At 43.0% G+C, this 71,752-nt stretch overlaps 3 protein-coding genes across 6 annotated transcripts; 1 reads left to right on the forward strand and 2 right to left on the reverse strand.

The window, feature by feature from the left end:
* The first annotated feature begins 1,245 nt into the window (after positions 1 to 1,245).
* LOC123997974 (NF-kappa-B inhibitor delta) lies at positions 1,246 to 9,254 on the forward strand. Of its 2 annotated transcripts, none has more exons than XM_046302735.1 (11): positions 1,246 to 1,381; positions 5,628 to 5,789; positions 5,919 to 6,160; positions 6,298 to 6,515; positions 6,690 to 6,795; positions 6,947 to 7,093; positions 7,206 to 7,257; positions 7,385 to 7,551; positions 7,847 to 7,963; positions 8,200 to 8,364; positions 8,450 to 9,254. In XM_046302735.1, the coding sequence occupies exons 1-11, from the start codon at positions 1,366 to 1,368 to the stop codon at positions 8,519 to 8,521; spliced, it is 1,464 nt and encodes a 487-aa protein (XP_046158691.1). In that variant the 5' UTR covers positions 1,246 to 1,365; the 3' UTR covers positions 8,522 to 9,254. The 2 variants fall into 2 exon arrangements, with proteins under 2 accessions (XP_046158691.1, XP_046158692.1); XM_046302736.1 differs by having other exon boundaries at positions 5,925 to 6,160.
* Positions 9,255 to 10,513: 1,259 nt separating this feature from the next.
* On the reverse strand, positions 10,514 to 14,683 carry LOC123996982 (phospholemman-like). Its single transcript, XM_046300889.1, has 5 exons — positions 14,357 to 14,683; positions 13,001 to 13,036; positions 12,806 to 12,880; positions 11,817 to 11,854; positions 10,514 to 11,701 (listed from the first exon to the last, which is right to left on the reverse strand). The coding sequence occupies exons 1-5, from the start codon at positions 14,370 to 14,372 to the stop codon at positions 11,597 to 11,599; spliced, it is 270 nt and encodes an 89-aa protein (XP_046156845.1). The 5' UTR covers positions 14,373 to 14,683; the 3' UTR covers positions 10,514 to 11,596.
* Positions 14,684 to 15,468: 785 nt separating this feature from the next.
* Positions 15,469 to 34,063, reverse strand: LOC123997994 (FXYD domain-containing ion transport regulator 6-like). Of its 3 annotated transcripts, XM_046302771.1 has the most exons (10): positions 33,716 to 34,016; positions 21,969 to 22,025; positions 21,772 to 21,798; positions 21,007 to 21,033; positions 19,285 to 19,305; positions 18,800 to 18,823; positions 18,114 to 18,188; positions 16,256 to 16,292; positions 15,944 to 15,984; positions 15,469 to 15,802 (listed from the first exon to the last, which is right to left on the reverse strand). In XM_046302771.1, exons 2-10 carry the CDS (start codon positions 22,018 to 22,020, stop codon positions 15,792 to 15,794), a joined length of 315 nt encoding a protein of 104 aa, XP_046158727.1. In that variant the 5' UTR covers positions 22,021 to 22,025; positions 33,716 to 34,016; the 3' UTR covers positions 15,469 to 15,791. The 3 variants fall into 3 exon arrangements, with proteins under 3 accessions (XP_046158727.1, XP_046158729.1, XP_046158730.1); XM_046302773.1 differs by lacking the exon at positions 21,007 to 21,033 and having other exon boundaries at positions 33,716 to 34,014; XM_046302774.1 differs by lacking the exons at positions 21,007 to 21,033; positions 21,772 to 21,798 and having other exon boundaries at positions 33,716 to 34,063.
* Between the last annotated feature and the right edge of the window lie 37,689 nt (positions 34,064 to 71,752).

Below are 71,752 nucleotides of genomic sequence, written 5' to 3' on the forward strand. Positions count from 1 at the left end.
ATTTCATCTTGTAGTCCGTGATTGACTGTAGACCCTGCCACATGCCTCTTGTGTCTGAGCCATTGAATTGAGATTCCACTTTGTCTCTGTACTGACGCTTAGCTTGTTTGATAGCCTTACGGAGGGAATAGCTGCACTGTTTGTATTCAGTCATGTTGCCAGACACCTTGCCCTGATTAAAAGCAGTGGTTCGCGCTTTCAGTTTCACGCGAATGCTGCCATCAATCCACGGTTTCTGGTTAGGGAATGTTTTTATCGTTGCTATGGGAACGACATATTCGACGCACGTTCTAATGAACTCGCACACCGAATCAGCGTATTCGTCAATATTCCCATCTGACGCAATACGAAACATGTCCCAGTCCACGTGATGGAAGCAGTCTTGGAGTGTAGAGTCAGCTTTCATTGAGGTGACATCATAAAGGTTTTCTGTGATTGTATTGACTAAGTCCTGAGTTCAGTAAGGGGAATTTCACATGCTGTAGGCTAAATTAAAAGAAGTCAATTTTATGATATTTTTTTATCTTTAGTGATATATATAGTCTTTTGACAAAAACAATTACAGTTAGTGCAGAATGGTGCCTTTTGGGGAGGGGGGGCATAATGGAAATGACTGGTTGGCTCTAATCCGCTCTTATTGTTTAAGCAAGTCAGCCATATCAGCTGTGTGTTTTTTAAAGGCAGTACAAGAGGCTGCCAAACAAGGCTCCACTGATAGCCAGGTGTAGCAGTGGTAAGATGTTGGGACTGCTGTTGGACAACTTTATGTAGTCCGTTTGTGATCACAGCTTGTCACCGTTATACTGCAATTAATGTATTGTTTAGTGTTGTGTAGTGTAGTGGCTTTGCTGGCATGCATCCCACTTTTTAGTGTGTGCCCCACCAAGATATAATTGGTGGGGCAAATGCTACAATTGCCACTGACACACACAAAACACATACAAACAAATTAGAATGTAACCTGGTCGCTAGAATCTTCTCCACTCTTTGAATCAGAACATGCATTGTTAATTCAGGAAATATTCAGGAAAGTTAGTTGTCTAACATAACAAATATTATCTTGTCTCCACCCTCCATCTCTGAGCAAGTGGAGCGTTGCGCTGCGCATTGATGTGGTGCTCTTGCGCCCCCAATTTTCACAGACTATAGTGGGCGTGGTGTTGGCAATGGGGATGGCGTCACCGGCAACGTGTTCTGTGTGTACATAGTAGCAAGACAACAACGAGCCTTTGACAGAAGAGACACACGAGTCACATCATACAAGTCTGACACTTAGAGAAAGGACCAGAAACCGCTGCGAATTCAAACCCTGAAGAAGAGACCAGAGGAGCTGACAAGGTGTTACAAAGAAAAAGGGATTCTGACATGCACTGGCAGAAATGTGAGTGTTTATTATGTTGATGGTGAATATGACATTGACTTGCAGGCTACTAATACGCCTAGATAGGAATATTGTGATCATATAGCGGATGGTGTGACATTGACAATCAAATGCTATTTTTTACATTCTCTTGCTGCTCAGTTTGAACATCCATTCCTAATGTCTAAGTTACATCATTGTTTTGATGAATAAGTGGCAAGTAGGCTTAGACAATAGCCTACAAGTCAGGACTAACATTCAAAATAAATGAGGGTTGTTATAAAGTGTGTAGGACTATATCATACCATACAATTGAGTGCATCAAACGAATGTGAGATTATTAAAACGTTAATACTAAGAAGTTAAGTCAACATTTACAGCCAATGATGAAAACAATAGCCTACTTTTGCGTGAAAACAGACAGTGGGGAAACTCTCTCAACCCTCGCCCATGTTCGCTACATCTCAGTCCCCCTTTTAATGCTGGGTGTAAAGGGGGAACCCGGATAGGCTATTTTACACACGCAATAATGAACGTGATTTGCCACTGCCGGCGACGGGCATAGTGTAGCAGTCAACTCTATGCAATATGTTAGTCTACACAGAGCCACAGTCATTGAGGAAGTTCACTTCGTTTTCTCTGCTCCGCACTGCAGCATATCGAGCCAGCAAATTGAAAGGTCGTCGGAATCCCCGCCGCCCACGCGCATGACTAAATGGCCAGGGGTTTCCGCGATTTAAATATTACCTTGCAACAGCGTTCAGACAGGGTATCCCAGCAGCCCTGTCTCCTTGTCATGAATCGTTTAACTAACGTCAAAACTTTGACAACTGTAAAAATGGACCTTTGAATACGTTTAGTGCAATAGGCTGATGTAAAGAACTTTATGCACTGATATAATTATTTGTCTGCCTAATGATTTACTGTAACTCTAGGTTCAAATGGACTTGTAGAGTACTACGTGAATTATTCTATACCCAAACTCAAGTAGCAATATGCTTTATAGAGCACTACATCACTGTGTAGGTAATATTACAGAATACAGCTGGGACCTTTATTACTTGCTTGGTGACAAAGAACAACTATTGAGGACGGTTCTCCCTCTCTGTGGGTGTTTTAAAATAAATACTGATTTTGGACATGGATAGTAGACTGCCTTTAAGGGTTAACACCCAACTGTAGCCTATCCTGTATATGTATGGGGGTTATTCTATCCCCCAACATGCACTACTAGTCAAATATTTGCATTATATTATTTTTGGGTAGGCACACCTGCTGTCTACAGTATGCACCAGTGGCCAGAGCTGCCCTTCCGTGTGTAGATCACCCTTTCTTTCTCACCCCTGTGAGGCATCCCCTCTATTAGTATTCATCCCTCCTACACTGTGGTGAAGGTTGAGAAATGACACCAGGGGGATTGACTTTACAGTATCTGATGATGTATTGTATGAAGATGAACTCATTAGATACATTGGAATAAAGTATTGATATGGTCACAACCGTTTTCAGTTTCATTTTACCAATACGTCATAGTTTGGCAAATGGATTCTTATTTGGCCTATAACAGTAGTAGCAATGGATTTTAAATAATAATATAATACAATAGGAGTCTCTTACAGTAATGTTTATAATCATTGTTGTAAGGTATGGGGCAGCAGCGTAGCCTAGTGGTTAGAATGTTGGACTAGTAACCGGAAGGTTGCAAGTTCAAACCCCCGAGCTGACAAGGTACAAATCTGTCGTTCTGCCCCTGAACAGGCAGTTAACCCACTGTTCCTAGGCCGTCATTGAAAATAAGAATTTGTTCTTAACTGACTTGCCTAGTTAAATAAAGGTAAAAATAAAGGTATGAAAATTGCACATGTAATTTTAGCTTAATTAAAAATTCTTGGCATCTCCTGTCTTATTTTTAGTATTACAAATGCCAGTAGTCTGTCTTTTATTCCTTACTCAGCAAGACAGGTAACTGAGGAAAGAGAAAATAAATTAGGGAAAAAATTGAGAGACATGTAAAACTCAGGCCCACGAGAAGAGAGAGACAAGTAAAACTCAGGCCCAAGAGAAGAGAGAGACAAGTAAAACTTAGGTCCAAGAGAAGGACAAGTAAAACTCAGGTCCAAGAGAAGGACAAGTAAAACTCAGGTCCAAGAGAAGAGAGGGACAAGTAAAACTCAGGTCCAAGAGAAGAGAGAGACATGTAAAACTCAGGCCCAAGAGAAGAGAGAGACATGTAAAACTCAGGTCCAAGAGAAGAGAGAGATATGTAAAACTCAGGTCCAAGAGAAGAGAGAGACATGTAAAACTCAGGGCCAAGAGAAGGGAGAGACAAGTAAAACTCAGGTACAAGAGAAGAGAGACAAGTAAAACTCAGGTCCAAGAGAAGAGAGGGACAAGTAAAACTCAGGTCCAAGAGAAGAGAGAGACATGTAAAGCTCAGGCCCAAGAGAAGAGAGAGACAAGTAAAACTCAGGCCCAAGAGAAGAGAGAGACATGTAAAACTCAGGCCCAAGAGAAGAGAGACAAGTAAAACTCAGGGCCAAGAGAAGAGAGAGACATGTAAAACTCAGGCCCAAGAGAAGAGAGAGACAAGTAAAACTCAGGGCCAAGAGAAGAGAGAGACATGTAAAACTCAGGCCCAAGAGAAGAGAGAGACAAGTAAAACTCCAGTTCAAGAGAAGAGAGAGACATGTAAAACTCAGGCCCAAGAGAAGAGAGAGACAAGTAAAACTCAGGGCCAAGAGAAGAGAGAGACATGTAAAACTCAGGTCCAAGAGAAGAGAGAGACATGTAAAACTCAGGCCCAAGAGAAGAGAGAGACAAGTAAAACTCAGGGCCAAGAGAAGAGAGAGACATGTAAAACTCAGGCCCAAGAGAAGAGAGAGACAAGTAAAACTCAGGTTCAAGAGAAGAGAGAAACAAGTAAAACTCAGGTCCAAGAGAAGAGAGAGACGAGTAAAACTCAGGCCCAAGAGAAGAGAGAGACATGTAAAACTCAGGCCCAAGAGAAGAGACAAGAGACAAGGAACAGAATGTTAATAACTTCTGGAGTTTCCACAATGGCAGAACAGAAAGGCAGTTCCTCCTTTGTATCCATTTGAGTGGCTTCAAGTGATACCAAACTTTGCTCGTTGTGAGAGGGATACTTAAAGTGAAAACGCAACACACCCCTCACCCAGGCATTCACTATACTCTCGCTCTCAAGTCAGAGATTTTGACGTTCCACTGAAACTGTGTTGATGGCACTACAAAAGTGTGTTTTTATCACTCCTTCCTATGTTCACCGAACCCCCTTGGGGAATAGATGAGACTCCTGTAGCATTCAAATATGTTATTGCAACTAGACCAAAGACTCAAGCTCACACCCCAAAAAGCCCCCTTTCTATGGCTTGATTGTCTTCTAAGGAAAGGACAGGTGATGTGAGATGTCTGTGAGAAACTATCTGCTCCATGGCCACATTTATGAATCATCATGCTAATAGTCAGACACTATGTTATGGCTGCCAGCCCAGTCACACAGCAGAGCAGACATGGCCCACGTTTATATGTTCACTCTTCACATCTGGCTGTGTAACGTGCTCTCGGCACACACAGCAGCGACAGGAAGGAACTGTGGTTTACCCCAGCCAGCGTAACGGAGCTAGACAGGAAAGAGTCACAGAAAATGTGCAGTGGCAAGCCTCCACAAGGTAGTGGTTCTATTGAATATATTTGTTAGTTCTGACCTCACAGCCTGTTTTCCTAATGGAATAGGTTTCTCAGAGCTCTCTCTCTCTACCTGTTTATGCTCCTCGGTGGAAATGTCGCTTTGTCTTTCACGTGCGGGGTGATGACTTCGAGGAAACACTACCCTGCTTTGCCGCACACAAGCAATATCAAGCTGGAAACCTCAGATACCTATATTTTTCACCACTATCTATCTTTCCTCTGGCTGCTGAATGGAACAGAAAGTGATGGGGGAAAGAGAGTAAACATGATATCATAGATGAATCATGGGAAATCACAGAGCTGGAGGAGAATGGCCTCTTTTTGCCAATCCTTTCAATCCAAAGACTAAAGAATGAAGCGTTATCCAAAATTACCACATTATTTCATATTATGTCATAACACTATACCAACAGCCTTAGCTGTGTCACTCTGTAGTAATACATGTCTGATAATAATAGTAGACCATTGTAGAAAAGCACCGCAATAGAGAACAAATGTCATGGTCGACTTCATGACTATCCACCAAAGATCATTCATTGCAACATCACCTCTGTCTCCACAGCACCGAAGGAGAAGCCGTGTTACACTCTTCCCACAGTGAAGAAACTCCTGGAGCAGAAGAGGAAGAGGGAGACCTCCTCGACGGCAACAACCAGTACCGGTGTCTCCACTGCCACTGTCCTCTCCCAACAGGTGTCAACACCAGAGAAGTCTACCTCAACAGGTGAGTACTGCTTGAAACACCCATGTAAGCCCTTTGCAACCTAACCAGACCTGGGTCAAATACATTGTCAAATCATTCAAATACTTTTCCATTGACATTGACAGATGGGTTAACTTGTGACCCTCCCAGGTGTAGCCAGCAGCTACTCAGACATGGCAGTGGGGTATGAGAGATGGGGTCCTATGGATGAGCACCAAGCCCTCTCGGCCATACATGAAGGTCCATTCTCCCCTATGGGGAACAATTACTTCTCCAGCCCATCCTCCTCAATGGACTACAGCCAAACTCCGGCCTACAGCACTCAGATGGCCTCCAGCTACAGAACACAGCAGATTCAGGACTACCCAGACACCAGGATGCCCCAGTGTTATGTAAGGAGGACTGGTTTCTCGAACAGAAGCAATTTGACATTACATCGTCCTTTTGACTACTTGTTGTTCACATGCTATTAAGTACATGAACAGTATGTGCTGTAGCATTTATGATGATACCAATTCTACCGTTACAGACGGAGTGTCCAGTGACCGAGGCTGTGTCTAGTTTGGTTCCTTCAGGGCCCCTGCAGTCTGCTGTCTTCTCCTGGTCATCGGGGGCCCTGGGCCCCACAGAGCTTGTCCAGCAGGTGTTTAGTGGCCAGATGGATGTCATTAAGCTGGAGGAAGCCAGGATGTTCCTTAGAGGGATGGACTACAGCAGAACCACCTGGCAGGATGACGACGGAGACACGTAAGTGTGTGTTTGTGACATCAGCTTGTGACCTGATGTTGAGAAAGTAGACCTGTCTAAGTTTAGGAAAATGTTAAGAGAAACTTGGCAAATGTCTTATGTTTCATGACTTTTTACATTTTCAACTGTAGGTGTCACCTGAAACCAATTTGTCACTTTGTATTGTCTTGTCAGGATTCTGCACATCTATACAGCCAAGGGCCTGAGGGAGTATGCATTTGCTGCAGCAGAGAGGCTTGCTGAGCTGGGCAGGCTAGACTCCAAGGAACACAAGGGGAAGGTATGCACCCAGAAGACACTTCTTCTTTAGAGAACACAGGATTGAGTTCAACCCAAATGAGATGCTTCCTCTAAAATAAATGTGTGGATGCCACACATACTGAGCCTTAGTTTAATAGCATTACCCCCCCCCCCCCTCTCCTGTATCCCAGACTGCTCTGCTGGTGGCGGTAACTGCTAACCATCCGGAAATCGTCCAGGATCTGTTGTCTTTAGGAGCGGATATAAATGCCTGTGATGTCAAAGGTCAAACAGCACTTCATCTTGCTGCCACCTATGGCTTCCCCAGGGTTATGCAGGTAAACCAGCAGCACTGCCTTCAACCAAAGTTACCATCTGTTAGGGCTCAATCTAGATAAATAACAGGATGATGTGAATAACCATTTTCAATCTTTGGATCTGTATTTGTAGGTTATTCTCTCCATTGGGCCTGGAGTGAACCTGGAGGCTCGCAATTTTGAAGGTAACATCCAGCTTATGTCAAATGAGAACAACACAACCATTACTCAAAAGACATGACAAACAATATAATAAGACAACAGAATAAGTAATAACAATAGAATAAACTATTTTCCCCACTCCTATCTCAGGTCTGACTCCTCTGCACTGTGCAGCCATCTCCCACAGTGACACCATGAAGACTCTCTCCTCCCTCTCCTCCACCGGGCTGGGTGATGCCAGCCTCCATGCCCTGGCAGAGGAGAAGCTCTCCTGGCTGCAGATGCTACTCAACACCGGAGCCTCCCTGACCAGCCAGGTACTGAATGCACTACTTAAATGTAACGTACCAGAGTTAGTATTTTAGAGCCAGTGTTCTACAAGTGGTGCCAGTACTCAATAAGTAGAAAACACCATCTATACCTCCGTCCTCCCGAGGGAATGGCATGGTTCGTTTTGGTAGAAAATAAATCAAATATGGAGCTATTAGTCAGCTTTTTGTCTACCCAACCTCACACCTGCAAAAATCTTGAATGGGTTTTGAATATTTTCCTCACTTCGGCGCGTTGCAGTTTCATTTGGAGGCTTCATACAGTGTTTTCCTTTGTTTCCAGGAAATCAAAAGTAACAAGACTGTTCTTCACCTGGCTGTGAAGGAGGGGAACATCCAGCTGGTTCGCCATCTGCTGAAGAACCCCCTAGACAACATGAGGGACTTTGTCAACATGAAGGTCAGTTCTGCTGTGAGATTGTCCGCTCTTCAAAGGTGTAGAGAAACGGACCTGTGTCCTGAGACTCCATGAAAAGAGAAAGGAGAGGTAGAACATCTTCAGCAGTGTGTGAAAAGGTGACAGGAAAAGAGTGAAAAGAAAGGGAGACTCGTCGACCGTGTGTGCATATCTAATTATTGCCTTAGTGTTGGTCAATACTCACAGCTTCATGATTCCCTTTACCTCCTCACCGGCAGGCCCACGGTCATACCGCACTGCACATGGCTGCTGGTCTCCATGGCAGCCCACACCAAGAGGAGATGCTGAGGCTGCTGCTGGGCCGTGGGGCCGACCCCAGCATCCGCAACCTGGAGAACGACCAGCCTGCACACCTGCTGCAGAGTGGACTCCACGGGGAACAGGTGAGCAGTCAGACAAACAGCAAATGGCCATTTTGTTTCATTCATATAATCTCAGCTCACCTATCCCTGTCCCATCTGTTTTCAGCTTAAGCTCATCCTGAAGAAGCGAAGTGCTTCCTCTCGTCGACGTGTAATGTCCTTACAGGACCAAGAGTGACCCGGACTACTTTTTATGTCCCTGTGTATCCCTCCACCTCTTTTCAGAGGAAGTACTGAAGGTCTGCACTGTAGGTTGAATCCAGACATCTGTACTTCCAAGAGGGAGGGATTCTAGCGTATCTTCATGTGAGGATTTTCAAACACGGCAAATCTCTAATATATACTAGGGCATTCACTTTGAAACTATATGTTTGATTGACATGATTTTGGTCACTATCTGACTTCAGTTCTGAATTTAATAATGGCTAGCTAGTAATGAGCAATGGTAACAGGTGGTATTCCAGTCCCCCCTGATATTACTGTCACTCAGTACAACCTTGATTTCTATGAAATCGTTGACATTATATTCAAAGCTGCACAGACTCATTGTGTGAGAACCCCCCCAGCCGGGAAGCCCTCTTTAGAGGTATATCTGAGGAGGGTTTCTGGGCTCCCACCCCCACTCATTCTCTTGTCAAAACTTCCCACCATGGTTAGAAATCATATTGGTTTGTTGAAAGGTGGTTGTTGTTTCACTAAGCATGTGACACAGTGTACCATTGTGCTCATGCTTTCAATGTCTTTTATAACTTAACTAGGTCTTTTCTTTTTATATTTAATATACTCACAGCGCTCATTGAATAGCTAATATATTGTCAGTGGTGGAAAAAGTACTCAAAAATCATACTTGAATAAAAGTAAAGATACCTTAATAGAAAATGACTCAAGTGAAAGTCACCCAGTAAAAACTACTTGAGTAAAAGTAAATATACTTCAGTATCAAAAGTCAATTGAATTTCTAACATTTTTATTTATTTATTTAAACAAATGTTTTTACGGATAGCCAGGGGCACACTACAGCACTCTGACAGTAATTTACAAACAAAGCATTTGTGTTTAGTGAGTCCGCCAGATCAGAGGCAGTAGGGATGACCAGGGATGTTCTCTTGATAAGTGCGTGAATTGGACCATTTCCCTGTCAAAATGTAACGAGTTTGTTTGGTTGTCAGAAAAAAAGAATGGAGTAAAAAGTACTTTTTTTTAGGAATATAGTGAAGTAGTCAAAAATATAAATAGTAAAGTACAGATACCCCCCAAAACGACTTAATCAGTACTTTAAAGTATTTTTACTTAATTACTTTACACCACTGTATATTGTCTCATTCATACTATGACTTATGGAAAGAACATTTTATATTTTAAGGGAATATGTTGATATTTGCAACACATGCTATATAAAATTAGATAACATATCAACAGTGTATACAATGTAGTACCAGTAGTGTGTATTTTTTTAAAAGGCATTATAGGAGGAGTATTTCAGTTATGACTCGTTTCACCTTCAACCAATTAGGTATTTTCAAACATGACTCATGGTTGAAAATACCACAACATGTTTTGTGGTGACAAGAAAACATCCATCACTTATTCCTTTTATGACTGTTTTTTCTTCTTTTTAATCTCCAATGAGGTAGCATGCATGTGCCCTTTGAAATATTGTTGTAGTGAATATACCACTTCATCACTGCCAGTGGCATAAAAAATGGAATAAAAAAAAACTTATAGAATAAATTATTTTCAAATGTGATTTCCCCTAGTTTTGGCACCTGGGCAGTCTTAGTCTAGGAACATACAGAGATGTTCTTTGTATGTTCCTAGGTCTAAATCATAGGTGAGTTAACATTAGTTATCCTCCCTCATGTTATCGTTTAAAAATACCACGAGAGAATCTGTTGATTTTGGCTGTTTGGTTCCATTTGGCTCAAAGTTTCTGGACTATATACTACTTAGACTGTTTGTAACAGTGTAATACTGCTGTTACTTTTCACTGAATGTATCCTTCTGATTTACTGAATTGCCTGATTTACTGAACTTAACGCTGGCATTAAATCTGTTCTTCAAATATCTCTATTTGTCATCTATTTTATACTCCATTTTACATCACATGTACGTATTGATAAAGGTTGAGATGAAAAGATATGGGAAATAACTGTAAACAATACATCAATAAGACCATTGTATACAGGGTGATTTTTATTGCAGCAGCTGTCTTATTGGTTAGCTCTGGTGAGAATCACTCATTTGCTTTTGGTTAACTGTTACGCCATTGGCTCAGTATCAGGCATTACTAGTGCTACATACCGGGAAATAAAAAGAGCTGAAGTTAACAGACATTGTACTTTCAGCAAGTTAGAAACAGCTCTAAATAATGATAACATAGAACGTTTATTTGCAGGTAGTTACTGTGCCTTCTTATCTTAATGTATTGATCTTTTCATTAAGCTTAAACTCACACACTTTTAAAATGCCCGTTCCTTCAACCCAAGGTAATACCTTTTTAGTGCTTTGAATGATTCTACTCGTGCAATGTAACTTAGAATGCATTAGGAGAAAGGAAAAGGCCATTGACATACAATACTATACTGGTGGCACCCTCTTACAGACCCCAGAGAATGACAGGAGACTTCATTCCTGCAAAATTAACATTAGACATGGGGTTGACATTCTTCTCATTGCTACCTAGAACACAACCACCCACGACAATCCACTTAATGCCATCAAAAATGACAGCAGATAGATCCTGAGCCAACCCTCAGTAAAACAGAGTGGGATAATGGGGTTGGGTTGATATCTTAATTCATGCTGGAGGTTATAAATACAGGTCCAATGTGAAATCCTAAACGTTAAAGACCTCTCACACAACTGGATAATAAAGTTGTAGATTTCTAAAGTGCATTGAGAGTACTATACAGTAAAATGAGACATGCGATCAACTGTCTTGGGTGTGCATGAAGTCAAAAGCAAGGAACAGAGAGAGCACAGCATTCAGTTCTGTTTCAACACTACCCACATCATGATATACATTTACAGCGCACCTGAAAGCTGATCTTGGGCCAGGTATGTTTTTTTTTTGCTGGGCAAGGTAGATTGATAGCACCTAATACACAAGTAACAAAGACGGTTAAGGGTCAAATCTTCATCTTGGCTTGATATACATTTAATTTAAATCAAGAATCACAATTCCGTCATTCTTCTGGTCAGCTTGGGCTGAGTGTGCACCATTACTTGATGTTCCAATGGGCGCTGGTGTGTGTCAGCCATAAACAAGTGAGTGTGTGTGTTGGCCTCTCAGCGGCACCTCCCATGATGACTCTCCCTCGCCCCCATGTACACTTCGCCTATACTGTTGGAGGTGGCACTGCAACACAAGATAGAGGACAGTGTTATATATTTTCTCTCTCTCTCTCTCTCTCTCTCTCTCTCTCTCTCTCTCTCTCTCTCTCTCTCTCTCTCTCTCTCTCTCTCTCTCTCACCATCTGTCTTTGGTATTTGGGTGCCTGCTGTATTAGAGCTGAAGACGAGAAAACAAGAGAACAGTTATTCACTCTGACACAAGGAGAGAAAGGGAATTAAAGGAAGCAATCCTGGATAGTTCCGACAGTTCAGTTCTCCTCAAAGCTTTGTGGAAACAACCACAATGTAACCAAGATCATGTGTGTTCTGACCAAAGAGAAGGTATTTTAGATGGATTAGGTCAACTGTATCCATGCACAGAAGGGGCTGGGGCCACAAAGCTTTAACAATCATAGGATTCAATTTGGGGCAAAATGCAGTGATCTGTCAGGATCTTCCCAATCAGTGTCCTCTCTCAAAGGGTAGGCGAGAGGGAGAGACTGGGTCGGCATGCCATTGGCTGTAAACATACACTCTTTGAGGCCATCCACCCACACTGCCAACCCATGCAACAACAGCCCCCATTCTCAACCAGGGGCCCCAAAAAGCCCTAATGCAGGACATGTCCTTAATATTGCTTGTTTGACAAGAACACTTGATTTTCAAAATGTCAAAGATGGCACAGAGTTAGACTACTAGACTATATTGAGATATTTGACAGTAATATGATGCTCTGTATAAGGGTGACTGCTTAATTAGTTGAATGGGTGGGCAGTATTATTGGATTTAGAGAGGGAGGGCGGGACTGTAATATCTTAACCAATAGGCAGCATTCAGACATGGGCTCCACTGTGGGAGGGGAGAGATGGGGAAAGGACAGACATGGTAACAGTAAAATAGTATTAGTAAAGCCATCCTGTATTTGGTGGGGACTCCTCTTCCAAAGTCTGATGCATTCCACATGCACAGGCGGAGCAACTGCCAAGCCATGTACAAACTCTTACTTGGAAGACGATTTTGAGCATGTGAGTTTTTTACCTGTTGAAGAGATCAAAAAGTTACAGTAACCTTCAGAGAGTTACAGGTGAGCATGTGACAGACTAGGCGGAGTGTGTGCAAGCATACTCACTAAGAGCTATTAGGATACCCGACACAAACAAGATCACCCCAATGATGACCCCTGTAGTTCGAAGTGTCTCATAATCTGAAACCAGAAAAAAAATCTATAATCATGACCGTTAGTAGTAGTCACATGGTACAACTCACATGCCATGTATGGTGTGACTCAAATAACAAATGAATCCATTCGGGTGAATTCACTCACCATATTCGAAGTCACTTTGATCATGTAAAATCGATTCTGTAAAGAAAACACAAATGATTTACCAGAACACACAACCATGTATCAACATTAGGCCTAATAACAAGGTTCTAACATGATGTAATGTAAGTTGTAAAAAATGTCAGAATCTTGCAGTGCTGGAGAAGTAAACAGCCAATAGACCGAGTCCAAACTCATGGGAACGCCCTTTTTGGGATGGGAGTCGGTTCAGCACCATGGACAGCAGAACAAGACGGTTTTGGGAAACCGACATTGATATGAGTAGCCTAATGTGGACAGATTTTGCTCTCGTATTTATCACTGATTCTAACATGGCATACTCGTGATAGCGATGAAAGCAATTGCAATTTGAGTTAGTGCGTTATTTTTGCTTAATGTGATCACACAAATAGACCAACTGTAAATAAAATCAACGCACTACACAAAAAGGAATATCTTATGCGTAAATCTTGAAGTTTACTAGGCGTTATCTTAAAGACGACAACAGCAGTCTCCGTGCTGCTTGACTGCGGAGCGCTGATCAATGCAGAGTCTTTGCTCAGCAGAAAAGACCGTCCACAGAAAGTGGGTTAGAAGCGCACGAAAGGCGTTCAATACAACGCGATTTACAAGACAATCAATCAAGTTGCTTGTACCGATTATCCATATCGGATGTGTTAAAAAATAGAACAATCCTAATAATTGTTAATACTATATTTTATTTTATAAACTAAAGTGTTGTCCACACCCTTGGTGATGAACTGTGCTCCAACATCTTCAGATGAGAGCTCGCAGACATAGTCCAAGTAAATATGCAAAATCTGGACTTTAACGATCAGTATGTTATAAGATCTGAGTGTCAACAACGCGGTTTTATGTTGCTGAACCCCCACTTTATGTAATGGCATAGTTGGCGCTTTCAACTTCTCCCCAGCGCTCTACCCCTCCCCTCTTGCACCCCGATGGGCATGCCAACACAACCATTCACAAATTATAAGAAAACCATACATTTACAAAAAATACAGTGAGTATTACGTATTTTGAAAAATAATAAGCAATAGATAGATTAAATGGAAAGTGATCCAAAACATGGGAAAAGTAGCCTAGACTGTAATGGCGCTCTAGCAGCAATGCACCAATTGTTCATCAATTCCATGAAATAGAAATTGATGGGATGAGTCTAGGAGCAAGCTTAGCCTAAATAATTGATGTGCAAGAACAGCCTGAGCAAAGAACCTGTACCTAAAACACTGAACTGAAGAACAAAAACATTATGAAACGCACTAGTAGTTTAAATTGTTTTGTTCTATTTCAATTTAAAGATCGCTTAGCATAAGCTACATTCAGAAAAATACAAACCTCCTTCAGTTGACATGACTGCAGTGTGGATATACTGTATCTTTGTCTGCTGAGTTTCTCTTGCGCCCTGATGCAGGTTTTCAGGTCAGCGGACTGAAAATGGGAAGACGCACACTTTTGAGGTGTGGAGTAGGATAGGAAGAAAAGGAAACTGCGGCTCAATAAAGTCAATTGCACAAACACTTAGAACGCACGAGAGTCCTCTGGTGGTGATGCACATGCACTGCATTCGGTTATAGGCTATTCAATGCTGCAGCCTCAGTCTACTGAGGTATCCCCCAGGCCGTGAAGAAAAATGTGCCTTCCACTGCCGACGGTATTCTACCGCACTCGAGTAGCCTACTATCAATATGCCCCGAGGAGGCGTGGGAAACTGCGAGGGGAGGAATACGCTAACAGGTCTCTCCTCCTGTAATGCGGCACGAGGAGGGAAGACATCCTTAGCAACAGAGCAACAAGGGAGAGGTTTCCCGTCTTCTCATCTATATAAAAATACAGAGTAAATGTATAGTAAAAAAAATCTGCAAGTCCCTGGTGGTGGTGTAGGCAGAAAATGCATGCGATATGTTATGCAATAATTTAGCCTCTAGTTTAATAAGCTACATTATTTCACAAATAATGCCCTAGTTAGCCTATATTTGAGTGACCAAGAATTTAGGGAAATTAATTTCAAATGGGAATTATGATTTCCCATTTTCAAGTATATGATAAAAAGGTTCATGATGCAGTCAACCCCCCTTTTCTTTTGAATGTTGCCACTTTCCGAGATAAAGGAAATAAATCTGACACTATTGAAAAACTGTCTTTGAAAGGTCCCCTCCCTCATCCATCCTGCAGCTAGACCTCCTTTGGCCAAGAATATATCAATAGAGTTACTTTCATTATAAAACGATAGGCCACAGATTAGCATGCAACAATGGTTCTAAACAATAGGCTACAGCATGGTTGATGTTGCGGCACTTGTTAGGAGGTTGAATGATTTTGTCTACCATTGCCTGCAGAAAGGTGCAACGTCAGCAAAAGAGGTGTGCTGCAAAACCATTAGAACTGCGCTACTGGGACGAGACCGTGCCAGTGATTGACAGTGGGAAAAGTTGGAACACAATACACAATTACCCATGTACATCACTTTATTTCAGTGTGGAAATATTACAATTTAAAATAGTCAGTCAATATCGCTTGTTAATGTGTCTATCACGTATGACAGGTGTAATTATAGCCTACAATTAAAACAACCCTACTGCATCAACCAATTTTGTCCTCAAAATAATGTCGCTGTAGATTCATTCATATAGAAAAAAAGAGAAAAGCAAAAAAAGATGCCAAGAGAACATATCAGCAGGATGGAATTTAAAAAAAGGAGCCTCGTGCTCTGGGAGACGGCCATAGTAGCACTCCACAGTCCGATGCTGCCGCCTGGTGGCGAGACTTCACATCACTTGGGACCTGAGAGCAGATAGGTGTCATGATGAGATGTATAGGTGTCATGATGAGATGTATTGGTTTCATAAATACAAATGATATACACAAATCAGACATTTGATAAAGTCCAACATGGAAATGAAAACAATGATAGATGATTTTTACTTGTCACAGCCCCTGCCTCTGCCTCAGGTACTCCAGCAGGCCTGAGAAATGAACATGGGAAACAGGTAAACCACCACTTGGCCAGTGATTAAAAAGTATACAGTACCAAACCAAGCCATCTAAACCCTAAAACATAGGGGGGAAATGTATTAAAGATCAAACCGAGTACTGAAGCTTCTAACTGTTAAGAATATTCTAAAAGCTCCTCTCATTAAGAGTCTAGAGATAACACTTTAATAGCCTTACAATGAACTCAGTCAAGGTCTTCTCTGCCATGTTTAATCAACACTAGCTCTTCTTTGCCCAACTTACCGTGACTTCGGACTTGATTTACATGGGCATTTCCGGCCTGCAGAGAGAGCGAGAGAAATTAGTGTGAAATAGCTACTATGATGGAAAGCTGATATACTCTGAGGATAGCTTGAGTTGACAGGACTCTCTCCATCCTAGATGTCAATGACACATGCCTGCTAAACTAGCACTGGAATGACGATACCGCCTGCTAAACTAGCACTGGAATGAAGATACCGCCTGCTAAACTAGCACTGGAATGAAGATACCGCCTGCTAACCTAGCCCTGGAATGAAGATGCCGTCTGCTAAACTAGCCCTGGAATGAAGATGCCGCCTGCTAAACTAGCACTGGAATGAAGATGCCGCCTGCTAAACTAGCACTGAAATGAAGATGCCGCCTGCTAAACTAGCACTGGAATGAAGATGCCGCCTGCTAAACTAGCACTGGAATGAAGATGCCGCCTGCTAAACTAGCACTGAAATGAAGATGCCGCCTGCTAAACTAGCACTGGAATGAAGATACCGCCTGCTAAACTAGCACTGGAATGAAGATACCGCCTGCTAAACTAGCACTGGAATGAAGATGCCGCCTGCTAAACTAGCACTGGAATGAAGATGCCGCCTGCTAAACTAGCACTGGAATGAAGATACCGCCTGCTAAACTAGCACTGGAATGAAGATACCGCCTGCTAAACTAGCACTGGAATGAAGATACAGCCTGCTAAACTAGCACTGGAATGAAGATACCGCCTGCTAAACTAGCACTGGAATGAAGATACCGCCTGCTAAACTAGCACTGGAATGAAGATACCGCCTGCTAAACTAGCACTGGAATGAAGATACCGCCTGCTAAACTAGCACTGGAATGAAGATACCACCTGCTAAACTAACACTGGAATGAAGATACCGCCTGCTGAATTAGCCCTGGAATGAAGATACCGCCCGCTAAACTAGCACTGGAATGAAGATACCGCCTGCTAAACTAGCACTGGAATGAAGATACCGCCTGCTAAACTAGCACTGGAATGAAGATACTTCAGTAATTGATGTGTATAGAAGTTGGAATATTACATAATTTTACAAGACCCTATCCAGTAAAACATATACAAACTGCTTGATTATTCTAAATGATTATTTGTACAGCTTGGACAGAACACTAAAGACCCAAAGCCTTCTCTTTGCACATGTGCAGTAGCAGGAGGGGGCATTCCCTCTGTCCCCTGTGATATCTATGACTAATGTATGGGCTGATTAATGTAATGGATGCCTGGAGTCAGAGTTAGGGTGGGTGGAGGTCTCCAGCTATGCCTGGGATGGGGTGGATGAGGGCAAGGGCAGGAGATAAGGAGGGAGGGGACAAGGCTGCATAGTGTTCAGGCCAGTTTTAGTCAGTGCCCTAGATTTGAAGATGTCTACAGGGTAGAGAGGTGTTGGGTGTCCTGGGCGTTGTGCAAGGCATGTTGGCCGGCATGCCAGCAAGTAACTGAGCCCAGGCTTGTTTATGGGGTGGCAGGGTAGCCTAGTGGTTAGAGCATTGGACTAGTAACCGAAAGGTTGCAAGTTCAAATCCCTGAGCTGACAAGGTACAAAATCGTTCTGCCCCTGAACAGGCAGTTAACCCACTGTTCCTAGGCAGTCATTGAAAATAAGAATTTGTTCTTAACTGACTTGCCTAGTAAAATAAAGGTTCAATTAAATAAAAATATAAGGACTGGACTGGTAAAGAGGGGCTGTCCAATGGATCAACATGTTGAACAGTGCAGATCTACAATAATATGGAATGAGATTGGTACAGTAGAAATAAACTTATGGGACTAATCACATTTTATTTCAATGGAAGTGTAATACTTCAAATGGTGTTGGGCCGACAGACTTACTGACGATGAGGACAATGCCCATGACAAACAGTACCACAGCGAAGATCAGTCCACCGATCCTCAGAGATTCATAGTCTGAAACAGAAATACATTTTTATCCCTACACACTAAGGCCCACTACTGCAGAATATGTGCACAGCACAGTGTAACTTAAAACATCTAATTCAGTACATGCATATGCACTGTACATTCTTAGGGTGGATACAGCATAGCAAAGCTATGCAATTATGACAATCAATCACATTCCTGAGACAATTCAAACATGTGCCTACTGTATATGCCACGATTGATGAATCCATCAGGTTCACATCTATAGATATCTATATTCTGATTAATATTACTGCCTCAAACATGGAAGGCTATTCACTGTAAGAGCTGGATATATCCTATAATGTGTCTGAATGCATAGACCTACTGAAGATAGGATAGAGCAATGAACAGGTTTGATGACAGAATCTCTATTATGGTTGTGATGTGTTTAGAAATGAGACTACAGCAGAGTGGGAGGGACTAGAACGGTTTGCCAGTTGAACTCCGGAAGCGTGGCCCGAAGGGTCAATGTTTTCCGACGCTCCTGGAAAAATGGAGGGAAAACACGAGCCCGTCTTGACCTCCCTGATATTCCCTGAGAAGTGTCACGTTTGCCCCCAGTGGAGTTAGTCCATGACGATCCATCCCCCACTCACCGTAGTGAAACGCAGCGTCATAGTCTGGGAATACATGAAAACCAGATACATTCAGTGAGGGACCGCATTTTGTAGAATGTTATTATTCACAGTTATTCAATCTCCATTGAAATTGCAGCTATAGTATTAAAAAAAAGGACATTAGACCACTTGTCCCATCGCCAGCCAAAGCAGATTGTAGACAGAGCTGCCCATGAGGCCAGATGGAATGCATTGTAAGGGATCCACTGGGAGACTTCTAAAACATTGTGTCCCTAGTGGGAATTACATCTCCTTTAAAATCACACGCATTCATAGTGGTCCCTTTCAATAGAAACTTACACACCATGTTTGGAGCTAAACTAATTCAAAACGTCAACGGGGTTGAGTGTAACTGGAGTGAAAAAGCTGAGTGACCAAAAACTGTGATTTAACTCTGCCAACATGCTCTTTAAAGTGAAATACAATTGGTACAATAATGTTCATTTGAAACAAGAAAATGTTACCTTTTTCATCCATCGTCAATGCTGGAAAACAAAAGACCGAAAGCATTAGTGATTGACAGGCATCAGCTCCGACTGTGTGCTTGGTGTGAACTACGAAGCTTTCATAACTGGTTTGAGGCTCTGTTGACTTTCAGAACTGTAGTCAAGTGTTCCAGAGGTGTACGTTGAATGTCAATAGTGACTACTGTACACATGATAGTAAAGACTGGTTGTGTTCTATGCTTAAAAAAAATGAAATTGTCCACTTGTACTGAAAGTTTAGGAAAGGGGCATGCACTTACAGATTACACCACTGGGTGATGCGATACACAGTGCATGCTTTTAAATACAACCTGGCAACACTCAGGTGGCTCCCTCCTTATAACAGTAAAGGAGAAGCAGCAAAATGCAGTGTACCATAAGCAGCTCTGTTGAAAGCAGTAGAAATGCTAATGCTACAATGATGCAAGACACCAGAGTCCTGATGCATTACTAACCATCCCCACTCTGCAGTCATTTCCTAAGGCCAGTGACCCATGTCAGCTCAGGTAGGTGCTGTTATAAAGCAGACTTCACTGTGTGCACGCGCACGTAGAGCGAGTAACTGTTTGAGAATCAACCAAATGTCACATCGGTCCTCACAATACCATTTAGATTAAGAATCTAAATCACATGGATGTCACACTATCTGGATCACCAAACAACAAATAAATGACTCCTGCTTTGTTTAGTACAGAAGTAATAGAACCACTTCTAGAAAGTTCCAAAGTGTATTACATTAATCACTGCTCAGCTCTCTAACAACGAAATGCTCCTCTGATTGGCTCATCTTGTATCGGCTGACATTTAAATTCTCTTCTAAAGGATGTCATACAATGACAACCAGAGTCAGCAGGGCTTTTTATGGTGCAGTAGATAAGCCTAATGTCCGACAACCACTTCCGTTTGGTGTCATTCCTCTCCATTACCAGGGGAACTCATATCCTGCCCAAATCACCCTGTTGACTGTGGAGAAAAACTACTAATGTAGCACAATCTGCTCAGGAACAAGTCAGCACAACACAACCCAAAGTGCAGTGTAGGACTGCCTAGCACCACATGCTACTGCAATATGGGAGGCTTGGCTGCACACCAAATGACCGATTACTAAAATCCTTCACATGAGAAAAAGGCTAATCCTGGCCAGGAAAGCAAAGGCTCTTTCTTACACCAGTCTCGATGAGCCCATTTCAAATGAACTGGATTTAATCATAACTTGAAATCCTTACACAATAGTATTTAAATAAATATAGTTGTGCAATATGTAAGTACAGACAGAGCAAAGCTGGTCATACTCTAGGGCAGGGGTATCAAACCCAATCTATGGAGGGCCTAGTGTCTGCTGGTCTTTGCTTTTTCCTTTCAATTAAAGACCTAGACAACCAGGCGAGGGGAGTTCTTAACTAATTAGAGTTGAGTGAAAACCCACAGACACTCGGCCCTCCATGAAATGAGTTCGACACATGTGCTCTATGGCAGAGTTTCCTGACACCCCAATGAGGAGATATTTCAATCAGCTGTGTAGTGCACCAAAATGTGCACCCAGGGGAGACCCCCAGACTGAGTTTGATGAAAAGCTTCTCTAGTGCAACTGACCAGACAATAACAAATATGGCTGTGCATTCATAGTGCCCATTCCAAAACAGACACCGTGTTTCTCATTCCTTTATGACAACACTGAGGTATCCAATAAAACAAACTTACCTGACATGTCCCTGCCTATAGATGACCCTGTTAGTATAGACAGACCAGTTCATTCTTTAAATCACTGGCACTCTTAAGACACTACAAGTTCTAAAATATGACACTACAAACTTTCCTTTATCACACTGCAGTGTCTCCCCTACATGCATTGGCTAACACTGTAAAATAATAAATCAAATATATATGCCCCAGGAACACCCCCTTCCTAACTCTGCTGAAAAACACTGCATTGTGAATGACCTTTCCAGTTTCTCTACAGACAGCCATACTCTAGGACAGGTTTCCCCCCCACCAGACATTTCACACTTTTGTTTTAACCCTAAATGGGCACACCTGGTTCGTCAACTAATCTAGTCAACTAATCATCAAGCCTTTGACTAATTGAATAAGGTGTGCCCATTTAGGGTTAAAACAAAAGTGTGAAATGTCTGGTGGGGGGTGGGGCAGCGGAGAGAGTTGGGAAACCCTGTTCTAGAGTATGGCTGTCTTGAAGCCCCGGACAAAAACACCAAATTCAACTCATCGAGGATTCAATGATTAGTTGACAAGTTGAATCAGGTTTGTTAGTCCAGGGCTACAGTACAAATGTGTACTGTAAAAAACAAGGGGTTATTCGAGGACTGGAGCTGGGAAACACTGCTCTAGGGCAACTGATAAGCCAACAACAAAGATGGCCATGCATACTGTGTCCATTCCAAGGCAGACAGACTGCATTTCTCATTCCTTTAACACAACTGAGGCATCCAATATGCACTGCAAACTTACCTGGCATCTCCCTGCCAAATCCTGACCCTGTTAGTACAGACAGACCAGCTCATTCTTTAATCACCGGCACTCTGAATAAAACATTACACTTCCCTCAACCACACTGTGAACGCTCCTCAGTCACCATTCAAGTGCTGGGGTCAAGTATTTGAGAGAGAAGCTCAAACAAGAAAAAGAGTGAAAGGAAAAAAGCTCACCCAAAGCAGGAGGAACACAGGAGCAGAATGCCACCAACAGAGAGAGATCCATGTCACCTGGAGACAAAGGGAAACAACCACCAGAAACATGACAAGACCGAAAGCAAATACTTTATTTGAGAACCAAGTTCAATCCCCTGGGGGGACTCAAGTTGATACATGACAATTACATATTTCAAGCATAACGTAATGGAAAGACTTCTGGGCTCATAATGAGGAAACATAACAGGCTTACACAGTTGAATCCTACAGATGAAGAACCATATATGTGACAATTTTTCCATTTTAAGTTATTTTTATATTATTAATTGTGTGTACCACATTAGGTGTTTTATGGTTGACAAATAATTCACCATACCCATATCTTCCAACAACAATTGATATTTTTTTGTTATTTCAAAAAATCATTTTGTTATTGCCGTTTTAATTTTTAGAATGTGGAAGAACAGTATATCTCCAATGATGATCTCAGTTTGTGGAAGAACAGTATATCTCCAATGATGATTTCAGTTTGTGGAAGAACAGTATATCTCCAATGATGATTTCAGTTTGTGGAAGAACAGTATATCTCCAGTGATGATCTCAGTTTGTGGAAGAACAGTATATCTCCAGTGATGATCTCAGTTTGTGGAAGAACAGTATATCTCCAATGATGATTTCAGTTTGTGGAAGAACAGTATATCTCCAATGATGATTTCAGTTTGTGGAAGAACAGTATATCTCCAGTGATGATCTCAGTTTGTGGAAGAACAGTATATCTCCAATGATGATTTCAGTTTGTGGAAGAACAGTATATCTCCAGTGATGATCTCAGTTTGTGGAAGAACAGTATATCTCCGGTGATGATTTCAGTTTGTGGAAGAACAGTATATCTCCAGTGATGATCTCAGTTTGTGGAAGAACAGTATATCTCCGATGATTTCAGTTTGTGGAAGAACAGTATATCTCCAGTTTGTGATGATTTCAGTTTGTGGAAGAACAGTATATCTCCAGTGATGATTTCAGTTTGTGGAAGAACAGTATATCTCCAGTGATGATTTCAGTTTGTGGAAGAACAGTATATCTCCAGTGATGATTTCAGTTTGTGGAAGAACAGTATATCTCCAGTGATGATTTCAGTTTGTGGAAGAACAGTATATCTCCAGTGATGATTTCAGTTTGTGGAAGAACTCCGGTGATGATTTCAGTTTGTGGAAGAACAGTATATCTCCAGTGATGATTTCAGTTTGTGGAAGAACAGTATATCTCCAGTGATGATTTCAGTTTGTGGAAGAACAGTATATCTCCAGTGATGATCTCAGTTTGTGGAAGAACAGTATATCTCCGGTGATGATTTCAGTTTGTGGAAGAACAGTATATCTCCGGTGATGATTTCAGTTTGTGGAAGAACAGTATATCTCCAGTGATGATTTCAGTTTGTGGAAGAACAGTATATCTCCAGTGATGATTTCAGTTTGTGGAAGAACAGTATATCTCCAGTGATGATTTCAGTTTGTGGAAGAACAGTATATCTCCAGTGATGATTTCAGTTTGTGGAAGAACAGTATATCTCCAGTGATGATTTCAGTTTGTGGAAGAACAGTATATCTCCAGTGATGATCTCAGTTTGTGGAAGAACAGTATATCTCCAGTGATGATCTCAGTTTGTGGAAGAACAGTATATCTCCAATGATGATCTCAGTTTGTGGAAGAACAGTATATCTCCAGTGATGATCTCAGTTTGTGGAAGAACAGTTTATCTCCAATGATGATTTCAGTTTGTGGAAGAACAGTATATCTCCAGTGATGATCTCAGTTTGTGGAAGAACAGTATATCTCCAGTGATGATCTCAGTTTGTGGAAGAACAGTATATCTCCAGTGATGATCTCAGTTTGTGGAAGAACAGTATATCTCCAGTGATGATTTCAGTTTGTGGAAGAACAGTATATGTGACATTTTGCATGACTCTTGTAAGATGTCCTTTTTTAACACCTGATATGTTTTAAGTACTTTCAAGTACAGATGCCCTTCATGTAAATAACTTAAATGCAATATGTAGTTAATTCATTTGTATGGAGGTTCATTTAGAGGTGGTCTATCAACTATAGCACTGATGACTTTTCTTAAAAGTTGAGTCATGAAATAGTCAAATTTAAAATGAAGCCCTCAAATGTGAACATACCATAGAATAACTACAAAAATAGAATACAATTAAATGAATTCAAATCAAAACAAGCACAACTTGTACATATCAAATATGGATCAATGTGATGTGCCAATATGCATGTCCATTATGCAGGTCAACTAAGGTCAATATTACATAACATTCAGAAAACCATTCTCTTTGCGTTTAACACTATGATCAGCAATTAAATTGTGAATTGCGTTAAACCCATGCATGCTAAAGGCAAGACATGTCCTTCTGTACCGAGGTGACGGCAGTAAATAAGTATCAACTGCTTGGAGTTCATGCTAAATGTGGTGACAGAGACGTACTGCATATTGTAATGAATAAAAGAAGGGAATCAAGATCAAATGAACACTCACATACTGTGTGTGATGACTTATTTGTTTTTAATTCATCCAGATTAAAAAAGGTTCAAATGATCACACACAAAATCATTCTCAACATAACACATTGTACATAACATTTTCTACACGAGGAACATTTTAAAATTCAATTAATTCAATATATTGTGCTGGTTCAAATCATACACAAATTGACTCACATAGAAAACACATTTAATTTCCTACAATAGGGGTGACATGTCTTCTGAAATGTATTCAGATTCAACATACTATACATGTTCAGGGGATCATAAACTCACAGAAAAAAAACTTAATTATGTAGCTTGGTTTAACAACAAATGATTCACTCTGCAGTGATTTATAAAAAGAGCGTGCAGCAGCTGGCAAGTAGTTGAGCAGGTCATCAGATCTTGGTACTTGTTTTTTTTGATGGGCAGAGGACTCTCATATGCTCTACGGTAGTGGCTTGCAAAATAGGGAGGTTGAGGTGTAGCTCCTTGTTTTGGTTTGGAGATCAGTCACGATTTCCATCCCTCAAATAGACTGTGGCTCTGTCTGGCGTACAGATTCCAAGGATCCTCACCTGAAATTAGAACAGAAACATTTTAAGTTCCTGACATCAACAAACAACTTTCACAGTCAAGCATTAGGATATTTTATTGTTAGAACAACATGTTGCATGTTGATGGGATGTTGGAAAACTATTCTCTGTGCAATACCGGTGACTTTTAACCACCTCACTGAGGTGGTCTGTAGTCCAGCTGGTCGCTTGAGGACAGAATCTGGGACGTGCCTGAAGACTTCACATTGCATCCTCATCGCCTTAAATGGTTTTGCATCAACTATCATCTTTGAAACATCATCAGGTGTATGAAGGACTGACACCTCTTCTCGATGGTGGCAAAAGATCCATCACAAGGAAGAAAAGAATGACCAGAGACCATGAACTTCTGCTCAACTTGGATAGAGTAACCCATAGAGACGAGCATCGACATCAGATTGAGCATCCGCCAGTTGTTATTCTGCCCACAGCATCTGTCACTGAAGATGATCAACTTGCGCACCTCTGGTTTGGTGAGTGGCGTAAATTCCGTCTTCACCCACTTCAACATGCAGCTTGCCACCTCAATGGACCCCCCAGTGTGCAATCCCTGTAGGATACAGTGTTACATATAACTAGCTAGCTACTGTAGCCATGTCGAATCATCCGGTGGATGGAGAAAAAGTAGCTAGCTATGTTTCTTCTATAATCTAGCAATAACATTTGTAATGATAATGTATAAGTTAGTAGCCAACGAACTTTAGCTAATATGTTTTCTCTAGTTACAAATGAGACAACCCAGAACATACGTTAGTTACTATACTCTATAGCTAGCTAGCTTGATTGTTTAATATACGGTTCTTCCACATACCTCTTTTGGACAGCTTTACCCAGTTTTTTCTTGACCCTTACGATTTGTATAGGGTTTTTCCGCATCCAGATCTTCATTTGCCTGTCTTTCCATTCTTTTAGTTTAGTTTTACGTTTCTTTCCCAGATTTCGGCGATTTTCATCAGCAACAGAAAGGTTGTGCGCTTGTCCGTCCATTCTGAGTGGTGCACATAAACGGTTATTCCACGAGAGCCTATCTTTAAATTTAAAATGATGGTTAATTCGAGCGTGGAAAGCTTGTGAAACCGGTTCACTATTGAAAAAGGGTGTCCAATAATGATTTTTCATGTATCTCTTTTTGTACATTTTTTAAATGTCACATATATGGTTCTTTGTCTGTAGGATTCAGTTGTCCTGGCCAGAGGAGTGTTGAAGTTCTCCCACCACCAGTGTCTGACAGGTCTGGTTGTGGGAGAAATAGGTGCAGATCCCAGTGGTTTAACATCAGCCTTGTTACTGAACACATACAGCTTTGTATCGGAGGGGACCAGCAGAGCTAGTCACAACACCCTGCAACTTTAACACTTCACTATCAAAGAAAGCACTGTTCTTGAAATCACACCCATCTCTCTCAAGAAATGAAACTACAGGGGAAAGGTACATCTATAGAGTTATTCTTGACTTCACATTCCTTGTTTGTGCCCCTGACCGTGGGGAGGAATTAAACATTGAGGTGACGCGTTCAAATAATCCCAACATCTTGTGATCTTATAGCTGACCTGCTATGGAGGCCATGGTCTGTTGCTGCGAGACTTAAAGAGATCATGGGAGAACTGGTTATGTTTTTAGCTCCTGACTCGGGGTAAGGGAAGAGGGGGCTATTTCAGTCTCTGCACCGTAGAACATGGGTGTCCTGACCTGGCAGTATTGGGGTGCAGGGAAGACAGACCCGGGTTGAGTTGCACTTGATATTTGGTCAGTGGGTTAAAGACATACAGTGCCTTCAGAAAGTATTTACACCACTTTACTTTTTCTGCATTTTGTTAAGTTACAAAGTGGGGTTAACATTTATTTAATTGTAATGTGTTGTCAACGATCTACACAAAATACTATGTAATGTCAAAGTGGAAGACAAATTATAACATTTGTAAAAAAAATAATAATTGTGAAATAAATTACTATTATATCTTGATTAGGTAAGTATTCAAACCCCTAACTCAATAAATGTTAGAATCACCATTCACAGCAATTACAGCTGAGTGTCTTTCTCAGTACATATCTAAGAGTTATCTGCATCTGGATTGTACAACATTTGCCCAATATTATTTTCAACATTCTTCAAGCTCTGTCCAATTGGTTGTTGGTTATGGCTAGACAACCATTTTCAGGTCTTGCCATAGATTTTCAAGTAGATTTAAGTCAAAACTGTAACTTGGCCACTCAGGAACATATACTTTCTTCTAGGTAAGCAACTCCAGTGTAGATTTGGCCTTGTGTTTTAGGTTACCGTTTTGCTGAAAGCTGAATTCATCGCCCAGTGTCTGGTGTAAAGCAGACAACCAGGTTTCCACTAGAATTTTGCCTGTGCTTTGCTCCATTCCATTAATTTTTTATCCTTTAAAGCTCCCTAGTCCTAAACGATTATAAGCATACCCATAACATGATACAGCCACCATTATGCTTGAAAATATAGAGAGTGGTATTCAGTAATGTGCTGTATTGGATTTGCCCCAAACATAACATGTTGTATTCATGACAAAAAGTGAAATGCTTTGCCACATTCTTTGCTGTATTACTTTAGTGCCTTGTTGCAAACAGGATTATGTTTTGGAACATGTTTATTCTGTACAGGCTTCCTTCTTTTCACTGTCAATTAGGTTAATATTGTGGAATAACCACAATGATGTTGATCCATCCCCAGTTCTCCCCTACTGTATCACAGCCATTAAGCTCTGTAACTGTTTTAAAGTCACTACTGGCCTCATGGTGAAATCCCTGAGCGGTTTCCTTCCTGAGTTGGAACGACACCTGCATCTTTGTAGTGACTGGGTGTATTGATACACCATCCAAAGTGTAATAAATAACTTCACCGTGCTCAAAGGGATATTCATCATCTGCTTTTAATTTATTTAGAAATGTTTTGACCCATCTACCAATAGATGCCCTTCTTTGCGAGGCATTGGAAAACTTCCCTGGTCTTTGTGTTTGAATCTGTGTTTGATATTCACTCCCAGCGACTGAGGGACTTTACAGATTATTGTATGTGTGGGTTAGAGAGAGGAGGTTGACATTAAAAAAATCATGTTAAACACTATTATTACACACAGAGTGAGTCCATGCAACTTGTTAAGCACATTTTACACTCCTGAACTTATTTAGGCTTGCCATAACAAAGCAGTTGAATAATTATTGACTCAAGACATTTCCGCTTTTCATCTTTTATTAATTTCTTTGAATCTTTTATATTTATTTTTTATTTTTAGAAAAACATAATTCCACTGACATTATATCATTAAATCTAAGTTTCATCCAATTGAAATGCAGGCTGTAACAACAACATTTGGAAAATGTCAAGGGGTGTGAATACTTTTTGAAGGCACTGTAACTCAGCAGTTTTTTTTCTCAGCTGGAATGTGCAGTCACTGCTCACGACGGTATGCCGCATACCGCTACAGTTTGTTTTTCACACATAGGCCATTCTTTCTACAGATGTTCCTCCAAGCCCTTCTAGATTTTCACATCAAGTGTTAACTGGCCGTGGCTCTTAAACCAAACTCCCAGCCTGGAGTGTTGTTTGTGGAGGCATTGGCACCCTGGGCAGAAAGTGTCCTGAGTTTTGTTACAGACAGCAGATAAGCCTAAATGTTTCTTTAAACAAAATCTTGTTTGTTGGAGTGCTGCAGAAGAATGTACTCACCTGACACTGATCTCTAGGGAACTGTGAGTATATTTGATTCATGTGCAGAACATGATTGTGCGATTTTGGAAGAATTGAACGGTGAACATACAAATTAGCCATATTATATATCTAATTATGTATTCATTACATCACCTGTCAGATTAAGTCAATGTCCTCGGGACTTCTGTACAACTGAAATATTATAATTAAGAACTACTCCGGCAGCAGATGAGGTGACAGAACTCATACTATACATTATGTAGATTTCCGTATGAAGAAATACCATACAGTAATGGGCATCAGATAGCCGTCACTGTAGTTAACATAATCATTTGACATAGCCATTAAAACGATTAGCCCCAATGACTCTGATCAGACCCCATCTTTTGGCACAGACCCTATCTGTTCCATCCCTAGCCCAAGGCATAGAAAAGCTGTTCCCATACGGCGACTATAACTATTCATACTTATGGTCTCTGAGTTGGAGCAGTGTGGCATGGTTTAGAGAGATACAGGGTTTGAAACAGTCAAACCAGGGCTTAAGAACAGGACTAACAACAAAGGACTGCCAATCAATATCTTAATCTGCCAAATGCTGCAAGAGTTATAGCAAAGGCCAATAATCATGTTTGTTACAGCATTCTACTTTAAAGTAGACTAGGCTCACCCTCAAGTAAACAAAGTTTAAACTAAGTTATTCTTAGAAAATACTTTTAACCCCAGTCATGGTTTTCATCTAGCCCATTAGCCACTTCTCATGCCTAGAGAGTTGTGAGGTTATTGCACTTTGCCTGAACTGAAAAGGACAAATACAAAGTAAGAAAAGTAGACCTACCTACTACAACCACTGAAACTGTTAAGCCAGTCAGTTTTGAAAAGTTATGGCACAGCAGGCCTACGACAACTGGTGGCCTGCGACTGAATTTGGCTCGCGGGTGATTTTATTTGACCACCCAAGTTTTCTGAGCAAAGAAGAAAAAGTATTTAAAATTAGTTTTATTGGACATAAAATACTGTAAAAACTAAAGCAAATCAGCTCCAAGTGATTTTAATTTTGTAAATCTCATCCAAAGTATTCCCACGCATAATGAAGAGATATGTGACCATATATAAATTTAAGCAAGGTTTGAAATTATGTTTACCTCAAATATTATACACTACATGACCAAAGGTATGTGGACATCTGCTCTTTGAACATCTCAGTCCAAAATCATGGGAATTAATAGGGTGTTGGCTCCCCCTTTGCTGCTATAACAGCCTCCACTCTTCTGGGAAGGCTTTCCACTAAATGCTGGAACATTGCTGCGGGGACTTGCTTTCACTCAGCCACAAAAGCATTAGTGAGGTCGGGCATAGATTTTGGGCAATTAGGCCTGGCTCGCAGTCAGAGTTTCAATTCATCCCAAGGGTGTTCGATGGGGTTGAGGTCAGGGCTCTGTGCAGGCCAGTCAAGTTCTTCCACACTGATCTCAACAAACAATTTCTGTATGGACTTCACTTTGTGCACGGGGGCATTGTCATGCTGAAACAGGAAAGAGCATTCCCCAAACTGTTGCCACAAAGGAAGCACAGAATGGAAAGACCTGTGTGTTGTTATTGTTAATACAGACAGAGAAGAGCTCCAACCTCTTAATCATAGCCTCAATTTTGTCCCGCATATTGAATATAGTTGTGGAGAGTCCCTGTAATCCTAGATTCAGATCATACAGACGAGAAAAAACATCACCCAGATAGGCCAGCCGTGTGAGAAACTCCGTCATCATGCAAGCGGTCAGACAAGAGATAATTATGGTCAGTAAAGAGAACTTTAAGCTTGTGTCAATACTTTGCCACTTGATAACCAGCGCACTTCTGCATGTTGTAAAAGTGCTACATGGTCGCTGCCCATATCATTGCATAGTGCAGATAATGGACAAGAGTTCAGGGGCCTTGCTTGAACAAAGTTAACCATTTTCACTGTAGTGTGCAAAACGTATTTCAAGCTGTCAGGCATTCCCTTGGCAGCAAGAGCCTCTCAATGGATGCTGCAGTGTACCCAAGTGGCGTTGAGAGCAACTGCTTGCATGCGCGTTACCACTCCACCATGTCTCCCTGTCATGGCTTTTGCACCATCAGTACAAATACCAACATATCTTGACCACCAAAGAACATTTGATGTCACAAATCTGTCCAATACTTAAAAAATATCCTCTCCCGTTGCCCTGTTTTCCAGTGATTTGCAGAAGAGGATATCTTCCTTAATTGACCCCCCCATAAACGTAATAGACAAATACCAAAAGCTGTGCCAGGCCCGCCACGTCTGTTGACTCATACAGCAGTAACGCGGACACTGCCGCAGATATGGCTTGTATGTGAAGCAGTAATTGTTTTAAAACATCTCCTGCCATGTCACTGATGCGTCGTGAAACAGTGCCGTTTGATGAAGCAATTGTCTGTATAGTTTTTTGGGCCTTTCCCCCCAGCATTGTGCCAGCCATATCCGTGGCAGCAGGAATAATGAAGTCCTCCACAATAGTATGGGGCTTGCCTGCCCTAGCCACTCAGTAGCTCACCATATACGACGCTTCTAGCCCCTTCTTATTAATGGTATCTGTTGCTTATATACATGTCTTACTAATCGAAAGTCATCTTTATTCTCGCTCAAAAAACTCCCTTGGCTTATTTTTCAAATTGGCATGTTTTGTTTCTAAATGCCTGTTTCGTTGAGTTGTGAGATAGTACTTTTAATACACTGTGGCAGAGGAAAAGCACTACTCCCAATATAAGTGAACCCCAAATCAATGTAGTTCTCATCATATTTAATATTTGCGCCTCTTGATGGTCCAATGTCCCTGTCTGTTGTTCGGTACTTTCCCAGGCTGCATCAGATTCACAACTGTCAGCGTCCATGGTAGCTGGGTTAACAACAAATGTAGAATTACTGGTGTTATCATTGGATGTGCTTGTGGAAGTAGGACAACTTGTGTCATCGACAGGTGCAGGTGTAGTACTGCTGGTTGTAGCAGTACTACCAGTAGAGCTGGTATGTGTCTCCATGGACAAGGCCTTACTTTTTAAAAACATTTATCCATTTTTGAGCAAACGGAATGAGCAGCAGCTGCGTTTGGCTACATACGGACCGTTAGTGGAATTCCCACAAGAGAGTAACGGTTAACGTGATTGGATGTTAATTATTTGACTAGGCTAGCTGTATTTGAAATTGTGTTGTTATTCTGCTGAACACTAGATAGTTTCATTTTATTTTTGGCAGTGAAGGCTACGAGGCTACTCAGGCGAGAAAAAAACTCACCAAAATGTATAGCCCGTTGGAAATTATAAATGGACTGTTTGAATATGTGAAGATTTTCAAAATGTTTTTATTTGCATACCACCCCAATAGATCCACAGATGACGCAATCTCAATCGTACTCCACACTGCCCTTTCCCACCTTGACAAAAGGAACACCTATGTGAAAACGCTGTTCATTGACTACAGCTCAGCATTCAACACCATAGTGCCCACAAAGCTCATCACTAAGCTAAGGACCCTGGGTCTAAACACCTCCCTCTGCAACTGGATCCTGGACTTCCTGACGGGCCACCCCCAGGTGGTCAGGGTAGACAACTACAAGTCTGCCACGCTGATCCTCAACACTGGAGCCTCTCACGGGTGCGTGCTTAGTCCCCTCCTGTACGCCCTGTTCAAACACGACTCCAACAACATCACTAAGTTTGCTGACGACACAACAGTAGTAGGTCTGATCGCCGACAACGATGAGACAGCCTATCGGGAGGTCAGAAACCTGGCTGTGTGGTGCCAGGACAACAACCTCTCCCTCACTGTGAGCAAAACAAAGGAGCTGATTGTGGACTACAGAAAAAGGCTGGCCGAACAGGCCCCCATTAACATCGACGGGGTTGTAGTGGAGCGGGTAGAGAGCTTCAAGTTCCCTGGTGTAAAAAAACACACCAAGACAGTTGTGAAGAGGGCACAACACCTTTCCCCCCCTCAGGAGACTGAAAAGATTTGGCATGGGTCCCCAGATCCTCAAAATGTTCTACAGCTGCACCATCAAAAGCATCCTGACCGGTTGCATCACTGCCTGGTACGGCAACTGCTTGGCATCTGGCCGTAAGGCAAAGCTTCCTGCCATCCAGGACCTATATACCAGGCGGTGTGAGAGGAAAGCCCAAAAAATGGTCAAGCGGTACCGGAGCGCCAAGTCTATGACCACAAGGCTCCTTAACAGCTTCTACCCCCAAGCCACAAGACTGCTGAACAATTAATCAAATGGCCACCCAAACTATTTACATTAACACATCCCTCCCTCCATTTGTTTTTACACTGCTGCTACTCGCTGTCATTATCTATGCAGTCACTTCACCCCTACATACATGTACAAATTACCTCGACTAACCTGTACCCCTGCACATTGAATCGGCACCAGTATTCCCTCTATATAGCCTAGTTATTGCTATTTTATTGTGTTAGTTTTGTATACATTTTAACTTTATTTGGTAATACTTTAACTCTTTCTTGAACTGCACTGCTGGTTAAGGGCTTGTAAGTAAGCATTTCACCATAAATTGAAAAAATAGTGAATTTATATTTTGATGTGTGTATTTTCGGTAATTCAGGACTCATCTGTAAAATATACCTTGGTCTCAGTAGGATTCCCTGATAAAGTAAAGGTGAAATAAATAAATACACAATATACGGTCACGTGCTCTCAAAGATATTTAGAAATCGTTTAAATGTAATGATATGGGGAACTTTCTATAGAATAATTGTTCTTAAACCAACGGAAAACATGGCTTACTTGCAAGGCTATTTACATAAATGTAGCAAATTATACAAACTTTAAAGCTATATGCGCACAGGTCAAAAACAGTTTTCTTCCCTAAAACACGTGTTGTTAGTTATTCACATGTTTTAACGGGGAAATTGCCTCTTGGTAAAAGATGTATGGTAAATGAAAACAAATTACCTGTCAGAAGTCCAATTAATGGAAAATAGGTGACTGTGGAGATTAGATGAATAATAAAAAACGCTTAGGTCGCTGCCTTGCCTCCGCTCCTTCAGAAACAATGTTTCTAGTGTTCTAATTTATCGACACAAAAAGTCCGCTTTTGCAAAACTGATAAAACACGATTTAATGAGCGTACTTAATGCAGAAATTAATGAAAATCTGGTCCTGAAATGTTTCTCCTGAAACATCCAGCAAAGTTTTCGTAGTCGGATATATTTGAACGTCTGGCGAGGGAAAGAAGGGGGAGGGGGGTGGGGGTTGGTCTGAGAAGAAATGCAACCTGCCCTCCAGAATTACCCTGCTACTGAGGGGTAAACAACCTTACCACCAACTCTATTTTGATGTTTGTTTTTTTAACACCATTTTCACATTTTCGGACAATTTGTTGTACACCGCGTTCAGTTTAGGGTGTGCACCATCCTAAAACGAAAATACATGCTATAACGCTTGCTTGTTCTGCCCACTACGATTAATTTGCTCCCATTTGAAACGAGAGTCTGTGGTCTATCTTGGGTTAGTTATACAAACATTTGATGATGCTGTATGTGCAACTACAAGCCGGTCCATGGGGGACACGAGTGTATTACCGGGAAGGCACGTCAATCCTAGACAATAGTGCAGATATAGCGCCCACTATCGACTGTTTAGGCTACCCTGTTTAGTCTGTTTAATCAAATACAAAATGTGCGCAGTTATTTGGCATTTTGAGACTATTTTCCATATAATTATTTCACAGTTCAAAACAAGTTTAGCACTGTATGTTAGGTCTGAGTGAGGTAACATTCAGTGGGAGTCAAATTATTTCCTAAGCATGCAGAAAGTGGGGTATGGTCTTTTCTATCTCTAAGGTTGGCCCAGCAGTTGTAAGGTTGGCCCAGCAGTTGTAAGGTTGGCCCAGCAGTTGTAAGGTTGGCCCAGCAGCTGTAAGGTTGGCCCAGCAGCTGTAAGGTTGGCCCAGCAGCTGTAAGGTTGGCCCAGCAGCTGTAAGGTTGGCCCAGCAGCTGTACGGTTGGCCCAGCAGCTGTAAGGTTGGCCCAGCAGTTGTAAGGTTGGCCCAGCAGCTGTAAGGTTGGCCCAGCAGCTGTAAGGTTGGCCCAGCAGCTGTACGGTTGGCCCAGCAGCTGTAAGGTTGGCCCAGCAGCTGTAAGGTTGGCCCAGCAGCTGTAAGGTTGGCCCAGCAGCTGTAAGGTTGGCCCAGCAGTTTCGAACGGAGGCAACAGAACAGAGTCAGTTCCAGGTTAGTGGGAATTAGGCTAGAACAAAACAATACAATTACAAACCTTGGAAAGAAAACAAAAGGCTACGCTTGGTTCTAGGTTATGCCAACTTGGCTTGGGCCCTAAAAAGTTAGCTACATGCTATCCCACACATCAAGACTTTTCCATGTAGGCCTACTGCCGTGAGTAGCCTGCCTAGCCCTCGAGTTATTGAGTAATAGCCTCAAGTGGATGTTGAACTAGAGGCGAAAGTTCCGTATCCAGTTCAACATACACTCAAGGGCTCACCATGGCGGGGCTGTCCAGGTGAGCTATACATTCAACTTCTGCATAAAGTTCAACATCCACTCGAAGGCTCCCCCTTGCGGGCTGTCCAGGTGCACTATACAGTCTATCTTGGAGCCCTCGAGTGGATGTTGAGCTGGATTCAAGGATGTCTCCGTCAGGGAGAGCCACTGCTCAACTGGATGCGGAAGTGTAACCAGATCTCGACAGATTCTGTGGGGGTTTGCATTTTGCCTGTACATTTCATCATATAATTTTTTTCTAACAGGCTTATATGTTGTTTTGGACTGTTTTTAAGACATTCATTAAGATTAAACTTGACTCTTATTGTTGCAAACAATTATTTTGTATGTAGCAGTAAAGCTAGCCAGCATGTTAGCTATCAATCATAATGGGTTTGGTTAGCTAGCTAACTGGTGTCGTCAACCAGATTAGAATCTGAATTCAAATTATTTTGAGTGTAATGCAGTTTGGTGACACTAACCACATTTCCATCCAGTTTTTATGGGAGTAAAGTCATACCTTATTAAAATAAATCATGACAGCTGTCATGGAAACAGGAAGTTTCGGAACAATTTTACAAATGCCGACATAATTTGTTGGTTTGACATGGTGGGATCGGTTTGTGTCAATAAACTTAATTATGTGAGAAATTATGGTGGAAATGCCTTTATGTGCAAATATTGAAAGAATAATCATCATTGAAGTCAATTTGGAGTCGTGATGACATGGTGTGTGGTCCTCCCACTAAGACTCTGGAAAGCATTACTTTATTAGGCGACAGATTAAATAAATGATGAACGTCACAGGGTGGTGAAAGTGCACAGTATGAACTTTATGCTCCTTTCCAATAAATGTTGAGGGGTCTTATTCTGGTGACATTATGATTGATGCTTGACTGTCGTTTGACAAATAACAATATTCTTGCTCTTATCCACAATAATCTCATCATGTAGACTAACCTACCCGCACTGTATCTGCAAGCTGTTGGCTAGAGTGTACATGCCAAGAGTAAGCACATGCAACAGTTTGTGACAAAACTATAGGTAGAGTTGAAAATGCAATGGAAACACATTGAACGTTCAATTTTTATTTGGTACATGAAAACTAAAAAGTGTGTGCACTGTGTCATCACACACTGACTTTTATCCTCAACATGTCAGTTTGCTGGAAACATACCACTGGTGGAAAAATGTGCACATTTACTTTGAGGATTTTAGAATATTCCCATGAAAATCTGTTGCCAGGTTTTAGATGGAAACCTAGCTAGTGTCCGACTTTTGGCTGTCACAGATGCACCTCTCCAACTTCACTTGCTGACTTTCATCAACAGTTGGCTTCGTTAGGCTTACTAATTGAACACACACCTTTTCTATCTATTCCTTCCATAGAGATAGATAGGGAACTCATTTTTGTATCTGTGCCATTATAGCATTTGTGACAGCATGGGCAACGCCATTGAGCAGTCAACTGTCTTCTTCACGTTCGGCTGATCACTCCTGATGTCCCGGTTGGACATAATAATGGTGCCGAAGGAGATGGCTACCGTTTTATGATCCCGTAACCAATTGTGCTACTGTGTATGTTTTCTTTGCATTATTTGTAACGTATTTTGTACATAATGTTTCTGCCACCGTATCTTATGACTGAAAAGAGCTTCTTGATATCAGGGCAGCGATTACTCACCCCGTACTGGAGGAATTCTTCTTCTTCAACGAGTTGGACGGGAAAGATTTACGCCAGACATCCGACAAGGCCCTCCTCCCCGTCATTGGCAGGAGGAAAAGACGAAGTTATCGTGGATGACGGTCCGTATGCCTTGTAAGGATCCGTCGCCGAGAGGGTAATCTACCTTTGCCATCAGTCCTATTATCCAATGTACAATCAATCGATAATACAATAGATTAACTACGAGCAAGTATATCCTACCAACGGGACATTAAAAACTGTAATATCTTATGTTTCACCGAGTCATGGCTGAACGACGACATGATTAACATACAGAGGGCGGGTTTTAAGATTTTTTCAGTAGGATAGAACAGCGGCCTCTGGTAAGACATGGGGCGGCGGCCTATGCCTATTTGTAAACAACAGCTGGTGCACGGTTATTAAGGTTTTGCTCGCCTGAGTTAGAGTATCTCATGATAAGCTGTAGACCACACTATTTACCAAGAGAGTTTACAAATGTTTTTCGTAGCTGTCTATATACCACCGTAGACCAATTCTAACTTTAATGCAGGGAAACTCAACTCAGTTTTACCTCATTTCTATCAGCATGTTAAATGTGCAATCAGAGGAGAAAAAAACCTCTAGACCACCTTTACTCCACACAGAGAGATGCATACAAAGCTCTCCCTCACCCTCCATTTGGCAAATCTGACCACAATTCTATCCTCCTGATTCCTGCTTACAAGCAAAAACTAAAGCAGGACGCACCAGTGACTCGGTCAATAAGAAAGTGGTCAGGTGAAGCAGATGCTAAGCTACAGGAATAACTTTCTAGCACAGACTGGAATATGTTCTGGGATTCTTCCAATGTCATTGAGGAGTACACCACATCAGTCACTGGCTCCATCAATAAGTACATTGATGATGTCATTCCCACAGTGACCGTACGTACATACCCCAACCAGAAGCCATGGATAACAGGCAACATCCGCACGGAGCTAAAGGGAAGAGCTGCCGCTTTTAAGGAGCGGGACTCTAACCTGGAAGCTTATAATAAATCCCGCTCTGCCCTCCGACGAACCATCAAACAGGCAAAGCATCAATACAGGACTAAGATTGAATCATACTACACCGGCTCCGACGCTCGTCGGATGTGGCAGAGCTCGCAAACTATTACAGACTACAAAAAGATGCACAGCCACGAGCTGCCCTGTGACACAAACCTACCAGACGAGCTAAATTACTTATATGCTCACTTTGAGGCAAATAACACTTAAACATGCATGAGAGCACCAGCTGTTCCAGGCGACTGTGTGATCACACTCTCCGTAGCTGATGTGAGTAAGACATTTAAACAGGTCAACATTCACAAGGCTGCAGGGCCAGACGGATTACCAGGACGTGTACTCTCCGAGCATGTGCTGACCAACTGGCAAGTGTCTTCACTGACATTTTCAATCTATCCCTGACTCGAGTCTGTAATACCAATATTTTTCAATATACCCATATTTTTCAAGCAGACCACCTTGTTCCGCAAGGTGTTCGATATGTATATCAACAACATTGGGGATCTTATTGAAACAGCGGATGTTCATTTTTATGCTGATGACACTGTTCTTAATTCAAGTGGTATTAGTTTATCTTTAGCTTTTGAAAATGCTCAAAGAGCATTTAACATCATACAACAGAATCTGTATGATTGAAAGCTGAGTCTAAATTCAGGTAAAATAAAATGCATGATATTTTCAAATGCCAGGCATGTTACAAATCATGTCATTGCTACATTGGCTGGACATACTATAGAGCAAGTTAAAGTGTACAAATATTTGGGTGTGTGGGTTGATGATAAGCTGAGCTTCTCTGTGCATGTAGAGAACTTGATAAGGAAGCTCAAGCTGAAAATAGGATTGTATTAATGGCATAAGGCTTGTTTTTCTTTTGAGGCCAGGAAGGAGCTGGTTCGATGTACATTACTGTTGGTTTTAGATTTTAGTGATGTTATATATATGCCGGCCTCAGCACCTACCATATTTTCTGTTCAGTGTATTTGTTGCACCTTACAGAACTGTTTGTCAAAAAAATATTTTGAATACGTACCACGCTGCACTTGGGTCCTCTTCTCCCGACGACAATCGTTACACACTTGTTTGATGTATATATCATAGTGTAATTGTTTTTAGGACAGCTGTTTTTAGTCAAGACGTTTGTGTTTTTAATGTAATGTTTTTGTTGTTGTTTATAGTTTTGTTTAATGTTGTGTTAGTGTATGTAAATGGTTTTGTCTGAAACGTTGTTCCCTCTGCTGCTATTGGACCAGGTCTCTCTTGGAAAAGAGATGTTATCTCAATGACAAAAAACCTGCATAAATAAAGGTAAAATAAAAGTGTTCTTGGGCTCAGGAACTAAGTTAACCTGCCTAAATGACTACTGATCAGTAGTACTCACATCTGTAGCAATGAAGTGCTTTGAAAGGCTGGTCATGGCTCACATCAAAACCATTATCAGAGAAACCCTAGACCAACTCCAATTTGCCTACCTCCCCGATAGATCCACAGATGATGCAATCTCTATTGCACTCAATACTGCCCTATCCCACCTGTACAAAAGGAACACCTACAGTTAAAGTCGGAAGTTTACATACACCTTAGCAAAATACATTTAAACTCTGTTTATCACAATTCTTGAAATTTAATCCAAGTAAAAATTCCCTGTCTTGGGTCAGTTAGGATCACCACTTTATTTTAAGATTGTGAAATGTCAGAATAAAAGTAGAGAGAATGATTCATTTGAGCTTTTATTTCATTCACCACATTCCCAGTGTGTCAGAAGTTTACATATACTCAATTAGTATTTGGTAGCATTGCCTTTAAATTGTTTAACTTTGTTTAAAATTGTTTAACCTTCCACAAGCTTCCCAAAATAAGTTGGGTGAATTTTGGCCCATTCCTCCTGACAGAGCTGGTGTAACTGAGTCAGGTTTGTAGGCCTCCTTGCTGGCACATGCTTTTTTCAGTTCTGCCCACAGATTTTCTACAGTATTTAGGTCAGGCCTTTGTGATGGCCACTCCAATACCTTGACTTTGTTGTCCTTAAGCCATTTTGCCACAATTTTGGAAGTATGCTTGGGGTCATTGTCCATTTGGAAGACCCATATACGCGACCAAGTTTTAACTTCCTGACTGATGTCTTGAGATGTTGCTTCAATATATCCATATAATTTTCCTCCCTCATGATGTCATCTATTTTGTGAAGTGCACCAGTCCACCCTGCTGCAAAGCAACCCCACAACATGATGCTGCCACCCCCATGCTTCACGGTTAGGATGGTATTATTCGGCTTGCAAGCCTCCCCCTTTTCCCTCCAAACATAACAATGGTCATTATGGCCAAACAGTTCTATTTTTGTTTCATCAGACCAGGGGACATTTATCCAAAAAGTACAATCTTTGTCCCCATGTGCAGTTGCAAACCGAAAACTGGCTTTTTTATGGCAGTTTTGGAGCAGTGGTTTCTCTTTTGCTGAGCGCCCTTTAAGGTTATGTCGATATAGGGCTCGTTTTACTGTGGATATAGATCCTTTTGTACCTTCCAGCATCTTCAGATTTGAAGGTAGGCCTCCAACTGACTCAAATTATGTCAATTAGCCTATCAGAAGCTTCTAAAGCCATGACATTGCCAGTGGTTGAAAAACAAGTTTTAATGACTCCAATCTAAGTGTATGTAAACTTCCGACTTCAACTTTGTGTGAGAATACTATTAATTTACTACAGCTCAGCATTCAACAGCATAGTGCCCTCAAAGCTCATCACTAAGCAAAGGACCCTGGGACTAAACACCTCCCTCTGCAACTGGATCCTGGACTTCCTGATGGGCTGCCCCCAGTTGGTAAGGGTAGGGAACAGCACATCCGCCACGCTGATCCTCAACACAGGGGTGCATGCTCAGTCCCCTCCTGTACTCCCTGTTCATTCGTGACTGCATGGCCAGGCACGACTCCAACACTATCATCAAGTTTGCTGATGACACAACAGTGGTAGGCCTGATTACCTACAATTATGAGACAGCCTTAAGGGAGGAGATCAGAGACCTGGTCTTGTGGTGCCAGGACAACAACCTCTCCCTCAATGTGACGAAGACAAAGGAGATGATCGTGGACTACAGGAAAAGGAGGGCCGGGCACACCCCCTTTCTCATCGACAGGGCTGTAGTGGAAGAGGTTGAGAGCTTCAAGTTCCTTGGTGTCCACACCAACAAACTATCATGGTCCAAACACACCAAGACAGTCGTGAAGAGGGCACGACAAAGCCCATTCCCCCTCAGGAGAATGAAAAGACTTGGCATGGGTACTCAGATCCTCAAAATGTTCTACATCTGCACCATAGAGATTTCTGACTGGTTGCATCACTGCCTGGTATGGCAACTGCTCGGCCTCCGACCGCAAGGCACTACAGAGGGTATGGCCCAGTACATCACTGTTCTCTCTGCTACCGCATGGCAAGCAGTACTGGAGTGTCAAATCAAGGTCCAAAAGGCTTCTTAACAGCTTCTATCTCCAAGCCATAAGACTCCTGAACAGCTAATCAGCGTGCTACCCAGACCCCTCTTTTATGCTGCTGCTACTCTGTTTATAATCAATGCATAGTAACTTTAACTTTACCAACATGCACATTTTATTTACATTTACATTTAAGTCATTTAGCAGACGCTCTTATCCAGAGCGACTTACAAATTTTATCTCAATTACCCAGTGCGCCCGCGCATTGATTCTGTACCAGTACCCCCTGTATATAGCCTCGCTTGTTATTTTACTGCTGTTTAATTATTTGTTACTTTTTAAAATTTATTTTTTATTCTTAACTTATTAAAGCATTGTTGGTTAAGGGCTTGAAAGAAAGCATTTCACTACACCTGTTGTATTCGGCGCATGTGACATAACATTTGATTTGGAACTGTTCAGAGACTGCGTGAATCAGGCCTTTATGGTTGAATTGCTGCAAAGAAACCACTACTAAAGGACACCAATAAATAGAAACTTGCTTTGGTCAAGAAAGACAAGCAATGGACATGGAAATCTGTCCTTTGGTCTGATGAGTGTCAAATCTGCCATTTTTTTGTTCCAACCGTTGTCTTTGTGAGACACCGATTAGGTGAACAGATGACCTCCGCATGTGTGGCTCCCACCATGAAGCAGGTGTGATGGTGCTTTACTGGTGACACTGATTTATTTAGAATTCAATGCACACTTAACCAGCATGGCTACCACAGCATTCTGCAGCGGTAAGCCATCCCATCTGATTTGTGCTTAGTGGGACTATCTGTTGTTTTTCAACAGGACAATGATCCAACACACCTCTAGGCTGTGTAAGGGCTATTTGACCAAGGAGAGTGGAGCGTTACATCAAATGACCTGGCCTCCACAATCATTCAACCCAATTGAGATGGTTTGGGATGAGTTGGTCTGAAAAGTGAAGGAAAAGCAGCCAACAGGTACTCAATATATGTGGACACTCCTTCAAGACTGTTTGAAAAGCATACCAGGTGAAGCTGGTTGAGCGAATGCTAAGAGTGCAAAGCTGTCAAGGTAAAAGGTGGCTATTTTGAAGAATCATAAATATAATATTGATTTAATACTGATTTGATTTGTTACTTCATACTTCATGGATCGAATTGCAAAAATCGCTGAAGTTGGAGACTTATCTCCTTCACCAACTTCAAACATCTGCTATCTGAGCAGCTAACCGATCGCTGCAGCTGTACATAGTCTATCGGTAAATAGCCCACCCATTTTTACCTACCTCATCCCCATACGGTTTTTATTTATTTACTTTTCTTCTCTTTTGCACACCAATATCTCTACCTGTACATGACCATCTGATCATTTATCACTCCATTGTTAATCTGCAAAATTATAATTATTCGCCTACCTCCTCATGCCTTTTGCACACAATGTATATAGACTCTATTTTACTTCTACTGTTATTGACTTGATAATTGTTTACTCCATGTGTAACTCTGTGTTGTCTGTTCACACTGCTAGGCTTTATCTTGGCCAGGTCGCAGTTGTAAATGAGAACTTGTTCTCAACTAGCCTACCTGGTTAAATAAAGGTGAAAAAAAAAGTTGCCTTCACTATTATTCCACAATGTAGAGAAAAACCCTTGAACGAGTAAGTTTGGACACCTACTGACCGGTACTGTATACTTCGCTCTAAGTGTTGATAAGAGCAAACATTAATTTACTGAACATAAAATGTAATGTTTGTGTATGGTTTAGTCAAAACCCATGTCGGTATTCGTTATATAAGGAGAATGCGGTTCTTGTCGAGTTACAAATCCACAAGGAGTCAGAAGAACCCATATTTAATTAAGCAAATCAGCAAAGGTTTTTAAAAAGGCAGTAAATGAAGCTGAATTAACTATCTCGCTGCCAGACGAGGCTCCGCTGATATCTAGGTTTAGCGGTGATAAGGATTCACTCCATGGTGCTGAAAGGAAAGCTCCGCTGTCAGGACAGCTTTATGTAGGCACCATTTGTCACAGTCGTAGTGCAAATAATGTATTGTATAGTGGCTTTGCAGGCATGCGGCTAACAGAATTGGTGAATTAGCCCCACCAAGATTTACATGCTAAAATTGCCACTGCTCCGGCGGACTGTCTGTAGACCGTTGCTGCGACTGTCAGTTTCCTTGTCGCAGACATGAAAACAAGTTCCAAGTCTCTGCAACTGTCCATTGTCATGGTTACCAGACTGCCACAGCAAACAGACCAAATCCTCCTGTGATAAGATGCAGGAGTTCTAAAATTCTCAGAATGAGCTACTTTTATTTTGTCACATTGTGGCAGTAAGCTGTTCTATAAGCACGCCATTACCTTGTAATTAATGTGGGTTTATTTTCTTTTAATAATTAATTAAAACCTACAGTAATGTTGTCAGCTGTACTCTGGGTCATTAGAACTGGCTAGCCAGCTAGCAACGAACCAAAACATTCAGAAAATTGCATTTAGTTGCCTGGCTTGCTAGGTTGAAATTTTCTGAATTCATTTTTAAACGGATGGTTTATTGGTGTTAAAGTAGAGAAAGCACAGTATGCCAGTGTAGTGAATGGCGTTATCACAATGCTACATATACTGGCCGAATATTTGCCTGCTCGAATAGCAATAGAGATACATACGGAATCCCTGGGTAATTTCACAAGTGTTTTAAAATGTTTTTCACATTTAAAAACTCAGATGAACAACAACAAAAAATCATAATGGGTGAATCTTTAAAGTAGTAAAACATTTGCATTTTGTATTAGCTGAAGTGGACATTTACTTGAGACATGTGAACAAAAGATTTGATTAAGTAGAAAGTATTTGAAAGTAGTACTTTATTTGTGCATAAGCTATTTGAGTTGGACAATAGACTTCAACATTTGCATTGCATCATATGTAGGTGAAAGTGCTCAACTTCATAGTAAGATTTGACAAATTCTAAATGGTTACAGTCAAATTCACTTTTGCAAATCACTTTACATAGAAACGATAAACCACAGTTGAGTGACCTCAATTGTTACTATTGCTCTAAGCAAGTGGAAATGCAGAATTTCTTCAAAGTGCAATATTCAAATATTCAGGAGGAAATGTCAGTCCTTCATTGTAGAGTTGAGTACAGATGGAGAAACGGCATTCTTACAGTCCACTGCAATTAAAGAGAAGGCAATTTGACATAACTCCAAGTTCCAGGCCACTGGAAGCGAGCCACAAGACAAACATCCACCGATCGCATTGAATAAAAACACGTAATCAGCAGAACACTCAGGACTGAAATTTAGAGAAGAGCCAGCCTAATGCACTCAAGAGAAACAGCGCAGGACAATATTCCTAAAACGACACAGCAGAATGTCTTCTATAATGGAGATGCAATCCACAGTGGGAAATCAAATCAAAAGTTGTCAGGTGCGCCGAAAACAACAGGTAAGCAAAGGTAAGCAATAGGTCAGCAAAGAAATAAAACAACAGTAAAAAGACAGGCTATATACAGTAGCGGGGCTATAAAAGTAGCGAGGCTACATACAGACACCGGTTAGTCAGGATGATTGAGGTAGAATGTACATATCGTTAAAGTGACTATGCATATATGATAAACAGAGAGTAGCAGCGGTATAAAAGAGGGGTTGGGGGGGGGCACACAAAGAAAAAAAAGTCAGGGTAGCCATTTGATTACCTGTTCAGGAGCCTTATGGCTTGGAGGAAAAACTGTTGAGAAGCCTTTTTGTCCTAGACTTGGTATTCCGGTAACGCTTAACCATGAGGTAGTAGAAAGAACAGTCTATGACTGGGGTCTTTGACAATTTTTAGGGCCTTCCTCTGACACCGCCTGGTGTAGAGATCCTGGATGGCAGGAAGCTTTGCCCCAGTGATGTACTGGGCCGTACGCACTACCCCCTGTAGTGCCTTGCGCTCAGGGGCCGAGCAATTGCCGTACCAGGCAGTGATGCAACCAGTCAAGATGCTCTCGATGTTGCAGCTGTAGAACCTTTTGAGGATCTCAGGACCCATGCCAAATCTTTTTAGTTTCCTGAGGGGGAATAGGCTTTGTCGTGCCCTCTTCATGACTGTCTTGGTGTTTGAACCATTCTAGTTTGTTGTTGATGTGGACACCAAGGAATTTGAAGCTCTCAACCTGCTCCACTACAGCCCTGTCGATGAGAATGGGGATGGGGATGTGCTCGGTGCTCCTTTTCCTGTAGTCCACAATCATCTCCTTAATCTTGGTTACATTGAGGGATAGGTTGTTATTCTGGTAGCACCCAGCCAGGTCTCTGACCTCCTCCCTATAGGCTGTTTCGTCGTTGTCGGTGATCAGGCCTACCACTGCACCCCTGGGGAGCATGGCAGATGTGTTGCTACCTACCCTCACCACCTGGGGGCGGCCCGTCAGGAAGTCCAGGATCCAGTTGCAGAGGGAGGTGTTTAGTCCCAGGTTCCTTAGCTTAGTGATAAGCTTTGAGGGTACTATGGTGTTGAACACTGAGCTGTAGTCAATGAATAGCATAGGTGTTCTTTTTGTCCAGGTAGGAAAGGGCAGTGTGGAGTGCAATAGAGATTGCATCATCTGTGGATCTGTTCGGGCGGTATGCAAATTGGAGTGGGTCTAATGGGATAATGGTGTCGATGTGATTACCAGCCTTTCAAAGCACTTCATGGCTACGGACGTGAGTGCTACGGGTCTGTAGTCATTTAGGCAGGTTGCCTTTGTGTTCTTGGGCACAGGGACTATGGTGGTCTGTTTGAAGCATGTTGGTATTACAGACATGTTGAAAATGTCAGTGAAGACATCGCAGGGCATAGCAGGATTTCTTGTAAGCTTCCGGGTTAGAGTCCTGCACCTTGAAAGCGGCAGCTCTACCCTTTAGCTCAGTGCGAATGTTAACTGTAAACCATGTCTTCTGGTTGGGGTATGTACATACAGTCAGTGTGGGGACGACATCCTCGATGCACTTACTGATAAAGCCAGTGACTGATGTGGTGTATTCCTCAATGTCATCGGAAGAATCCCGGAACATGTTCCAGTCTATGATAGTAAAACAGTCCTGTAGTTTAGCATCTGCTTCATCTGACCACCTTTTTATAGACTGAGTCACTGGTGCTTCCTGCTTTAGTTTTAGCTTGTAAGCAGGAATCAGTAGGATAGAGTTGTGGTCGGATTTACCAAATGGAGGGCGAGGGAGAGCTTTGTACGCGTCTCTGTGTGTGGAGTACAGGTGATCTAGAATTTTTACCCTCTCTGGTTGCACATTTAACATGTTGATAGAGATTTGGTAGAACTGATTTAAACTGCATTAAAGTCGCCGGCCACTAGGAGCGGCGCCTCTGGTTGAGTGGTTTCCTGTTTGTTTATTTCCTTACACAGCTGACTGAGTGCGGTCTTAGTGCCAGCATCTGTCTGTGGTGGTAAATAAACAGCCACGAAAAGTATAGCTGAAAGCTCTCTAGGCAAGTAGTGTGGCCTGCAATTTCCTTACACAGCTGACTGAGTGCGGTCTTAGTGCCAGCATCTGTCTGTGGTGGTAAATAAACAGCCACGAAAAGTATAGCTGAAAGCTCTCTAGGCAAGTAGTGTGGCCTGCAATTTATCACAATATACTCTACTTCAGGCGAGCAAAATCTAGAGACTTCCATAGATTTCGTGCACCAGCTGCTGAATTTTACAAATATGCACAGACCGACCCCCCTCGTCTACCAGAGTGTGCTGTTCTATCTTGCCTGTGCAGCGTATATCCCGCTAGCGAATATCCATGTCGTCATTCAACCACGATTCCGTGAAACATATGATATTACAGTTTTTGATGTCCCGTTGGTAGGATATTCATGTTGTACCTCGTCTAATTTATTGTTCAATGATTGCACGTTGGCGAGTAGTATTGACGGTAATGGCAGCTTTCCCACTCGCCTTCTCTGGGTCCTTACGAGGCATCCGGCTCTTTGTCCTCTGCACCTGCGTCGTTTTCTCTTGCAAATAACGGGGATGTCGGCCCAGCCGGGTGTTTGGGAAATGTCCTGTGCGTCTTGCTTGTTGTTGAAAAAATCTTTGTCTAATCCGAGGTAGTGATCGCTGTCCTGATATCCAGAAGCTCTTTGTCTAATCCTAGGTAGTGATCGCTGTCCTGATATCCAGAAGCTCTTTGTCTAATCCAAGGTAGTGATCGCTGTCCTGATATCCAGAAGCTCTTTGTCTAATCCTAGGTAGTGATCGCTGTCCTGATATCCAGAAGCTCTTTGTCTAATCCAAGGTAGTGATCGCTGTCCTGATATCCAGAAGCTCTTTGTCTAATCCTAGGTAGTGATCGCTGTCCTGATATCCAGAAGCTCTTTGTCTAATCCAAGGTAGTGATCGCTGTCCTGATATCCAGAAGCTCTTTGTCTAATCCGAGGTAGTGATCGCTGTCCTGATATCCAGAAGCTCTTTGTCTAATCCGAGGTAGTGATCGCTGTCCTGATATCCAGAAGCTCTTTGTCTAATCCGAGGTAGTGATCGCTGTCCTGATATCCAGAAGCTCTTTGTCTAATCCAAGGTAGTGATCGCTGTCCTGATATCCAGAAGCTCTTTGTCTAATCCAAGGTAGTGATCGCTGTCCTGATATCCAGAAGCTCTTTGTCTAATCCAAGGTAGTGATCGCTGTCCTGATATCCAGAAGCTCTTTGTCTAATCCGAGGTAGTGATCGCTGTCCTGATATCCAGAAGCTCTTTGTCTAATCCGAGGTAGTGATCGCTGTCCTGATATCCAGAAGCTCTTTGTCTAATCCAAGGTAGTGATCGCTGTCCTGATATCCAGAAGCTCTTTTTTTGCCATAAGATACGGTTGCAGAACTATTATGTACAAAATAAGTTACAAATAATGCGGGAAAAAAACACATAATAGCACAATTGGCTGGGTGCCTGTAAAGCTGCTGCCATTTCCTCCGGCACCATTTTATCATCAGGACCAGCACACAAAGTAGCAAAACAGAGGAACAAAGACAACAGCACATTGAAGCAGCGGGGAATGGCTAACATTAAGCCATAGCAAGCTACAAGAAGCCCCCCACCCACCACCAACCCAAGTGACAGAACATTGAATTAGTATGTTTTTTAAGTGGCCTTGGGATGACGAGCAGTGATGGCATGACAAGCTTGGGAGCGTTTTGATGGCCCAGCCTGTCAGTGTAACCTGTCTAGTAATTATGTTGTTTAATTAAATAGGAAGAAATGCAATTAAAAACCACACTTTCATTCCCTTAAAAGGATTCGGCAGGCTCCTTGTTTAAGATACTAAGCGGTTGAATGGTCTTAGCGTTGCTGCATACCCATATCTTCATGCTTATTGTAACGGGCAAATTACTAAGATTAATAATTTAACAAGGATAAGTAGAGGCTCAGCAAGTAGTTTACAGTATACAGTCTCTACCGTGTATTGTAGAGAAAGATAAATCACTTCTACTAGGCATAGGATTAAAGCAAATATTATAACTGGACACTGAAGGAATACTGTAGTGATGTTCTATGTACATTACCTCGTTATACTACTGCTCTATAAGAAGAGTTACAGATCATTATACTCTACAGGCCAACAAGTCACCAGCTAGAGAAGTCCCCAACCCACCAGTAGCCAACGATCACAGTCACATCTGTGGAAGATTTCCCGTTGGATGTTGTCATGGCATCCTTGACAATACCATGGTAGTTGCCGCAGGCGCCGCACACCTTGCCAGCCAGATGGTTGTCGACAGTAACGAATAGCTCCTGGGAGATGGAGTAGGTGACACGCACACCAGAATCCCTCTCGATGACCACTGTCCTGTTGGCGATGCTGACAGACAGCTGTCTGGCTGGAGTGCTGGGAAGGGACACATTCTGACTATTCACCTGGGAGACACAGGAAGAGGACGAAGACAGTCAGTCATGTCCATTACAGAAATAGGTAACCAAAAATATCTACATTTCTTTGCGCAAACTGCTACAGTAAATGTGCTCTGTGGAAGTCTCATCCCTCGTTCCTCAGCCTTACTCACCCAGGTGTTGTGCTGGCTGTTGACAGTGACATACTTGAAGAAGACGTAGACTGTATTGGGATAGGCTCCGTTACTGCAGACATCCACCACCACCCTGAACCACTGGGCAGAGGTCTGGTCAGAGGCTACCTCATAACCCCCTTCATGCAATCGAAGGTGGTGAAGTTGGCACCAGGGTGGACCATGCAGTTCCCTTGTTTGAGTTGGCATCCTCTGACCCCGTCCTTCACCCCACAGACTTCTCCGCTGGCACAGATCAGCTTCTCACACCTCACTCGCCAAGGCCTGGCACACAGTATTAAAGCCTTTGGTTACCACCAGTTGGCCAATCTGGAAATATAGAACAGTGCTATTTATGTACAATAGACATAGTAGGGTGATCTATAATAATAATAATAATAATTTATGCCATTTAGCAGACGCTTTTATCCAAAGCGACTTACAGTCATGTGTGCATACATTCTACGTATGGGTGGTCCCGGGGATCGAACCCACTACCCTGGCGTTACAAGCGCCATGCTCTACCAACTGAGCTACAGAAGGACCACACTATCGCCTCACCATCAGATACAGGCCGTCGTAGAGACGCATCCGCACATATCCACGAAGACAAACTTGTCACCGTCAGAGACTAAGCCCACATCTCACAGTCAGCCCTCAAAGCAGCTAGAAGAGCAGGTGAAGGAGTCCACCAGGCTGGCACAGCTAGTACCACAGGTATCGGCACATAGCTCGTAATGGCTGTTAGCTGGGCAGGAGACAGCTGCAGGGGAATACCATGAGAGAGAGAGAGTTGACAGTGGATTTAAATATGCAAGACTAATAGAGTACATCACTTCTACATCACAATTTTCTACAGGGTGGTTAAAGTAGTGTTGGATTCTAAAATTTGAGATATTAAAGACATGATAGATCAGACGTATATAAAGGAGTGAGATCTGTAGAAAGACAGAGTGGCTGTGGAATGTGCTGAGTGGATGGGAGGAGATCACAGGATTGCTATAGGGGAAGCAGATGGACATCTGTGGATTAGGCAAGGAGGGGTTGAGGTCAGGAGGTCAGATCCCCTGAAGGAAGTAAAAAGAGTTTAGTATCCTGTTACCCTCTTCAAGTGGAACCATAAGATGTAAGGATTGGAGAGAAGGAGGAGTGTCCAAAGTGGGGCTATATATACCTGTGACGGTGAGAAATATATTTTTTGTCTGAATACAGCTGTAACGACCCTTTGGGAAGAATTAAACTTGGTTAAGCTTCTCTAGTGTCCGTGAGGTATTTACTCAGAAAAATAAGAAGCTAACAGTAGTAATTAAACATGTAAACAGGTTACAGTAATCTCATCTGATGGTTCAGACTCACAGCAGAAGGAGCTGCTCCTCCAGGCCTGTATCCGGGCCCCAGCGTCCTGACAAGTGATGGCGTAAGCCTGGATGCTCTCACAGAGTCCCTCTGTCCCCGTCCATGGCACACACGTCAAACACACAGTGGGCCACGTATGCTGCCGGGTTCACCTGATTGTGGCAGGCCTGGAAGGGCCCATTGTCTGCTGCCATGATGCCGCAGGAGTCTAGCCTGCCGTACTGGGATGCCTTGGCATGATCACATACTGGGCACTGCCCGCCGCAGCCTCCACACACTGCCCCAGGGAGGTCTAGCACCCACGCCTTCCCAAACTCATACACGCTGCCCATTTGGTAGGCGGAAGTCATTGTCTGGCTTGGTGTTGTAGTTGCCACAGATCTTGCTCTGGTAGGTGGAGGGAACGATGACTTTGACGTAGTACACGGAGTCATAGAGCACCCGCAGGCCGAAGTCTGTCTGGAGGATAATGTTACAACCCTCCTGGGTCGCCATAACCGACCAGCACAGAGAGAGAAAGGTTCACCAGCTCCTCATCCATCTGTGTTGGATAGGACAAGACCAAACAGGATCACAGAAAGGAAAACTCCCAGGGCCATCACCCCTGGCATGGACTACAGGTTATTTTAAGTATAGGGGAAAAAAACAATAATCTAAAAGTTGTTCAAAAAGATGTTCACTTACAATCACTCTCCAGCTCATCCCCTGCACAATGCTGATGGCATAGGTGTGACAGACACGATCATGTTAGTGACAGCCACCTTCCCATTGTCATACTTTTCAATCCCTTGAGTCACGGTGAAGCCGGTCAGTCTACCTTTGTCGTCTTCACACACCTTGGCCAGCGTGTAGACGAAGGTGCCCTGGAAGTCGAACCTGCGTCCGAATGACATGTAGTGGAGGTCGCCTGACGCCAAACACGTGGCCTGCCCAATTGGGTGGCACCCCAACACCCCGTTTACCACCTTACAGGCCTCCCCGGCACCACTGCTCCGTTCTCCCCACAGGTACACTGTTCCAGACCCTGGGGGTAGAAGGTCTCCCTCTTCCTGTAGTAGTGCCCCTCGTAAGAGCAGCCACACTGGGCCATGGGTACGCAGGCGTCACCACTCAGCAGGTAGCCCTCAGAACAGGACTGGCGACATGTAGAGAGGCTTGTACAGGTGGCAGGCAGCCTGGGGCACAGAGGTTATAGTGGCTGTTGGCTGGACAGGAGAGAACTGTAGGACAAGGAAGAGGGTTGAATTGTAGTTTACTCCGATTAGGAGTGAAAAAAAGTATATACACAATTTGTTTTGTTGAGGATGGGAAATTAAGCAAACGTGTATAAGCCACAAACAGTCCTCCAGGTACGGAGCAGGGTCCACGTTGCCATGGCACTCTTTAAAGGGGCCGGCCTTGTCCGCTATGATGCCACAGCGGGAGCTGTACGCGTTCTTCTCTGTGTCAGAGCAGGACTGGCATTGTGTCCCCTGGCATCCAGAGGAGCAGCCAGGCACAAGGCCCCCCCGCCAGTTCTTACCCAGCCAGGTGGCGTCGGGAGCGGGATGACTGTCCCGCAGAGTGAGGTCATCCTGGGGCATGGCGTTGCAGTTGCCACACAGGCCGCCCCCTAGTAGGGGCTGGGGAGATTGACGTGCACCGTGCTGTGCCAGTCAAAGGTCAGCGTGATACCCGCAGCAGACTCCACCACCGCTCGTTGGCCACTGCAGAACACCATCAGCTGACTGTTCAGGCCCAGGGGCAGGGACACAAGATGTCCATCCAACTGAGACAAAAGAGAATTATATGGGAGCCTATAGATTTAATATTTTTCCATTGTTCACTAATCCAGAGTAATTCCCAATGAAATGTTAAGGACTTGAACTCTTAAATAGCTGTAACAGCACCATGTGTGGTAGAATTTAATACGTGGGGGAAAATAAACCACCACTTAGCGTTAAATACCAAGAGTTTTAAAATACTAACATAATTATAAATTCCTGTAAATATACAACCCCCCCATACAGCAGGGGTTCTTAAACTTTTTGAGCCTGGGACCCAAATTAGAAATTCTGTGTTTTCCTGGGACCCAAGCTTAGGAACATATGCAACTATACGTCCATATTGGTACATTTTATTGCCCTTACGCCTAAAACATATGCAATATAGACAAAAACAAATAATGAAATAGCTAGTCATGTTTATTTCTCCCATTAACTCTTACATCTGTCTAGGTTGGAACTGTTGCTGTACATTCAAAAAATACATTTTTCATTCTGAACTGGAACAAACAGATTGATCACATCACACAGATGCATAACAGAACAGACACACAGGCTTTTTGATAGTGCAACCCTAAGTAACAGTATAGATGATGAAAAATGATCAGGCCTACTGTACAAATTATTGTCAAAAGAAAGTCTAGGTTGGAGCTGTTGATGTTAAAATAGAAGTCATCTTTTTTTTCTGAACTGGAATAAACTGACTGATCCAGGCTGTATCACATCCGGCCGTGATTGGGAGTCCCATAGGCGGCACACAATTATCCCAGCGTCGTCCAGGTTTGGCCGGGGTAGGCCGCCATTGTAAATAATGATTTGTTCTTAATGTATAGGGGACAGCATTTTCACTTTTGGATAAATAGCGTGCCCAATTTCAACTTCCTGCTACTCATGCCAAGAATATAAGATATGCATATTATTAGTAGATTTGGATGGAAAACACTCTGACGTTTCTAAAACTGTTTGAATCATGTCTGTGAGTATAACAGAACTTATATAGCAGGCAAAACCCCGAGGACTAACCGTTCAGAATTTTTCTTTTTTGAGGTCTCCGTCTGTTCACTGATATTTCTTAGGAACTTGTTTTCAGTTCCTACCGTTTCCACTGGATGTCACCAGTCTTTGGAATTTGGATAAGGTTATTCATTTGTGCAATGAAGAGAAGTAGGGCCAACTAGAAAACTAAAGTTTTATTGCAAAAGTAGTTTGAAATATTTTGGCAAAGTTTATAGGCAACTTTTGAAATATTTTGTAGTTACGTTGCACATTTTGGAAGCAGTTTTTTTCTGGATCAAACGCGCCAAATAAATTGACATTTTGGATATATATGGACGGAATTAAATCGGACAAAAGGACCAATTGTGATGTTTATGGGACATATTGGAGTGCCAACAAAAGAAGCTCGTCAAAGGTAAGGCATATTTTATATTTTACTTCTGCGTTTTGTGTAGCGCCTGCAGGGTTGAAATATGCTACTCTTTGTTTACTGTTGTGCTATCATCAGATAATAGCTTCTTATGCTTTCGCCGAAAGCCTTTTAAAAATCTGACATGTTGGCTGGATTCACAACAGGTGTATCTTTAATTTAGTATCTTACATGTGTGATTTAATGAAAGTTAGATTGTTATATCAATTTATTTGAATTTGCCGTGCTGCATTTTCCCTGATTTTTGGCCAAGTGGGACGCAAGCGTCCCCTATACCATAAGAAGTTAAGTAGAAGTATATCTTTAAATTCTGTGAATAACACTTGTATATTTTATCAATGTTTATTATGAGTATTTCTGTAAATTGATGTGGCTCTCTGCAAAATCACAGGATGTTTTGGAAGCAAAACATTACTGAACGTAACGCGCCAATGTAAACAGATTTTTGGATATAAATATGCATTTTATCGAACAAAACATACAAGTATTGTGTAACATGATGTCCTATGAGTGTCATCTGATGAAGATCAAAGGTTAGTGATTCATTTTATCTATATTCCTGCTTTTTGTGACTCCTCTTTGGCTGGAAAAATGGCTGTGTGTGTTTTTGTGACTTGGCTCTGACCTAACTGTGCTTTCGCTATAAAGCCTTTTTGAAATCGGACACGATGAGTAGATTAACAAGAAGTTTCTTTCATTTGGTGTATTGCACTTGTAATTATGAAAGTTACATATTTCTAAAAAATATTTTTGAATTTCACACGCTGCCTTTTCAGAGGAATGTTTGAGGGGTGCCGCTAGCAGAACCCCTAAAATATATATATATATTTAAATCACACGGACCAGAAAACAAAAAAACAGTCCTAATGAACCGAGGTAAAGACAGTTTCAAGTTGGATATTCGACAGATATTCGCGCTTTCAAACTTCAATACCTTTCAAACCACTTGAGCCACAGACTCCAAATAAGTGTCATGATGTTGGAAAAATTGTACACAACATTGCACAGGTCTTATTTTCACGATTTGGACATTCATTCGCTTTCCAAAGCTAATAAACATGTGGAAATGTGAGCGACATTTTGTATTCCTAGTTGAATAGGGAATGTGAAAGAAACATTTTTTACATTTGAATTTCAATAGCTCAAACAAGTTTCAGTGTCCATGTGACCCCTTTAGTTTGTCCATTTTCATCTCAATATTTTTACATTAATTTTTCAAAATGTAAAACTTCAGTAGATCCTTAGCAAGTTTCAGAATGTCCACCGACTACCCTTCTATATTGCACACCCTTTAGTTTGTCCATTTTCATCTCACATATTTTTATATTAATTTTTCAAAATTTAAAACTTCAGTAGCTCCTTAGTTATGTGACCTAGTGACTTCAAACAAGGTTCAGAATGTCCACTCAGTGGGCCTACACATTGCACAACCTTGAGTTTGACCATTTTCACCTCACATTATTTTACATACATTTTTCTAAATTTATGTGTAAGCTTGCAGACCTTCATTATTACTTTTTTTATGTTAACAAATGTTCCAGCCTCGCAATAACCATCTTTCACATGGACACTGAAAAGATCCGCAAATGGCTGTATGTGGTATGGAACAAGGACAGGGTGTTCGAACAGAGGTGCTTAAAGGAAGGCGCACAGATAGGCCTCACGAAAAACAATATTTCATATGCTCTTTTAAATCACAATAATAGGCAGTGATGTCGTCAGTTAGAGTGAGCTTGATAACGTTAAAGAATCCTTTTCATAGCATCACTTTCATATACTGTACATTAAGACAAATCCTTCTATGTTGAGTATTAGAACGCAGTTTACATAACCTGATAGTGACTTGATATTTGAGTGTATTCACAACAAGCCACCTGCAGACAACTTACAAAATGCAATAGTGCATTTGAGGGTTCATTTTTCTAATGAAAATAGTTATTTGATGCATAGCCTACTATTTCTAACTGGAAAAATAAATTCCAGTTAAAATTGATTTAGGTACATTTTTGTGAACAGGTATGAGGGTTGTGATATGGATAATTTAATAGTAAAATCATTTAAGGGATCAATACATTTCTATATTGCTTCATAAGTGTAAGATTTTTTTATGACACTGTGAAAAACTCTCTTGGCTGCTGGCTCTGTCACTTTCAGACATGCGCAGAGCAGATTGAAATGGGAAGAGTCGCTCTTGACTTGAACCACAGGGGTTCTCTGTAAAGAGAAAGTAATCCAAAAGGGACAGACTCACCCCTTGACTTTCAATTGGCACCCTTGACCTGTATGTAATTCTCTCCTGATTGGCTCTGTGGTGCACAGTCTGGCAGTCTGACTAAAGTGCCAGAGGTATGAGGAGAGACATCCTCCTTTGTATTTATGGGAACAAATATTTCCTAACACGTTGGATCCTATTCTTGGACAGTTAGAAGACAAAATGCATTAATGCAAAAACATTTTTTTTACTGTCCATGAGTAACCTCAACCTTGTGGGTCTATGGGTGTTTGGGTCAATAAAGTGCCAACTCAATTCCACCACCGACTAGTCTTTCATGGCCCTATGAACGAGGACACAGGGAAATAGTTTTTCATCTAAACCAGCCATTTTTTACTGGAGTACACTAACCCCTAATTGCTCTTTTCTTGACACATAGTAGCAGTTCACCAGATAATAATATAATAATAATAATAACAAGTCAAGAAGAACAAAAAGTAGATTGTCTTAAGGGTGTATTACATCCTGTGCTGGACCCATTGTCATATCCATTCTGGATTCTGAGTGGTAAAATCAGAGCTGAAAAATGCCTCTATGTATGTGTATACATTTTCTGCCAAGACAGAACTGCCAAAGGGGGGTGGAGTTGCAATTTACTGCAGAGTTCTGTCATGATATCCAGGTTTGTGCCCAAACAGTTTGAGCTTCTACTTTTAAAAATCCACCTTTCCAGAAATAAGTCTCTCACTGTTGTCGCTTGTTACAGACCCCCTCAGCCCCCAGCTGCGCCCTGGACACCATATGCGAATTACTTGCACCCCAGTTCAGAATAAAAATGACTTGTATTTTAACAGCAACGGTTCCAATTTGTAAGTCGCTCTGGATAAGAGCGTCTGCTAAATGACTTAAATGTAAATGTTCCAACAAACTTGTTTTCAACAAGAAATTCTACAGTAGGCCTGATCATTTTTCATCTTCATCTGTACCGTTACTTAGGGTTGCACTATCAGTAGCTAGATAACTTGTTTTGGCTAACGTTAGCCATTAGCTGTGTACAAGGCCAAGGGATTGTTTGAAAGAGAAACTCACATATACTACCATGAGATAGTACTCCCTTATTTCTGCTTATCGCCTTTTATAAAATGACAACAATGCCTTGCTAGTGTAGCCGGTGCTATACTGCACCGCTGTAACTGCGTTGTGTGTGGTTGATAGAGACTATCAACGTGGACTTTGGAGATCAGGTAGTTTTAATCAAGCAGAACTGACTCTGCATCCTGCATCTGCATAGGAGGGACTGGGATCATTCGAGGAGCTCGCCATCGTTCACACATACAATAGCCTGCTAATACCTTAAGCTAGCTATTAACCACATGTTGAATTCAGAATATTGACATCATCCTAAAAAGTACAATTACAAGTGCATCTTAACAATACCATCCACTTATGAGTAACCTCTAAATATACATCATTATTCATGAACAAAACACTGTGTATGACTTTGTACTTAAAATAATCAACATTTTCTGAAGACAGAAAAAGCGTGCCTACCTCTCTCAGTGCATCAAAATGATTTGAGCACGCCGGGCAAAACGTAAGTACACACTCCCCTTCTCCCAGGATGCAGGCATGCATAACCAATCAACACAACATATTGATATATGAACCTGGTGAAATTCACATAGTACTTTAACAACTGTTACATTAGCCGAGTTACTGTTTCCTGGAGCATTCGGTGCTGTTCTGAAATAATTCCCTGGGTATACCGTCATAGTGTGGATGTATGGTCAGGACGTGTCCTTATACGAATTTGTTAGTTTTGATTGACTCATTACTAAGCACTTCTCAGCACAAAACACTTTGCGGGAGCTCCTCGTTAATTCTCAAAGTTTGTATGAAAGAGAGAAACTCGTCGGTGTATTGGCTTTTCATGACGATTGAGTTCAGTCATTTGTTTCGAGCTTGAGTCCATTTGGCGCGTGGGAATGACAAATCAGTGGCGTACAGCGCATCATCTGCTGTTGAACGATAGCGCCGCAGCCTGTGTCGCGGAGTGTCTTCAAGAAAACTCCAGAAAAATATCTGGTAAAACCACGAAGCACACGGGCATCTCCCTCTCGCGCAGCTGCCAAACTGAGCAGACACCGCTGCTAAGAGAGCGCACCGAACAGAGACAGCAGTTGCACTTGGCCAAATGAAGTCATTAAATAATTATACATTTACTCTGACACGATTCCCACCATTAACAGGTCCGCGACCCATACTTTAAGGCTGCTTTACAGCAACACTCACCAGTACCTTGGAGGGGGTAGTCCCTGCTGATGGTGAAGACGACAATCTTAGCGTAGGCCACGGTCTTACTCCCGCGGTGGACATTCTGCACGGGCACCTTGACCAGCAACAGGCCCGGATTCTGGGTGCACAGCGCCACCAGCTGGTACACAAAGGTCCCCTGGTAGCCAAACCGGTGCCCGTCGAAGGTACAGTTGAAGTCGGAAGTTTACATTCACCTTAGCCAAATACATTTAAACAATTCCTGACATTTAATCCTAGTAAAAGTTCCCTGGTTTAGGTCAGTTAGGATCACCACTTTATTTTAAGAATGTGAAATGTCAGAATAAAAATATAGAGAATTATTTATTTCAGCTTTTATTTATTTTCATCACATTCCCAGTGGGTCGGCAGTTTACATACACACAATTAGTATTTAGTAGCATTGCCTTTAATTTGTTTAACTTGGGTCAAACGTTCTGGGGAGCCTTCCACGAGCTTCCCACAATAAATTGGGTGACTTTTGTCCCATTCCTCCTGACAGAGCTGGTGTAACTGAGTCAGATTTGTAACTGAGTCAGCTTTTTCAGTTCTGTCCACAAATGTTCTATACGATTTAGGTCTGGGCTTGGTGATGGCCACTCCAATACCTTGACTTTGTTGTCCTTAAGCCATAACTTTGGAAGTATGCCTGGGGTCATTGTCCCTTTGGAAGACCCATTTCCGACCAAGCTTTAACTTCCTGACTGATGTCTTGAGATGTTGCTTCAATATATCCACATAATTTTCCTTCCTCATGACGCCATCTATTTTGTGAAGTGCACCAGTCCCTCCTGCAGCAAAACACCTCCAGAACATGATGCTGCCACCCCCGAGCTTCACGGTTGGAATGTTGTTATTTGGCTTGCAAGCCTCCCCTTTCCCTCCAAACATAACGACGGTCATTATGGCCAAACAGTTCTATTTTTGTTTCATCAGACCAGAGGACATTTCTCAAAAAAGTACGATCTTTGTCCCCATGTGCAGTTGCAAACCATAGTCTGGCTTTTCTATGATGGTTTTGGAGCAGTGGCTTCTTCCTTGCTGAGGGGCCATTCAGGTTATGTCGATATAGGACTCGTTTTACTGTGGATATAGATACTTTTGTACCCGTTTCTTCCAGCCTCTTCACAAGGTCCTTTGCTGTTGTTCTGGGATTGATTTGCACTTTTCGCATCAAAGTACGTTCATCTCTAGGAGACAGAACTCATCTCCTTCCTGAGCGGTATGACGGCTGCGTGGTCCCATGGTGTTTATACTTGAGTATTATTATTTGTTCAGACGAAGGTGGTTCCTTCAGGCGTTTGGAAATTGCTCCCAAGGATGAACCAGACTTGTGGAGTTCTACAAAAAAACATCTGAAGTCTTGGCTGATTTCTTTAGATTTTCCCATGATGTCAAGCAAAGAGGCACTGAGTTAGAAGGTAGGCCTTGAAATACATCCACAGGTACACCTCCAATTGACTACAATTATGTCAATTAGCCTAACAGAAGCTTCTAAAGCCATTACATGATTTTCTGGAACTTTCCAAGCCGTTTAAAGGCACCGTCAACTTAGTGTATGTAAACTTCTTACCCACTGGAATTATGATACAGTGAATTATAAGTGAAATAATCTGTCTGTAAACAATTGTTGGAAAAATGACTTGTGTCATGCACAAAGTAGATGTCCTAACCAACTTGCCAAAACTATAGTTTGTTACCAAGAAATTTGTGGAGTGGTTTTAATGAAACCCAAGTGTTTGGGAACTTCTGACTTCAACTGTATGTATGTATTCATGAGTAATCAACCACACCCAAATAACACATTTCTCATTTGTGGGTTGTTGTATTCGTTTAATGCATGTATAGCCTTACGGAGCTTCACGTTCGTTTTTGTTGTATATGGTTTTGTTGGCGACATTTATAAAATAAAGAAAAATGAACGCTCACCACGCTGCACCTTGGTCCGGTCATTTTCAAGACGACGTTCGTGACAATTTAGGTATTTTTTATTTTACCAGGTAGGCCAGTTGAGAATAAGTTCTCATTTACAACTGCGACCTGGCCAAGATATAGCAAAGCAGTGCAACAAAACAACAGAGTTACACATGAGATAAACAAACATACAGTTAATAACACAATAGAAAAGGTCTATGTACATTGTGTGCAAATGTAGTATGATTAGGGAGGAAAGGCAATAAATAGGCCATAGAGGTGAAATAATTATAATTTAGCATTAACACTGGAGTGATAGATGTGCTGCTGATGATGATGATTATGTGCAAGTAGAGATACTGGGGTGCAAAAGAGCAACAAAAAAAGACAATATGGGGATGAGGTAGTTGGGTGTGCTATTTACAGATGGACTGTGTACAGATACAGTGATCGGTAAGCTGCTCTGACAGCTGATGCTTAACGTTAGGGAGGGATATATAAGACTCTAGCTTCAGTGATTTTTGAAAATCGTTCCAGTCATTGGCAGCAGAGAACTGGAAGGAAAGGCAGCCAAAGCAGGAGTTGGCTATGGGGATGACCAGTGAAATAAAGCTGCTGGAGTGCATGCTACGGGTGGGTGTTGCCATGGTGACCACTGAGTTGATATAATGCGAGGCTTTACCTAACAAAGACGTGGATCACCTGGAGCCAGTGGGTTTGGCAATGAATATGTAGCGAGGGCCAGCCAACGAGAGCATACAGGTTGCAGTGTTGGGTATTATATGGGGCTTTGGTGACGAAACGGATGGCACTGAGGTCCAATTTGCTGAGTAGAGTGTTGGAGGCTATTTTTGTTAATGACATCGCCGAAGTCAAGGATCGGTAGGATAGTCAGTTTTATGAGGGTATGTTTGGCAGCATGAGTAAAGGAGGCTTTGTTTGCGAAATAGGAAGCCGATTCTAGATTACATGTTGGATTGGAGATGCTTAATGTGGGTCTGGAAGGAGAGTTTACAGTCTAACCAGACACCTAGGTATTTGTAGTTGTCCACATAGTCTAAGTCAGAACCGTCCAGAGTCGTGATGCTAGTCGGGCGGGCGGGTACAGGCAGGAATCGGTTGAAGAGCATGCTTTTAGTTTTACTAGCATTTTTTAAGCAGTTGGAGGCCACGGAAGGAGTGTTGTATGGCATTGAAGCTGGTTTGGAGGTTTGTTAACACAGTATCTAAAGAAGGGACAGATGTATACAGAATGGTGTCGTCTGCATAGAGATGGATCAGAGAATCACCCGCAGCAAGAGCGACATCGTTGATACATACAGAGAAGAGTCGGCCCGAGAACTGAACCCTGTCGTACCCCCATAGAGACGGCCAGAGGTCCGGACAACAGGCCCTCCGATTTGACACAATGAATTCTATCAGAGAAGTAGTTGGTGAACCAGGAGAGGCAGTCATTTGAGAAACCAAGGCTGTTGAGTCTACCAATAAGAATGCGGTGATTGACAGAGTCGAAAGCCTTGGCCAGGTCGATGAAGACGGCTGCACAGTACTGTCTTTTATCGATGGTGGTTATTATATTGTTTAGTACCTTGAGCGTGGCTGAGGTGCACCCATTATCAGCTCAGAAACCGGATTGCACAGCGAAGAAGGTACGGTGGGATTCGAAATGGTCAGTGATTTGTTTGTTAACTTGGCTTTCAAAGACTTTAGAAAGGCAGGGCAGGATGGATATAGGTCTATAACAGTTTGGGCTTAGAGTGTCACCCCCTTTGAAGAGGGGGATGACCATGGCAGCTTTCCAATCTTTAGGGATCTCGGACGATATGAAAGAGAGGTTGAACATACTGGTAATGGGGTTGCAACAATGGAGGCGAATAATTTTAGAAAGAGAGGGTCCAGTCTGGCCCAGCTGATTTGTAGGGGTCCAGGTTTTGCAGCTCTTTCAGAACATCTGGATTTGGGTGAAGGAGAAGCTGAGTAGGCTCAGGAAAGTAGCTGTGGGGGGTATGGAACTGTTGGCCGGGGTAGGGGTAGCCAGGAGGAAAGCATGGCCAGCCGTAGAGAAATGCTTATTGAAATTTCTGATTATCATGGATTTATCGGGGGTGACCGTGTGACCTCAGTGCAGTGGGCAGCTGGGAAGAGGTGCTCTTGTTTCACATGGACTTTACAGTGTCCCAAACATTTTGGAGTTAGAGCTACAGGATAAAATGTATGTTTGAAAAAGCTAGCCTTTGTTTTCCTGACTGACTCTGTGTATTGGTTCCTGACTTCCCTGAACAGTTGCATATCGCGGGGACTATTCATTTACATTTACATTTAAGTCATTTAGCAGACGCTCTTATCCAGATGCTATTGCAGTCCGCCACAGGATGTTTTTTTGCTGGTCAAGGGCAGTCAGGTCTGGAGTGAACCAAGGGCTTTATCTGTTCTTAGTTCTACATTTTCTGAAAGGGGCATGTTTATTTAGGATGGGGAGGTGCCTGGCTCAGGGCTCAGGGCTAGCTTCGGGGCTGGGTCACTCAGTGGCAGCTAGATAGCTGTGATGATCAATGGTCCAGGGTTTACGGCAGGAATCCGGCGTTGTAGTGGAGAAAAACAGTTAGAGGCTGGCAGGTATTATCCAGGCTAAAGAACAGAGCAGTGGCTAACAATGACTAAATAGCTAGTAGCTAAGTAGCTGGATAGCCTCTGATGCAAGTTTTGGCTATAAGGTCTAAAGGAAATAGCAGATCCGTGTCACATTGAGTGAGGTGGGTTACCGGAAAAATACATTGAAATATATAGAAAAAAGACGAGAGGACGACAAACCACGTCTGCACTGCTACGCCATCTTGGATCAGTAGAGCCACACTGCTCTGGACGCACACTCCCCTCTGGACGAAGCCGGCATTACAAAAGCAGTCCTGCACACAGATCTGGATGTACATTTTGGAGTTGGACTCACAGGTGTGTGGATAGGCTGAGCCACAGTCATCATAGTAGCTGATCACTGGACAGATCACATCTGGGGAGAGAAATCAATTTGAGATGTATTATTCTGTAAATAAGAAAGACATCCTAGTATATGTACTCCAACGAAGGAAGTGAATATAGTACAGGGTTGTCCATATTTCCAATCCTCTCCATATTAACTTAGCCTAACAGTCCGTATTGCTGACTACAGTAGATGACTAAGCTGGTGCAAGGACCAGAGCAGTAATGTTACCTACTGTACCTATGCTGTGGTAGCCAAAGACTTAATTTGAGACAGTGCAGACATGACGGCCAGGGCAAGCAAATGGTTCACAGACCAGGGAAGCCCCAGAGTGGCAGATCATAGAGAGCGGGCTTCTCCAGAATTGCAAGAATAGAGGCCAAGAATATAGACTCAGGTTTAAATAAACAAACTATACCCAGTAATTAAACATTGCCAGTTCAACCATAGCATATAATTATGTCTTTGACATGCATGATGTGCCGTTTGAGTGAGTTTTTATTTTATACTTAAACAGGGAAGTATATTGAGATCGACATTTCAATATTTGAATAATCAGCTCTGCTTATTCCATCAATTGGCTTTTCTATAAATGTACCTAAACCTCCTCCTGTCCTGACAGCAGCCACACTGCCCTCTTGGCATGCAGGTCTGACCATTGGTCACATTGGCACCCCTCCTCCAAGCTATCTGGGCATGGCACAGACCCCGCTTCTCCAGGGCACAGCGAGGAACAGGCGTTGGCACACAGGCTGTAGTGGCTGAACTGGGGGCAATGAGCTGAGGAATACAATTTTCATGATTAATACATGCATTTGTAAATAGGACCAGATTAATGTTAAACAGATCTCCAGTGAAGACCTAGATGACTAATTAGACATTTATGGCATCTTGTTCGCCTTCATTCGTGAGAATATACATTTAGCTTAAGTTTCCGTATTCTAAATATTAAAGGGCAATCATCAGAGTTTTATAGATTGAATGCATTGTGAGGGCCACATTTGGGCAATATGATGCCATTTTCTGTCAGAGGGGAAACTTACCACAGCCAGCATGGTTCCTCCATGGGCCCACCTTGACCCCTGCCTCCTAACACTCCACATGATAAGCCTGCAGCTGCTCACACAGCGACTGCTGGGTCTGGTTCCCTACCACACACAGGTCAGCCATGCAGTGGGAGTAGTGGGTCTGTGACTGGTCTACCGAGTGACAGGAGGAGATGGGCAGTATCTGCACCAAACTACATAAAACATTAATTCTGATGGTGAAACCCATCCTTTACCTGAACTTCTCCAAGATGGTCAGAGAACCATCTGATGACCATGTGTATTTCCCAGGATGTATTCTCACTGCCATGACGCACAGCCACCACAAACTCCTCCACAGTTTTAGAGTGCAGCTGGCAGGTACTGAGCAGCATGTTGTCACATGTCCCATGGAATTCAAATGCACGCACGCATATCTCTTCTCACAGGACAACACGAGGTACTCTCCATGGTGGAAGTGGCCACAGTCCTTGGGTTGGACACTGGGGGAACCACTGAGCATCAGGCCTGGTTCACAGAAGCAGTTCCCCAAGTGGTCTGCAGGCAGCGCCACAGTTTTGTTGAGCAAACCGTCGCAGATGAGAGTAGGACCAGAGGAGTGTTAGGTGTAGCTTGTGCCTTTTGGACAGGCTCTGTCTGTGAAGGGAGAATGACGTCGTTTAGTTCTGATACAGTGAATAGGTATGAGTGATTTTGGCTCCACTGGGAAAATCAATTGTGTTACTCCCATCTAGTGGTAAAGAGGCAGCAGACACACCGGCTTGAATTATTGTAACCGTTTACTAAACAAGCACCTGCTATTTATTTTCAGCCTTATAAAACCCATCAACGTCTTAGCTGGAGAATAAACTGCAATAAGAAAATCCATAAATCCAGAAATTGGGGCTCCTCCGGGCTTGAACCTCAGCACCGTCCACCTTACAGGCTTCAGCGTATTCAGCCAGCCACCTACATAGAGCAAGCTGATGGTCTTTGTGATGACACAGAGGTCACCAATGCAGCAGTTGAAGAATCCAGCTGGGTCCACTTTGACGTGATAGTCTCGGAAAGATATGCTGACCTACAAAATCTTCCCACACACCCCTGAGCTGGAGTAGAGGGCCAGCTGCTCTGGGGAACATTTCGGACAGTTTCCAAAGTCGGGGTCCACACCATGGGTAGTCTCCATTCTTCCACAACTTCTAGAACTCTGTGGAAACCCACCCTGTAAGCCTATCAGCAGGGTCAGAGTTCTAGTTGCCACACAGGCCGCAGGTGGGGTTGGAGTATTTTCCAGAGAGAATGATAGCGATATTTGCCTTTACTCTCATGCTGATGGAGAAGCCTCAGTCTGTGTGGATGTAGATGATCAGACCAACAGCATGAGCCACTGTGGAGGGACTGAAGAGGAAGGGCATGTTCTTCTGTACTCCATACACCTGTAGGGGGAGGAAACACTGTACTCAAATGTTTAAAAATGATGACTTTAACAGGCCCATTCACAGATTAGGGCTGGAATTTCTGCCTGAAGTGTCAAATCGGATATACCACTTTTATATATAAACACACAATGACCGAAAAACAGTTTGGTCAAAGACGCCACAAATAAATAAGCCTATTGTCAGCGTGCTTTGAATAGATGTAGGCTATACAGGAAATGTTTAATTTAACTATTAGCAATGTGAAAACCTACCTGTACAGTTTCATAATTGTATAATGGTAATCTCCATGATGGTGCCGTTCACCTTGACCAGTAAATGCATAGGAGAGTCTTGATGCCCGTCAGTCTGGACATGCACTTCAATTGGAGTCAGGCTATCCCTGTCCCCACACATTCCCACCAGCTGGTACCTACAGATCCCCTGGAAGTCATACACAACCTGGTCAAAGTTGGACAGGTGTTTGCTGCTCTGCCAGCACATCTGCCAGAGGTAAGCCATGCAGCCCCTGACCCCATGCACACTTATACCACAGCTGCCACAGGAGGCCGGATGGCAAAGGACCCGGTGGGTGCATGGCATACAGACACAGTGCTCAGCACAGTTGTCATGGGACCAGATGGGGCCATTGGCATGGTAGAAGAAGCCCTTGTGTGTGCAGCCCACTGGGACACAAGAACATAGGCGTCCCCCTCTAGAACAAAGACCTGGTCACACTGGCAGGTCTACACACAAGCCAGGGAACATGGGCTGGAGCTTAGGGGGTCCTCACAGGTGGCAGTGCAGGCTGAGCCACACAGCTCATAGTGGCTGTGTACTGGACAATTCTCTCTTCCCCAAGAGAGGGAAGAGAGAATGATGGAGGGGGGGAGAGAACTACATGAGCACAAATTGCCGCCATGACACCATCTAGACCAGATGTTCTCAAAGTTTTTCACCTGGGGCCCCCCTTCCAACATGGGGGAACTCGCCTCTTGTAATTTAGTAGATTTAAAGCTCATTGTGTCATGTATTGTCATATATTGTCATGTCTTGTCCCTGTGCTTTCTCTTCTATTCGTTTCCCCCTGCTGGTCTTATTAGGTTTCTTTCCCTCTCTCTATCCCTCTCTCTCTCTATCGTTCCGTTCCTGCTCCCAGCTGTTCCTCATTCTCCTAACGACCTTGTTTACTCTTTCACACCTGTCCCCTATTTTGCCCTCTGATTAAGTCTCTATTTCTCTCTCTGTTTCTGCTTCTGTCCTTGTCGGATCCTTGTTTGCTGTTCGCTGTGTACTTGTTCCGTCCTGTCGTGTTTTGCCTATCATCAGATGCTGCGTGTGAGCAGGTGTCTCTGTCAGCTACGACCCGCGCCTACCCGAAGGGACCTGCAGTCTGTGGCCGCTTATCCTGCTATTCCCCTCTACAACTAGAGGATTTCTGTTATCCCCGTTTGGACATTTCCTGTTAAGGATTCAGGATTATGTTATTTTCTGTTTGGACTTAAATAAACTCTGTTTCTGTTAAGTCGCTTTTGGGTCCTCACTCACCTGCATAACACATTGCCTTATTCTAGAATTGATTAAATTTTTATTTTTTTCATTAATCTACACACAATACCCAATAATGACAGAGCAAAAACTGTTTAGATTTTTTTGCAAATGTATTAAAACATTTTTTTTAAGGAAACATCAGGTTTATATACGTTTTCCGACCCTTTACTCAGTACTTTGTTGAAGCACCTTCTGCAACTATTACAGCCTCAATGATTCATGGGTTTGACACTACAAGCTTGGCACACCTGTATTTGGGGAGTTTCTCCCATTCTTCTCTGCAGATCCTCTCATGCTCTGTCAGGTTGGATGGGGAGAGTCGCTGCACAGCTATTTTCAAGTCTCTCCAGAGATGTTCGTTCAGGTTCAAGTCCGGGCTCTGGCTGGGCCTCTCAAGGACAGTCAGACACTTGTCCCAAAGCCAAGACAATGCAGGAGTGGCTATGTGCTCATGGTCTTTGTCTTGCTGGAAGTTTAATTTTCACCACAGTCTGAGGTCCTGAGCACTCTAGAGCAGGTTTTCATCAAGAATCTCTGTACTTTGCTCCGTTCATCTTTCCCTCGATCCTGACTATTCTCTCAGTCCCTGCCACTGAAAAACATCCCCACAGCATGATACTGCCACCACCATGCTTCACCATAGGGATGGTGCCAGGTTTCCTCCAGATGTGACGCTAGGCATTTAGGCCAAATAGTTCAATATTGGTTTCATCAGACCAGAGAATCTTGTTTCTCATGGTCTGAGAGTCCCTTTTGTGCCTTTAGGCAAACTCCAAGCGTGCTGTCATGCGCCTTTTACTGAGGAGTGGCTTCTTTCTGCCCACTCTACCATAAAGGCCTGATTGGTGGAGTGCTGCAGAGATGGTTGTCCTTCTGCAAGGCTCTCCCATCTCCACAGTGGAACTCTGGAGCTCTGTCAGAGTGACCATCGGGGTCTTGGTCACCTCCCTGACCAAGGCCCTTCTCCCCCGATTCCTCAGTTTGGCTGGGCAGCTCTAGGAAGAGTTTTGGTTGAGTTTATTTTATTTTATTTTTACAGTGACAGTGCACATTAATCAACGTTTCAGTAAAAGTGCCGGTTTTAGCCAGCCGGCTAGTTTTCAACCGCAGTCCCTGGGCAGGTTATTAAACCACACATCCTCATCGGCAGACTCGACAGCCTTGGTTTCTCAAATGATTGCCTCGCCTGGTTCACCAACTACTTCTCTGATAGAGTTCAGTGTGTCAAATCGGAGGGTCTGCTGTCCGGACCTCTGGCAGTCTCTATGGGGGTGCCACAGGGTTCAATTCTTGGACCGACTCTCTTCTCTGTATACATCAATGAGGTCGCTCTTGCTGCTGGTGAGTCCCTGATCCACCTCTACGCAGACGACACCATTCTGTCTACTTCCGGCCCTTCTTTGGACACTGTGTTAACAACCCTCCAGGCAAGCTTCAATGCCATACAACTCCTTCCGTGGCCTCCAATTGGTCTTAAATACAAGTAAAACGAAATGCATGCTCTTCAACCGATCGCTACCTGCACCTACCCGCCTGTCCAACATCACTACTCTGGACGGCTCTGACTTAGAATACGTGGACAACTACAAATACTTAGGTGTCTGGTTAGACTGTAAACTCTCCTTCCAGACCCATATCGAACATCTCCAATCCAAAGTTAATTCTAGAATTGGCTTCCTATTTCGCAACAAAGCATCCTTCACTCATGCTGCCAAACATACCCTTGTAAAACTGACCATCCTACCAATCCTCGACTTTGGCAATGTCATTTACAAAATAGCCTCCAATACCCTACTCAACAAATTGGATGCAGTCTATCACAGTGCAATCCGTTTTGTCTCCAAAGCCCCATATACTACCCAGCATTGCGACCTGTACGCTCTCGTTGGCTGGCCCTCGCTTCATACTCGTCGCCAAACCCACTGGCTCCATGTCATCTACAAGACCCTGCTAGGTAAAGTCCCCCCTTATCTCAGCTCGCTGGTCACCATAGCATCTCCCACCTGTAGCACATGCTCCAGCAGGTATATCTCTCTAGTCACCCCCAAAACCAATTCTTTCTTTGGCCGCCTCTCCTTCCAGTTCTCTGCTGCCAATGACTGGAACTGTCATGCAGGTGAAAGAGGACCCAAAAGCGACTTGGCGAAAACAGAGTCTTTAATCCAGTAAAGTAAATACAATCAAAAACACAACTTTCACTCGAAATGACGAGGACAAACTGGAGACTCGATCTTGAACAGCAGGTGAACAGCAGGTTGCCTCGGGAAGGCACTTGAACCAAACAGACTCAGACACCTGCTCACCACGCAGCATCTGAGGAAAACACGACACGACAGGGCGATACACAAACACAGCACGGTGAATTCTAGACAAGGAACCGACAGGGCAGAAACGAATAACAAGGAGAGAAATAGGGACTCTAATCAGGGAAAAGGATCGGGAACAGGTGTGGGAAGACTAAATGATTGATTAGGGGAATAGGAACAGCTGGGAGCAGGAACGGAACGATAGAGAGAAGAGAGAGCGGGAGAGTGAGAGAGGGAGGGGGAGAGAGAGGGATAGAAAGAGGGAAAGAACCTAATAAGACCAGCAGAGGGAAACGAATAGAAGGAGAAGAACAGGGACAAGGCATGATAATCAATGACAAAACATGACAGTACCCCCCACTCACCGAGCGCCTCCTGGCGCACTCGAGGAGGAATCCTGGCGGCAACGGAGGAAATCATCAATGAGTGAACGGTCCAGCACGTCCCGAGACGGAACCCAACTCCTCTCCTCAGGACCGTAACCCTCCCAATCCACTAAGTATTGGTGACCCCGTCCCCGAGAATGCATGTCCATGATCTTATGTACCTTGTAAATAGGTGCGCTCTCGACAAGGACGGGAGGGGGAGGGAAGACGAACGGGAGTGCGAAGAAAGGGCTTGACACAGGAGACATGGAAGACAGGATGGACGCGACGAAGATGTCGCGGAAGAAGCAGTCGCACAGCGACAGGATTGACGACCTGGGAGACACGGAACGGACCAATGAACCGCGGAGTCAACTTACGAGAAGCTGTCGTAAGAGGAAGGTTGCGAGTGGAAAGCCACACTCTCTGGCCGCAACAATACCTTGGACTCTTAATCCTGCGTTTATTGGCGGCTGTCACAGTCTGTGCCCTGTAACGGCAAAGTGCAGACCTCACCCTCCTCCAGGTGCGCTCACAACGTTGGACAAACGCTTGAGCGGAGGGAACGCTGGACTCGGCAAGCTGGGATGAGAACAGAGGAGGCTGGTAACCCAGACTACTCTGAAACGGAGATAACCCGGTAGCAGACGAAGGAAGCGAATTGTGAGCGTATTCTGCCCAGGGGAGCTGTTCTGCCCAAGACGCAGGGTTTCTGAAAGAAAGGCTGCGTAGTATGCGACCAATCGTCTGATTGGCCCTCTCTGCTTGACCGTTAGACTGGGGATGAAACCCGGAAGAGAGACTGACGGACGCACCAATCAAACGACAGAACTCCCTCCAAAACTGTGACGTGAATTGCGGGCCTCTGTCTGAAACGGCGTCTAACGGGAGGCCATGAATTCTGAATACATTCTCGATAATGATTTGTGCCGTCTCCTTAGCGGAAGGAAGTTTAGCGAGGGGAATGAAATGTGCCGCCTTAGAGAACCTATCGACAACCGTAAGAATCACAGTCTTCCCCGCAGACAAAGGCAGACCGGTAATGAAGTCTAGGGCGATGTGAGACCATGGTCGAGAAGGAATGGGGAGCGGTCTGAGACGACCGGCAGGAGGAGAGTTACCCGACTTAGTCTGCGCGCAGTCCGAACAAGCAGCCACGAAACGGCGCGTGTCACGCTCCTGAGTCGGCCACCAAAAGCGCTGGCGAATAGACGCAAGAGTGCCTCGAACACCGGGATGACCAGCTAACTTGGCAGAGTGAGCCCACTGAAGAACAGCCAGACGAGTGGAAACAGGAACGAAAAGGAGGTTACTAGGACAAGCGCGCGGCGACGCAGTGTGCGTGAGTGCTTGCTTAACCTGTCTTTCAATTCCCCAGACTGTTAACCCGACAACACGCCCATAAGGAAGAATCCCCTCGGGATCAGTAGAAGCCACAGAAGAACTAAACAGACGGGATAAGGCATCAGGCTTGGTGTTCTTGCTACCCGGACGGTAAGAAATCACAAACTCGAAACGAGCGAAAAACAACGCCCAACGAGCTTGACGGGCATTAAGTCGTTTGGCAGAACGGATGTACTCAAGGTTCTTATGGTCTGTCCAAACGACAAAAGGAACGGTCGCCCCCTCCAACCACTGTCGCCATTCGCCTAGGGCTAAGCGGATGG

This window comes from Oncorhynchus gorbuscha, linkage group LG15 (assembly GCF_021184085.1).
Source record: "Oncorhynchus gorbuscha isolate QuinsamMale2020 ecotype Even-year linkage group LG15, OgorEven_v1.0, whole genome shotgun sequence".
NCBI lineage: Eukaryota > Metazoa > Chordata > Actinopteri > Salmoniformes > Salmonidae > Oncorhynchus > Oncorhynchus gorbuscha.

What these genes read in the sequence shown, in the direction of transcription:
- LOC123997974 (XM_046302735.1), top strand. An exon ending in GCTTCCCCAGGGTTATGCAG is followed by an intron (nt 7,094 to 7,205) that starts GTAAACCAGCAG and finishes CTGTATTTGTAG; the next exon opens with GTTATTCTCTCCATTGGGCC. An exon ending in GGGACTTTGTCAACATGAAG is followed by an intron (nt 7,964 to 8,199) that starts GTCAGTTCTGCT and finishes CCTCACCGGCAG; the next exon opens with GCCCACGGTCATACCGCACT.
- LOC123996982 (XM_046300889.1), bottom strand. An exon ending in GGGTATCCTAATAGCTCTTA is followed by an intron (nt 11,855 to 12,805) that starts GTGAGTATGCTT and finishes TCTCGTCTTCAG; the next exon opens with CTCTAATACAGCAGGCACCC. An exon ending in CCAAATACCAAAGACAGATG is followed by an intron (nt 11,702 to 11,816) that starts GTGAGAGAGAGA and finishes CTTGTGTTGCAG; the next exon opens with TGCCACCTCCAACAGTATAG.
- LOC123997994 (XM_046302771.1), bottom strand. Translation starts at nt 22,020, where the DNA reads ATGGATCTCTCTCTGTTGGTGGCATTCTGCTCCTGTGTTCCTCCTGCT. An exon ending in ATTGACGATGGATGAAAAAG is followed by an intron (nt 18,824 to 19,284) that starts GTAACATTTTCT and finishes ATGTATTCCCAG; the next exon opens with ACTATGACGCTGCGTTTCAC. An exon ending in GGGCATTGTCCTCATCGTCA is followed by an intron (nt 16,293 to 18,113) that starts GTAAGTCTGTCG and finishes CTCTCTCTGCAG; the next exon opens with GCCGGAAATGCCCATGTAAA.